Genomic DNA, 72,089 nt, shown 5'->3' with positions numbered 1-72,089 from the left:
CCCACTCATATACATGTCCAACCCATGCTTGAAACAATCGAGGGACCCCACCTCCACAATGTTACGCGGCAATTGGTTCATAAGAACATAAGAACAAAGGTAACTGCAGAAGGCCTATTGGCCCATACGAGGCAGCTCCTATTCTATAACCACCCAGTCCCACTCATATACTTGTCCAACCCGCGCTTGAAACAATCGAGGGACCCCACCTCCACCACGTTACGCGGCAATTGGTTCCACAAATCTATCGCTGGGTTCATGCGAGACATGAACCCAGCGATAGGTGACTTAAATGGGGATTTCGATGTGGATTCAATATATAACTTATTTAAGAATATTCTAAACAAAGCACAGGAACGTAGTATACCATACAAATTGAATAGATCGTATACTAATGACCCAAAGTGGATAACAAAGAATTTGAAGAACCTTATAGGTAAAAAGAGAGCTTGGTACAAAAGGATTAAAAATGGGGAGGTCACTTTAGAACAGGAATTCGTACAACTGGTTAGAAATGTTAAAAAAGAGATAAGGAAAGCAAAAAGAAACTATGAAGTTCGCATAGCAGGGCAAGCAAAGACAAATCCTAAAGGGTTTTTTCAGTTATATCGTACTAAGACTAGGGAAAGGATAGGTCCATTAAAAACTGAGACAGGTCAAATAACAGATAGTGATGAAGAGATGAGTAGTATTTTTAATAAATATTTTGTATCTGTGTTTACTAAAGAGGAACTTAACAATATGCCTTCAGCCGAACAAGTCTATGTGGGTGGGGACGAGGACAGGTTGACGAGTTTAGCAGTTACCAGGGAGGATGTTCTTAAACAAATAGTAAAACTCAAACCAAACAAATCCCCAGGGCCGGATGAAGTGTTTGCTAGGGTGCTTAAAGAATGCAAAGAGGAGCTTTGTGACCCACTGTCAACCATATTTAATAAATCAATAGAGTCAGGCAGAGTGCCAGAGTTTTGGAAAGTTGCTAATGTGATACCAGTTTTTAAGAAAGGAGATAGATCACTTGCGTCTAACTATCGACCAATTAGCCTAACGTCTATTGTGGGAAAGTTACTCGAATCTATAATAGCAAATAAAATTCGTCTTCATCTTGAAAAACATAAATTAATAATTGAGTCGCAACATGGTTTTATAAATGGCCGTTCATGTTTAACAAATTTGTTATCTTTTTATTCAAGCATTGTTGAGGCAGTTGATAGTGGTAAGGATTGCGATGTTGTATACCTTGACTTTAGCAAAGCTTTTGATACAGTGCCACATGAAAGACTGATTAAAAAAATAGAGTCTCATGGTATTGGGGGTGCTATATTAAGCTGGATTAGGGCATGGCTATACCAAAGGAAACAGAGAGTTAGTATAAATGGAATCAAGTCAGAGTGGGAAAATGTTGTAAGTGGAGTGCCTCAAGGCTCTGTCCTGGGACCTCTGTTGTTTATAATATATATAAATGATTTAGATTCAGGTTTGAGTAGCAACATTTGCAAATTTGCCGATGATACGAAAATCGGTAGGGAAATTAATTCGGAGGAGGACTCACTATCACTTCAAGTTGATCTAGATAGGGTTTTGAAATGGTCAAAGGATTGGCAGATGCAGTTTAATGCTGATAAATGTAAAGTTCTGAGGTTAGGTAATGATGATAGAGTTACAAGATACGAGCTAGATGGTGTTGTGATTGCGAAGTCGGATTGCGAAAGGGATCTGGGAGTTATGATTAGTAAGAATTTAAAACAAAAGGATCAATGCATAAATGTTCGTAATAAGGCAAATCGGACACTTGGATTTATTAATCGCAGCGTTAGTAACAAGACACCTGGTGTGGTTCTCAAGCTATATCTTGCTCTAGTTAGGCCCCATTTAGATTATGCAGTTCAGTTTTGGTCGCCATATTATAGAATGGATATAAATTCACTTGAACGTGTCCAGCGTAGGATGACTAAGTTAATTCCCCAAATTAGAAATCTTTCATATGAAGAAAGATTAACAAAGCTTAAGTTGCATTCACTGGAAAGGCGAAGAGTTAGGGGTGACATGATAGAGGTTTACAAGTGGATGAATGGACATAACCGGGGGGATATTAATAGGGTATTAAAAGTATCAACACAGGACAGAACACGAAACAATGGATATAAATTGGATAAGTTTAGATTTAGGAAAGACTTGGGTAAATACTGGTTCAGTAACAGGGTTGTTGATTTGTGGAACCAATTGCCGCGTAACATTGTGGAGGTGGGGTCCCTCGATTGTTTCAAGCACGGGTTGGACAAGTATATGAGTGGGATTGGGTGGTTATAGAATAGGAGCTGCCTCGTATGGGCCAATAGGCCTTCTGCAGTTACCTTTGTTCTTATGTTCTTATGTTCTTATGTACAACCCTGTTACTGAACCAGTATTTACCCAAGTCTTTCCTAAATCTAAACTTATCCAATTTATACCCATTGTTTCGTGTTCTGTCCTGTGTTGATACTTTTAATACCCTATTAATATCCCCCTTGTTATGTCCATTCACCCACTTGTAAACCTCTATCATGTCGCCCCTAACTCTTCGCCTTTCCAGTGAATGCAACTTAAGCTTTGTTAATCTTTCTTCATATGAAAGATTTCTAATTTGGGGAATTAACTTAGTCATCCTACGCTGGACACGTTCAAGTGAATTTATATCCATTCTATAATATGGCGACCAAAACTGAACTGCATAATCTAAATGGGGCCTAACTAGAGCAAGATATAGCTTGAGAACCACACCAGGTGTCTTGTTACTAACGCTGCGATTAATAAATCCAAGTGTCCGATTTGCCTTATTACGAACATTTATGCATTGATCCTTTTGTTTTAAATTCTTACTAATCATAACTCCCAGATCCCTTTCGCAATCCGACTTCGCAATCTCAACACCATCTAGCTCGTATCTTGTAACTCTATCATCATTACCTAACCTCAGAACTTTACATTTATCAGCATTAAACTGCATCTGCCAATCCTTTGACCATTTCAAAACCCTATCTAGATCAACTTGAAGTGATAGTGAGTCCTCCGAATTAATTTCCCTACCGATTTTCGTATCATCGGCAAATTTGCAAATGTTGCTACTCAAACCTGAATCTAAATCATTTATATATATTATAAACAACAGAGGTCCCAGGACAGAGCCTTGAGGCACTCCACTTACAACATTTTCCCACTCTGACTTGATTCCATTTATACTAACTCTCTGTTTCCTTTGGTATAGCCATGCCCTAATCCAGCTTAATATAGCACCCCCAATACCATGAGACTCCATCTTTTTAATCAGTCTTTCATGTGGCACTGTATCAAAAGCTTTGCTAAAGTCAAGGTACACAACATCGCAATCCTTACCACTATCAACTGCCTCAACAATGCCAGAATAAAAAGATAACAAATTTGTCAAACATGAACGGCCATTTATAAAACCATGTTGCGACTCAATTATTAATTTATGTTTTTCAAGATGAAGACGAATTTTATTTGCTATTATGGATTCGAGTAACTTTCCCACAATAGACGTTAGGCTAATTGGTCGATAGTTAGACGCAAGTGATCTATCTCCTTTCTTAAAAACTGGTATCACATTAGCAACTTTCCAAAACTCTGGCACTCTGCCTGACTCTAATGATTTATTAAATATGGTTGACAGTGGGTCACAAAGCTCCTCTTTGCATTCTTTAAGCACCCTGGCAAACACTTCATCCGGCCCTGGGGATTTGTTTGGTTTGAGTTTTACTATTTGTTTAAGAACATCCTCTCTGGTAACTGTTAAACTCGTCAACCTGTCCTCGTCCCCACCCACATAGACTTGTTCGGCTGAAGGCATATTGTTAAGTTCCTCTTTAGTAAATACAGATACAAAATATTTATTAAAAATACTACTCATCTCTTCATCACTATCTGTTATTTGACCTGTCTCAGTTTTTAATGGACCTATCCTTTCCCTAGTCTTAGTACGATATAACTGAAAAAACCCTTTAGGATTTGTCTTTGCTTGCCCTGCTATGCGAACTTCATAGTTTCTTTTTGCTTTCCTTATCTCTTTTTTAACATTTCTAACCAGTTGTACGAATTCCTGTTCTAAAGTGACCTCCCCATTTTTAATCCTTTTGTACCAAGCTCTCTTTTTACCTATAAGGTTCTTCAAATTCTTTGTTATCCACTTTGGGTCATTAGTATTCGATCTATTCAATTTGTATGGTATACTACGTTCCTGTGCTTTGTTTAGAATATTCTTAAATAAGTTATACATTGAATCCACATCGAAATCCCCATTTAAGTCACCTATCGCTGGGTTCATGTCTCGCTCCAAGACCGGCCCCCACCCCATACCCAAGACTTTCCAATCAATTTGACCCAGAAAATTTCTTAGGCTATTAAAATCAGCTTTTCGAAAATCTGGCACTTTAACAGAATTTTCTCCTACTGGTCTATTCCATTCTATGCTAAATCTGATTTCTTTGTGATCACTGCTCCCTAGCTCACTCCCTATTTCGATGTCATTAATTTGCATTTCCCTGTTAGTTAACACTAAATCTAAAATATTATTTTCCCGTGTTGGTTCCTTAATGTGTTGCGTAAGAAAGCAATCGTCAATTAATTATAGAAAATCTTCTGCTTCACTGTTCCCTGTTTTGTTCAACCAGTTTATTCCGCTAAAATTAAAGTCACCCATGACATAAATACTGTTAGATCTAGATGCTCTAGATATTTCATCCCATAGATGCTTTGCTTCCATTCTGTCTAAATTTGGTGGCCTATATATTACTCCTATTATAATATTATTAGCTTTTTCGTTTAATTCAATCCAAATAGTTTCTGTGTGTGGCTCTGTTTTGATTCCCTCTTTGAGACTACATTTCAAATTGTCCCTAACATATATGGCTACTCCACCTCCTCGTCTAATATATCTATCTGAGTGAAATAGTTTAAATCCATATATTTGATATTCAGCTAATAGTTCTCTATTTTCTACATTCATCCACGTTTCGGTAAGTGCAATAATATCTATTTTTTCTGTGCAGACAAGAGCATTTAATTCGTTAATTTTATTTCTTAGACTTCTGCTGTTAGTGTAATATACCCTAAGTGAATTGTTATTTTGCGGACCTTCTCTTTCCCTGGTCGTTTTGCCAATTCCTTTCTCCCACAAACACATACTTTTATTACCTCCTTCCTCCAAATCAATTCCCATACCTCTATCTACTAACAGTTTAAACCCAAACAAACACCTCTAACCACTACTTCCAACGAGTTCGCAACAGCAACAACCCCAGCTCTCGATAGATGCACCCCATCACGAGCATACATTTCATTTTTTCCATAGAAGTGTTCCCAGTTGTCTATGAAAGATATTGCATTTGATTTGCAATATCTTTCCAGCCGGCAATTGACACCAAGTGCCCTCGATATCCATTCATTTCCCACTCCCTTTCTTGGAAGAATGCCACATATGATCGGGATTCCTCCCTTGCTCCTAACTAACTCTATGGCTGTACTATACCTCTGAATCAGTTCCTCACTCCTAACTCGACCAACATCATTTCCTCCCACGCTAATGCAAATAATGGGATTGTTCCCATTACCAGCCATAATATCATTCATGTTGTTTATAATATCACCAATGCCAGCTCCGGGATAGCAAACCCTTAACCTGTTCCCCCTATCTCTAGCACAAAACGTTCTATCCAAATACCTTATCTGGGAATCTCCCACAACTAATGTTTGCTTAGGTACTTCCTTTACCCTCTGAGGGGCCTGCGCTTCCTTTCTCTTCGTTGCTTTCCCTTTTGCGCGATCCACAGTCTCTCCACAGCACTCGTCCTCCAAAACGTCAAATGAATTAGAGGTTGCTATGGCGTTTGAAGGCGGCTTTATCAAAGTCTTCTATTAGCTACTATTGACCCACACTATTGCTACTATTATTGTAGCATTATTAGACTAGCATTATTAGCATTATTATTAGACCCACACTATTGCTACTATTATTGTAGCATTATTATTGTAGCATCTTCTATTAGCTACTATTGACCCACACTATTGCCACACTATTGCTACTATTATAAAGCTACTATTGACCCACACGAGGCAGCTACTATTGACCCACACGATGCAGCTACTATTGACCCACAGGAGGCAGCTACTATTGACCCACAGGAGGCAGCTACTATTGACCCACACGAGGCAGCTACTATTGATCGACACGAGGGAGCTACTATTGACCCACACGAGACAGCTACTATTGACCCACGTGAGGCAGCTACTATTACATAAGAACATAAGAACAAAGGCAACTGCAGAAGGCCTATTGGCCCATACGAGGCAGCTACTATTTATAACCACCCAATCCCACTCATATACATGTCCAACCCATGCTTGAAACAATCGAGGGACCCCACCTCCACAATGTTACGCGGCAATTGGTTCATAAGAACATAAGAACAAAGGTAACTGCAGAAGGCCTATTGGCCCATACGAGGCAGCTCCTATTCTATAACCACCCAGTCCCACTCATATACTTGTCCAACCCGCGCTTGAAACAATCGAGGGACCCCACCTCCACCACGTTACGCGGCAATTGGTTCCACAAATCTATCGCTGGGTTCATGCGAGACATGAACCCAGCGATAGGTGACTTAAATGGGGATTTCGATGTGGATTCAATATATAACTTATTTAAGAATATTCTAAACAAAGCACAGGAACGTAGTATACCATACAAATTGAATAGATCGTATACTAATGACCCAAAGTGGATAACAAAGAATTTGAAGAACCTTATAGGTAAAAAGAGAGCTTGGTACAAAAGGATTAAAAATGGGGAGGTCACTTTAGAACAGGAATTCGTACAACTGGTTAGAAATGTTAAAAAAGAGATAAGGAAAGCAAAAAGAAACTATGAAGTTCGCATAGCAGGGCAAGCAAAGACAAATCCTAAAGGGTTTTTTCAGTTATATCGTACTAAGACTAGGGAAAGGATAGGTCCATTAAAAACTGAGACAGGTCAAATAACAGATAGTGATGAAGAGATGAGTAGTATTTTTAATAAATATTTTGTATCTGTGTTTACTAAAGAGGAACTTAACAATATGCCTTCAGCCGAACAAGTCTATGTGGGTGGGGACGAGGACAGGTTGACGAGTTTAGCAGTTACCAGGGAGGATGTTCTTAAACAAATAGTAAAACTCAAACCAAACAAATCCCCAGGGCCGGATGAAGTGTTTGCTAGGGTGCTTAAAGAATGCAAAGAGGAGCTTTGTGACCCACTGTCAACCATATTTAATAAATCAATAGAGTCAGGCAGAGTGCCAGAGTTTTGGAAAGTTGCTAATGTGATACCAGTTTTTAAGAAAGGAGATAGATCACTTGCGTCTAACTATCGACCAATTAGCCTAACGTCTATTGTGGGAAAGTTACTCGAATCTATAATAGCAAATAAAATTCGTCTTCATCTTGAAAAACATAAATTAATAATTGAGTCGCAACATGGTTTTATAAATGGCCGTTCATGTTTAACAAATTTGTTATCTTTTTATTCAAGCATTGTTGAGGCAGTTGATAGTGGTAAGGATTGCGATGTTGTATACCTTGACTTTAGCAAAGCTTTTGATACAGTGCCACATGAAAGACTGATTAAAAAAATAGAGTCTCATGGTATTGGGGGTGCTATATTAAGCTGGATTAGGGCATGGCTATACCAAAGGAAACAGAGAGTTAGTATAAATGGAATCAAGTCAGAGTGGGAAAATGTTGTAAGTGGAGTGCCTCAAGGCTCTGTCCTGGGACCTCTGTTGTTTATAATATATATAAATGATTTAGATTCAGGTTTGAGTAGCAACATTTGCAAATTTGCCGATGATACGAAAATCGGTAGGGAAATTAATTCGGAGGAGGACTCACTATCACTTCAAGTTGATCTAGATAGGGTTTTGAAATGGTCAAAGGATTGGCAGATGCAGTTTAATGCTGATAAATGTAAAGTTCTGAGGTTAGGTAATGATGATAGAGTTACAAGATACGAGCTAGATGGTGTTGTGATTGCGAAGTCGGATTGCGAAAGGGATCTGGGAGTTATGATTAGTAAGAATTTAAAACAAAAGGATCAATGCATAAATGTTCGTAATAAGGCAAATCGGACACTTGGATTTATTAATCGCAGCGTTAGTAACAAGACACCTGGTGTGGTTCTCAAGCTATATCTTGCTCTAGTTAGGCCCCATTTAGATTATGCAGTTCAGTTTTGGTCGCCATATTATAGAATGGATATAAATTCACTTGAACGTGTCCAGCGTAGGATGACTAAGTTAATTCCCCAAATTAGAAATCTTTCATATGAAGAAAGATTAACAAAGCTTAAGTTGCATTCACTGGAAAGGCGAAGAGTTAGGGGTGACATGATAGAGGTTTACAAGTGGATGAATGGACATAACCGGGGGGATATTAATAGGGTATTAAAAGTATCAACACAGGACAGAACACGAAACAATGGATATAAATTGGATAAGTTTAGATTTAGGAAAGACTTGGGTAAATACTGGTTCAGTAACAGGGTTGTTGATTTGTGGAACCAATTGCCGCGTAACATTGTGGAGGTGGGGTCCCTCGATTGTTTCAAGCACGGGTTGGACAAGTATATGAGTGGGATTGGGTGGTTATAGAATAGGAGCTGCCTCGTATGGGCCAATAGGCCTTCTGCAGTTACCTTTGTTCTTATGTTCTTATGTTCTTATGTACAACCCTGTTACTGAACCAGTATTTACCCAAGTCTTTCCTAAATCTAAACTTATCCAATTTATACCCATTGTTTCGTGTTCTGTCCTGTGTTGATACTTTTAATACCCTATTAATATCCCCCTTGTTATGTCCATTCACCCACTTGTAAACCTCTATCATGTCGCCCCTAACTCTTCGCCTTTCCAGTGAATGCAACTTAAGCTTTGTTAATCTTTCTTCATATGAAAGATTTCTAATTTGGGGAATTAACTTAGTCATCCTACGCTGGACACGTTCAAGTGAATTTATATCCATTCTATAATATGGCGACCAAAACTGAACTGCATAATCTAAATGGGGCCTAACTAGAGCAAGATATAGCTTGAGAACCACACCAGGTGTCTTGTTACTAACGCTGCGATTAATAAATCCAAGTGTCCGATTTGCCTTATTACGAACATTTATGCATTGATCCTTTTGTTTTAAATTCTTACTAATCATAACTCCCAGATCCCTTTCGCAATCCGACTTCGCAATCTCAACACCATCTAGCTCGTATCTTGTAACTCTATCATCATTACCTAACCTCAGAACTTTACATTTATCAGCATTAAACTGCATCTGCCAATCCTTTGACCATTTCAAAACCCTATCTAGATCAACTTGAAGTGATAGTGAGTCCTCCGAATTAATTTCCCTACCGATTTTCGTATCATCGGCAAATTTGCAAATGTTGCTACTCAAACCTGAATCTAAATCATTTATATATATTATAAACAACAGAGGTCCCAGGACAGAGCCTTGAGGCACTCCACTTACAACATTTTCCCACTCTGACTTGATTCCATTTATACTAACTCTCTGTTTCCTTTGGTATAGCCATGCCCTAATCCAGCTTAATATAGCACCCCCAATACCATGAGACTCCATCTTTTTAATCAGTCTTTCATGTGGCACTGTATCAAAAGCTTTGCTAAAGTCAAGGTACACAACATCGCAATCCTTACCACTATCAACTGCCTCAACAATGCCAGAATAAAAAGATAACAAATTTGTCAAACATGAACGGCCATTTATAAAACCATGTTGCGACTCAATTATTAATTTATGTTTTTCAAGATGAAGACGAATTTTATTTGCTATTATGGATTCGAGTAACTTTCCCACAATAGACGTTAGGCTAATTGGTCGATAGTTAGACGCAAGTGATCTATCTCCTTTCTTAAAAACTGGTATCACATTAGCAACTTTCCAAAACTCTGGCACTCTGCCTGACTCTATTGATTTATTAAATATGGTTGACAGTGGCTCGGAAAGCTCCTCTTTGCATTCTTTAAGCACCCTGGCAAACACTTCATCCGGCCCTGGGGATTTGTTTGGTTTGAGTTTTACTATTTGTTTAATTACATCCTCCCTGGTAACTGTTAAACTAGTCAACCTGTCCTCGTCCCCACCCACATAGACTTATTCGGCTGAAGGCATATTGTTAAGTTCCTCTTTAGTAAATACAGATACAAAATATTTATTAAAAATACTACTCATCTCTTCATCACTATCTGTTATTTGACCAGTCTCAGTTTTTAATGGACCTATCCTTTCCCTAGTCTTAGTACGAAATAACTGAAAAAACCCTTTAGGATTTGTCTTTGCTTGCCCTGCTATGCGAACTTCATAGTTTCTTTTTGCTTTCCTTATCTCTTTTTTAACATTTCTAACCAGTTGTACGAATTCCTGTTCTAAAGTGACCTCCCCATTTTTAATCCTTTTGTACCAAGCTCTCTTTTTACCTATAAGGTTCTTCAAATTCTTTGTTATCCACTTTGGGTCATTAGTATTCGATCTATTCAATTTGTATGGTATACTACGTTCCTGTGCTTTGTTTAGAATATTCTTAAATAAGTTATACATTGAATCCACATCGAAATCCCCATTTAAGTCACCTATCGCTGGGTTCATGTCTCGCTCCAAGACCGGCCCCCACCCCATACCCAAGACTTTCCAATCAATTTGACCCAGAAAATTTCTTAGGCTATTAAAATCAGCTTTTCGAAAATCTGGCACTTTAACAGAATTTTCTCCTACTGGTCTATTCCATTCTATGCTAAATCTGATTTCTTTGTGATCACTGCTCCCTAGCTCACTCCCTATTTCGATGTCATTAATTTGCATTTCCCTGTTAGTTAACACTAAATCTAAAATATTATTTTCCCGTGTTGGTTCCTTAATGTGTTGCGTAAGAAAGCAATCGTCAATTAATTATAGAAAATCTTCTGCTTCACTGTTCCCTGTTTTGTTCAACCAGTTTATTCCGCTAAAATTAAAGTCACCCATGACATAAATACTGTTAGATCTAGATGCTCTAGATATTTCATCCCATAGGTGCTTTGCTTCCATTCTGTCTAAATTTGGTGGCCTATATATTACTCCTATTATAATATTATTTGCTTTTTCGTTTAATTCAATCCAAATAGTTTCTGTGTGTGGCTCTGTTTTGATTCCCTCTTTGAGACTACATTTCAAATTGTCCCTAACATATATGGCTACTCCACCTCCTCGTCTAATATATCTATCTGAGTGAAATAGTTTAAATCCATATATTTGATATTCAGCTAATAGTTCTCTATTTTCTACATTCATCCACGTTTCGGTAAGTGCAATAATATCTATTTTTTCTGTGCAGACAAGAGCATTTAATTCGTTAATTTTATTTCTTAGACTTCTGCTGTTAGTGTAATATACCCTAAGTGAATTGTTATTTTGCGGACCTTCTCTTTCCCTGATCGTTTTTCCAATTCCTTTCTCCCACAAACACATACTTTTATTACCTCCTTCCTCCAAATCAATTCCCATACCTCTATCTACTAACAGTTTAAACCCAAACAAACACCTCTAACCACTACTTCCAACGAGTTCGCAACAGCAACAACCCCAGCTCTCGATAGATGCACCCCATCACGAGCATACATTTCATTTTTTCCATAGAAGTGTTCCCAGTTGTCTATGAAAGATATTGCATTTGATTTGCAATATCTTTCCAGCCGGCAATTGACACCAAGTGCCCTCGATATCCATTCATTTCCCACTCCCTTTCTTGGAAGAATGCCACATATGATCGGGATTCCTCCCTTGCTCCTAACTAATTCTATGGCTGTACTATACCTCTGAATCAGTTCCTCACTCCTAACTCGACCAACATCATTTCCTCCCACGCTAATGCAAATAATGGGATTGTTCCCATTACCAGCCATAATATCATTCATGTTGTTTATAATATCACCAATGCCAGCTCCGGGATAGCAAACCCTTAACCTGTTCCCCCTATCTCTAGCACAAAACTCTCTATCCAAATACCTTATCTGGGAATCTCCCACAACTAATGTTTGCTTAGGTACCTTTACTTTCTGAGGGGCCTGCGCTTCCTTTCTCTTCGTTGCTTTCCCTTTTGCGCGATCCACAGTCTCACCACAGCACTCGTCCTCCAAAACGTCAAACGAATTAGAAGTTGCTATGGCGTTTGAAGGCGGCTTTATCAAAGTCTTCTTAAGGCCCCTGTCTTTCACAACTCTCCAAGACGAGGTCCCTTTACTACTGGTCTCCTCCTTCGTTACTTCTCGTTGTTCTTTAAGCTGACGCACCTCCTCCCGCAGAGAGTCCAACTCTGTCCTCAGGGCTCCCACTAGAGTCACCAGGTCCTTAACTACAACTTCCATATTGCTATGATAATATAACAACACTCAGGAGCTCCGGTTAACACAACCTCTCACTGTTCCACAAATCAACAACCCTGTTACTGAACCAGTATTTACCCAAGTCTTTCTTGGGTAAATTTACCCAAGAGTTAGGAGTGAGGAACTGATTCAGAGGTATAAAACAGCCATAGAATTAGTTAGGAGCAAGGGAGGAATCCCGATCATATGTGGCATTCTTCCAAGAAAGGGAGTGGGAAATGAATGGATATCGAGGGCACTTGGTGTCAATTGCCGGCTGGAAAGATATTGCAAATCAAATGCAATATCTTTCAAAGACAACTGGGAACACTTCTATGGAAAAAATGAAATGTATGCTCGTGATGGGGTGCATATATCGAGAGCTGGGGTTGTTGCTGTTGCGAACTCGTTGGAACCAGTGGTTAGAGGTGTTTGTTTGGGTTTAAACTGTTAGTAGATAGAGGTATGGGAATTGATTTGGAGGAAGGAGGTAATAAAAGTATGTGTTTGTGGGAGAAAGGAATTGGCAAAATGATCAGGGAAAGAGAAGGTCCGCAAAATAACAATTCACTTAGGGTATATTACACTAACAGTAGAAGTCTAAGAAATAAAATTAACGAATTAAATGCTCTTGTCTGCACAGAAAAAATAGATATTATTGCACTTACCGAAACGTGGATGAATGTAGAAAATAGAGAACTATTAGCTGAATATCAAATATATGGATTTAAACTATTTCATTCAGATAGATATATTAGACGAGGAGGTGGAGTAGCCATATATGTTAGGGACAATTTGAAATGTAGTCTCAAAGAGGGAATCAAAACAGAGCCACACACAGAAACTATTTGGATATAATTAAACGAAAAAGTAAATAATATTATAATAGGAGTAATATATAGGCCACCAAATTTAGACAGAATGGAAGGAAAGCACCTATGGGATGAAATATCTAGAGCATCTAGATCTAACAGTATTTATGTCATGGGTGACTTTAATTTTAGCGGAATAAACTGGTTGAACAAAACAGGGAATAGTGAAGCAGAAGATTTTCTAGAATTAATTGACGATTGCTTTCTTACGCAACACATTAAGGAACCAACACGGGAAAATAATATTTTAGATTTAGTGTTAACTAACAGGGAAACGCAAATTAATGACATCGAAATAGGGAGTGAGCTAGGGAGCAGTGTTCACAAAGAAATCAGATTTAGCATAGAATGGAAAAGACCAGTAGGAGAAAATTCTGTTAAAGTGCCAGATTTTCGAAAAGCTGATTTTAATAGCCTAAGAAATTTTTTGGGTCAAATTGATTGGAAAGTCTTGGGTATGGGGTGTGGGCCGGTCTTGGAGCGAGACATGAACCCAGCGATAGGTGACTTAAATGGGGATTTCGATGTGGATTCAATATATAACATATATAAAGTATATATATATAAAATATATATATATATATAAAGGTAACGCCAGAAGTCCTATTGGCCCATATGAGGCAGCTCCTATCTATAACCACCCAATCCCACTCATATACTTGTCCAACCCGCGCTTGAAACAATCGAGGGACCCCACCTCCAGCACGTTACGCGGTAATTGGTTCCACAAATCAACAACCCTATTACTCAACCAGTATTTACCCAAGTCTTTCCTAAATCTAAACTTATCCAATTTATACCCATTGTTTCGTGTTGTCTTGTGTTGATACTTTTAATACCCTATTAATATCCCCTTTGTTATGTCCATTCACCCACTTGTAAACCTCTATCATGTCACCCCTAACTCTTCGCCTTTCCAGTGAATGCAACTTAAGCTTTGTTAATCTTTCTTCATATGAAAGATTTCTAATTTGGGGAATTAACTTAGTTATCATACGTTGGATACGTTCAAGTGAATTTATATCCATTCTATAATACAGCGACCAAAACTGAACTGTATAATTTAAATGGGGCCTAACCAGAGCAAGATATAGCTTAAGAACCACACCAGGTGTCTTGTTACTAACGCTTTGATTAATAAATCCCAGTGTCCTATTCGCCTTATTACGAACATTTATGCATTGATCCTTTTGTTTTAAATTCTTACTAATCAGAACTCCCAGATGCCTTTCACAATCCGACTTCGCAATCTCAACACCATCTAGCTCGTATCTTGTAACTCTATTATCATTACCTAGCCTCAAAACTTTACATTTATCAGCATTATACTGCATTTGCCAATCATTTGACCATTTCAAAACCCTATCTAGATCAACTTGAAGTGATAGTGAGTCCTCCGAATTAATTTCCCTACCGATTTTCGTATCATCGGCAAATTTGCAAATGTTGCTACTCAAACCTGAATCTAAACCATTTATATATATTATAACCGGGGGGATATTAACCGGGGGGATATTAATAGGGTATTAAAAGTATCAACACAGGACAGAACACGAAACAATGGATATAAATTGGATAAGTTTAGATTTAGGAAAGACTTGGGTAAATACTGGTTCAGTAACAGGGTTGTTGATTTGTGGAACCAATTGCCGCGTAACATTGTGGAGGTGGGGTCCCTCGATTGTTTCAAGCACGGGTTGGACAAGTATATGAGTGGGATTGGGTGGTTATAGAATAGGAGCTGCCTCGTATGGGCCAATAGGCCTTCTGCAGTTACCTTTGTTCTTATGTTCTTATGTTCTTATAAACAACATAGGCCCCAGGACAGAGCACTGAGGTACTCCACTAACAACATTATCCCACTCTGACTTAACTCCATTTATACTATCTCTGTTTCCTTTGGTATAGCCATGCCCTAATCCAAGTTAATATAGCACCCCCAATACCATGAGCTTCTTTTTTTTAAATTAGTCTTTCATGTGGCACTGTATCAAAAGCTTTGCTAAAGTCAAGGTACACAACATCACAATCCTTACCACTATCAACTGCCTAAACTATGCTGGAATAAAAAGTTAGCAAATTTGTTAAACATGAACGGCCATTTATAAAACCATGTTGCGACTCATTTATTAATTTATGTTTTTTAAGATGGAGACGAATTGTATTTGGAATTATTGATTCAAGTTACTTTCCCACAATAGACGTTAGGATAATTGGCCGATAGTTTGACGCAAGTGATCTATCTCCTTTCTTAAAAATTTGTACCACATTAGCTACCTTCCATGACTCTGGCACTCTGCCTGACTCTATTGATTTATTAAATATGGTAGACAGTGGCTCGGAAAGCTCCTCTTTGCATTCTTTAAGCACCCTGGCAAACACTTCATTTGGCCCTGGGGATTTGTTTGGTTTTAGTTTTTCTAATTGTTTAATTACATCCTCCCTGGTAACTGCTAAACTAGTCAACCTGTCCTCATCATCACCCACATAGACTTGTTCGGCTGAAGGCATATTGTTAAGTTCTTCTTCAGTAAATGCAGATATAAAATATTTGTTAAAAATACTACTCATCTCCTTGTCATTATCCGTTATTTGACCTGTCTCAGATTTTAATGGACCTATCCTTTCCCTAGTCTTAGTTTGATATAACTGAAAAAACCCTTTAGGATTTGACTTTGCTTGCTCTGCTATGCGAACTTTCATAGTTTCTTTTTGCTTTCCTAATCTTTTTTTTAACATTTCTAACCAGTTGTATGAATTCCTGTTCTAACCTGACTTCCCCATTCTTAATCCTTTTGTACCAAGCTCTCTTTTTACCTATAAGAACATAAGAACATAAGAACAAAGGTAACTGCAGAAGGCCTATTGGCCCATACGAGGCAGCTCCTATTCTATAACCACCCAATCCCACTCATATACTTGTCCAACCCGTGCTTGAAACAATCGAGGGACCCCACCTCCACAATGTTACGCGGCAATTGGTTCCACAAATCAACAACCCTGTTACTGAACCAGTATTTACCCAAGTCTTTCCTAAATCTAAACTTATCCAATTTATATCCATTGTTTCGTGTTCTGTCCTGTGTTGATACTTTTAATACCCTATTAATATCCCCCCGGTTATGTCCATTCATCCACTTGTAAACCTCTATCATGTCACCCCTAACTCTTCGCCTTTCCAGTGAATGCAACTTAAGCTTTGTTAATCTTTCTTCATATGAAAGATTTCTAATTTGGGGAATTAACTTAGTCATCCTACGCTGGACACGTTCAAGTGAATTTATATCCATTCTATAATATGGCGACCAAAACTGAACTGCATAATCTAAATGGGGCCTAACTAGAGCAAGATATAGCTTGAGAACCACACCAGGTGTCTTGTTACTAACGCTGCGATTAATAAATCCAAGTGTCCGATTTGCCTTATTACGAACATTTATGCATTGATCCTTTTGTTTTAAATTCTTACTATTAAGAATTGGTATTGGGGGTGCTATATTAAGCTGGATTAGGGCATGGCTATACCAAAGGAAACAGAGAGTTAGTATAAATGGAATCAAGTCAGAGTGGGAAAATGTTGTAAGTGGAGTGCCTCAAGGCTCTGTCCTGGGACCTCTGTTGTTTATAATATATATAAATGATTTAGATTCAGGTTTGAGTAGCAACATTTGCAAATTTGCCGATGATACGAAAATCGGTAGGGAAATTAATTCGGAGGAGGACTCACTATCACTTCAAGTTGATCTAGATAGGGTTTTGAAATGGTCAAAGGATTGGCAGATGCAGTTTAATGCTGATAAATGTAAAGTTCTGAGGTTAGGTAATGATGATAGAGTTACAAGATACGAGCTAGATGGTGTTGTGATTGCGAAGTCGGATTGCGAAAGGGATCTGGGAGTTATGATTAGTAAGAATTTAAAACAAAAGGATCAATGCATAAATGTTCGTAATAAGGCAAATCGGACACTTGGATTTATTAATCGCAGCGTTAGTAACAAGACACCTGGTGTGGTTCTCAAGCTATATCTTGCTCTAGTTAGGCCCCATTTAGATTATACAGTTCAGTTTTGGTCGCCATATTATAGAATGGATATAAATTCACTTGAACGTGTCCAGCGTAGGATGACTAAGTTAATTCCCCAAATTAGAAATCTTTCATATGAAGAAAGATTAACAAAGCTTAAGTTGCATTCACTGGAAAGGCGAAGAGTTAGGGGTGACATGATAGAGGTTTACAAGTGGATGAATGGACATAACCGGGGGGATATTAATAGGGTATTAAAAGTATCAACACAGGACAGAACACGAAACAATGGATATAAATTGGATAAGTTTAGATTTAGGAAAGACTTGGGTAAATACTGGTTCAGTAACAGGGTTGTTGATTTGTGGAACCAATTGCCGCGTAACATTGTGGAGGTGGGGTCCCTCGATTGTTTCAAGCACGGGTTGGACAAGTATATGAGTGGGATTGGGTGGTTGTAGAATGGGAGCTGCCTCGTGTGGGCCAATGGGCCTTCTGCGGTTGCCTTTGTTCTTATGTTCTTATGTTCTTACTAATCATAACTCCCAGATCCCTTTCGCAATCCGACTTCGCAATCACAACACCATCTAGCTCGTATCTTGTAACTCTATCATCATTACCTAACCTCAGAACTTTACATTTATCAGCATTAAACTGCATCTGCCAATCCTTTGACCATTTCAAAACCCTATCTAGATCAACTTGAAGTGATAGTGAGTCCTCCTCCGAATTAATTTCCCTACCGATTTTCGTATCATCGGCAAATTTGCAAATGTTGCTACTCAAACCTGAATCTAAATCATTTATATATATTATAAACAACAGAGGTCCCAGGACAGAGCCTTGAGGCACTCCACTTACAACATTTTCCCACTCTGACTTGATTCCATTTATACTAACTCTCTGTTTCCTTTGGTATAGCCATGCCCTAATCCAGCTTAATATAGCACCCCCAATACCATGAGACTCTATTTTTTTAATCAGTCTTTCATGTGGCACTGTATCAAAAGCTTTGCTAAAGTCAAGGTATACAACATCGCAATCCTTACCACTATCAACTGCCTCAACAATGCTAGAATAAAAAGATAACAAATTTGTTAAACATGAACGGCCATTTATAAAACCATGTTGCGACTCAATTATTAATTTATGTTTTTCAAGATGAAGACGAATTTTATTTGCTATTATAGATTCGAGTAACTTTCCCACAATAGACGTTAGGCTAATTGGTCGATAGTTAGACGCAAGTGATCTATCTCCTTTCTTAAAAACTGGTATCACATTAGCAACTTTCCAAAACTCTGGCACTCTGCCTGACTATTGATTTATTAAATATGGTTGACAGTGGGTCACAAAGCTCCTCTTTGCATTCTTTAAGCACCCTGGCAAACACTTCATCCGGCCCTGGGGATTTGTTTCTGGGGATAAGGTTCTTTAAATTGTTTGTTATCCACTTTGGGTCATTAGTATTCGATCTATTCAATTTGTATGGTATACTACGTTCCTGTGCTTTGTTTAGAATATTCTGAAATAAGTTATATATTAAATCCACATCGAAATCCCCTTTTACGTCACCTGTCGCTGGGTTCATGTCTCGTTCTAAGACCGGCCCACACCCCATACCCAAGACTTTCCAATCTACCTGACCCAAAAAAATTCTTAGGCTATTAAAATCAGCTTTTGGAAAATCTGGCACTTTAACAGAATTTTCTCCTACAGGTCTATTCCATTCTATGCTAAATCTGATTACTTTGTGATCACTGTTCCCTAGCTCACTCTCTAATTCGATGTCATTAATTTGTGTTTCCCTGTTAGTTAACACTAAATCTAAAATATTATTTTCCCGTGTTGGTTCCTTAATGTGTTGCGTAAGAAAGCAATCGTCAATTAATTCTAGAAAATCTTCAGCTTCACTATTCCCTGTTTTGTTCACCCAGTTTATTCCACTAAAATTAAAGTCACCCATGACATAAATACTAGATCTAGATGCTCTAGATATTTCATTTCATATATGCTTTGCTTCCATTCTGTCTAAATTTGGTGGCCTATATATAACTCCTATTATAATATTATTTGCTTTTTCGTTTAATTCTATCCAAATAGTTTCTGTGTGTGGCTCAGTTTTGATTCCCTCTTTGAGACTACATTTCAAATTGTCCTTAACATATATGGCTACTCCCCCTCCTCGTCTAATATATCTATCTGTGTGAAATAGTTTAAATCCATTTATCTGATATTCAGCTAATAGTTCTCTATTTTCTACATTCATCCACGTTTCAGTAAGTGCAATAATATCTATTTTTTTCTGTGCAGACAAGAGCATTTAATTCGTTAATTTTATTTCTTAGACTTCTACTGTTTGTGTAATATTCCCTAAGTGAATTGTTATTTTGAGGCTCTTTTCTTTCCCTGATCATTTTGCCAATTCTTTTCTCCCACGAACACATACTTTTATTACCTCCTTCCTCCAAATCAATTCCCATACCACTATCTACTAACAGTTTAAACCCGAACAAACACCTCTAACCACTGGTTCCAACGAGTTCGCAACAGCAACAACCCCAGCCCTCGATAGATGCACCCCATCACGAGCATACATTTCATTTCTTCCAAAGAAGCGTTCCCAGTTGTCTATGAAATGCGTCGCGTGGGTCAATAGTAGCTGCCTCGTGTGGGTCAATAGTAGCTGCCTAGTATGGGTTAATAGTTGATGCCTCGCGTGGGTCAATAGTAGCTGCCTCGTGTGGGTCAATAGTAGCTGCCTCATGCGGTTCAATAGTAGCTGCCTCGTGTCGATCAATAGTAACTGCCTCGTGTGGGTCAATTCCCCAAATAAAAAATCTTTCATATGAAGAAAGATTGACAAAGCTTAAGTTGCATTCACTGGAAAGGCGAAGAGTTAGGGATGACATGATAGAGGTTTACAAGTGGGTGAATGGACATAACAAAGGGGATATTAATAGGGTATTAAAAGTATCAACACAAGACAGAACACGAAACAATGGGTATAAATTGGATAAGTTTAGATTTAGGAAAGACTTGGGTAAATACTGGTTCAGTAACAGGGTTGTTGATTTGTGGAACCAATTGCCGCATTACATTGTGGAGGTGGGGTCTCTCGATTGTTTCAAGCATGGGTTGGACATGTATATGAGTGGGATTGGGTGGTTATAAATAGGAGCTGCCTCGTATGGGCCAATAGGCCTTCTGCAGTTGCCTTTGTTCTTATGTTATGTTCTTATGTTAATAGTAGCTGCCTTGTGTGGTTCAATAGTAGCTGCCTCGTGTCGATCAATAGTAGCTTCCTCTTGTGGGTCAATAGTTGCTGCCTCGTGTGGGTCAATAGTAGCTGCCTCGTGAGAATCAATAGTAGCTACCTCTGATTTTAATAGCCTTAGAAAGTTTTTGGGTCAAATTGATTGGAAAGTCTTGGGTATGGGGTGGGGCCCGGTCTTGGAGCGAGACATGAACCCAGCGATAGGTGACGTAAATGGGGATTTCGATGTGGATTCAATATATAACTTATTTAAGAATATTCTAAACAAAGCGCAGGAACGTAGTATACCATACAAATTGAATAGATCGAATACCAATGACCCAAAGTGGATAACAAAGAATTTGAAGAACCTTATAGGTAAAAAGAGAGCTTGGTACAAAAAGATTAAAAATGGGGAGGTCACTTTAGAACAGGAATTCGTACAACTGGTTAGAAATGTTAAAAAAAGATAAGGAAAGCAAAAAGAAACTATGAAGTTCGCATAGCAGGGCAAGCAAAGACAAATCAGATGATTTAGATTCAGGTTTGAGTAGCAACATTTGCAAATTTGCCGATGATACGAAAATCGGTAGGGAAATTAATTCGGAGGAGGACTCACTATCACTTCAAGTTGATCTAGATAGGGTTTTGAAATGGTCAAAGGATTGGCAGATGCAGTTTAATGCTGATAAATGTAAAGTTCTGAGGTTAGGTAATGATGATAGAGTTACAAGATACGAGCTAGATGGTGTTGTGATTGCGAAGTCGGATTGCGAAAGGGATCTGGGAGTTCTGATTAGTAAGAATTTAAAACAAAAGGATCAATGCATAAATGTTCGTAATAAGGCAAATCGGACACTTGGATTTATTAATCGCAGCGTTAGTAACAAGACACCTGCTGTGGTTCTCAAGCTATATCTTGCTCTAGTTAGGCCCCATTTAGATTATGCAGTTCAGTTTTGGTCGCCATATTATAGAATGGATATAAATTCACTTGAACGTGTCCAGCGTAGAATGACTAAGTTAATTCCCCAAATTAGAAATCTTTCAGATGAAGAATGATTAACAAAGCTTAAGTTGCATTTACTGGAAAGGCGAAGAGTTAGGGATGACATGAAAGAATGCAAAGAGGAGCTTTGTGACCCACTGTCAACCATATTTAATAAATCAATAGAGTCAGGCAGAGTGCCAGAGTTTTGGAAAGTTGCTAATGTGATACCAGTTTTTAAGAAAGGAGATAGATCACTTGCGTCTAACTATCGACCAATTAGCCTAACGTCTATTGTGGGAAAGTTACTCGAATCTATAATAGCAAATAAAATTCGTCTTTATCTTGAAAAACATAAATTAATAATTGAGTCGCAACATGGTTTTATAAATGGCCGTTCATGTTTAACAAATTTGTTATCTTTTTATTCTAGCATTGTTGAGGCAGTTGATAGTGGTAAGGATTGCGATGTTGTATACCTTGACTTTAGCAAAGCTTTTGATACAGTGCCACATGAAAGACTGATTAAAAAGATAGAGTCTCATGGTATTGGGGGTGCTATATTAAGCTGGATTAGGGCATGGCTATACCAAAGGAAACAGAGAGTTAGTATAAATGGAATCAAGTCAGAGTGGGAAAATGTTGTAAGTGGAGTGCCTCAAGGCTCTGTCCTGGGACCTCTGTTGTTTATAATATATATAAATGATTTAGATTCAGGTTTGAGTAGCAACATTTGCAAATTTGCCGATGATACGAAAATCGGTAGGGAAATTAATTCGGAGGAGGACTCACTATCACTTCAAGTTGATCTAGATAGGGTTTTGAAATGGTCAAAGGATTGGCAGATGCAGTTTAATGCTGATAAATGTAAAGTTCTGAGGTTAGGTAATGATAATAGAGTTACAAGATACGAGCTAGATGGTGTTGTGATTGCGAAGTCGGATTGCGAAAGGGATCTGGGAGTTATGATTAGTAAGAATTTAAAACAAAAGGATCAATGCATAAATGTTCGTAATAAGGCAAATCGGACACTTGGATTTATTAATCGCAGCGTTAGTAACAAGACACCTGGTGTGGTTCTCAAGCTATATCTTGCTCTAGTTAGGCCCCATTTAGATTATGCAGTTCAGTTTTGGTCGCCATATTATAGAATGGATATAAATTCACTTGAACGTGTCCAGCGTAGGATGACTAAGTTAATTCCCCAAATTAGAAATCTTTCATATGAAGAAGGATTAACAAAGCTTAAGTTGCATTCACTGGAAAGGCGAAGAGTTAGGGGTGACATGATAGAGGTTTACAAGTGGATGAATGGACATAACCGGGGGGATATTAATAGGGTATTAAAAGTATCAACACAGGACAGAACACGAAACAATGGGTATAAATTGGATAAGTTTAGATTTAGGAAAGACTTGGGTAAATACTGGTTCAGTAACAGGGTTGTTGATCTGTGGAACCAATTGCCGCGTAACATTGTGGAGGTGGGGTCCCTCGATTGTTTCAAGCACGGGTTGGACAAGTATATGAGTGGGATTGGGTGGTTATAGTATAGGAGCTGCCTCGTATGGGCCAATAGGCCTTCTGCAGTTACCTTTGTTCTTATGTTCTTATGTTCTTATAGAGGTTTACAAGTGGGTGAATGGACATAACAAAGGGGATATTAATAGGGTATTAAAAGTATCAACACAAGACAGAACACGAAACAATGGGTATAAATTGGATAAGTTTAGATTTAGGAAAGACTTGGGTAAATACTGGTTCAGTAACAGGGTTGTTGATTTGTGGAACCAATTACCGCGTAACGTGCTGGAGGTGGGGTCCCTCGATTGTTTCAAGCGCGGGTTGGACAAGTATATGAGTGGGATTGGGTGGTTATAGATAAGAGCTGCCTCGTATGGGCCAATAGGCCTTCTGCAGTTGCCTATGTTCTTATGTTCTTAATAGTGGCTGGCTCGTGTGGGTCAAGAGACGCTGCCTCATGTAGGTCAATAGTGGCTGCCTCGTATGGGTCAATAGTTGATGCCTCGCATGGGTCAGTAGTAGCTGCCTCGTGTGGGTCAATAGTAGCTGCCTCGTGAGGTCAGGAGAAGATGCCTCATGTGGGTCAATAGAAGCTGCCTCGTGTAGGTCAATAGTAGCTGCCTGGTATGGGTTAATAGTTGATAAGAACATAAGAACAAAGGTAACGCCAGAAGGCCTATTGGCCCATACGAGGCAGCTCCTATTCTATAACCACCCAATCCCACTCATATACTTGTCCAACCCGTGCTTGACACAATCGAGGGACCCCACCTCCACAATGTTACGCGGCAATTGGTTCCACAAATCAACAACCCTGTTACTGAACCAGTATTTACCCAAGTCTTTCCTAAATCTAAACTTATCCAATTTATACCCATTGTTTCGTGTTCTGTCCTGTGTTGATACTTTTAATACCCTATTAATATTCCCTTTGTTATGTCCATTCACCCACTTGTAAACCTCTATCATGTCACCCCTAACTCTTCGCCTTTCCAGTGAATGCAACTTAAGCTTTGTTAATCTTTCTTCATATGAAAGATTTCTAATTTGGGGAATTAACTTAGTTATCCTACGTTGGATACGTTCAAGTGAATTTATATCCATTCTATAATACTGCGACCAAAACTGAACTGCATAATTTAAATGGGGCCTAACCAGAGCAAGATATAGCTTAAGAACCACACCAGGTGTCTTGTTACTAACGCTTTGATTAATAAATCCCAGTGTCCTATTCGCCTTATTACGAACATTTATGCATTGATCCTTTTGTTTTAAATTCTTACTAATCAGAACTCCCAGGTGCCTTTCACAATCCGACTTCGCAATCTCAACACCATCTAGCTCGTATCTTGTAACTCTATTATCATTACCTATCCTCAAAACTTTACATTTATCAGCATTAAACTGCATTTGCCAATCATTTAACCATTTCAAAACCCTATCTAGATCAACTTGAAGTGATAGTGAGTCCTCCTCCGAATTAATTTCCCTACCGATTTTCGTATCATCGGCAAATTTGCAAATGTTGCTACTCAAACCTGAATCTAAACCATTTATATATATTATAAACAACATAGGTCCCAGGACAGAGCCCTGAGGTACTCCACTAACAACATTATCCCACTCTGACTTAACTCCATTTATACTAACTCTCTGTTTCCTTTGGAATAGCCATGCCTTAATCCAAGTTAATATAGCACCCCCAATACCATGAGCTTCTTTTTTTTAAATTAGTCTTTCATGTGGCACTGTATCAAAAGCTTTGCTAAAGTCAAGGTACACAACATCACAATCCTTACCACTATCAACTGCCTAAACTATGCTGGAATAAAAAGTTAGCAAATTTCTTAAACATGAACGGCCATTTGTAAAACCATGTTGCGTCTCATTTATTAATTTATGTTTTTTAAGATGGAGACGAATTGTATTTGGAATTATTGATTCAAGTTACTTTCCCACAATAGACGTTAGGCTAATTGGCCGATAGTTTGACGCAAGTGATCTATCTCCTTTCTTAAAAATTTGTACCACATTAGCTACCTTCCATGACTCTGGCACTCTGCCTGACTCTATTGATTTATTAAATATGGTAGACAGTGGCTCGGAAAGCTCCTCTTTGCATTCTTTAAGCACCCTGGCAAACACTTCATTTGGCCCTGGGGATTTGTTTGGTTTTAGTTTTTCTAATTGTTTAATTACATCCTCCCTGGTAACTGCTAAACTAGTCAACCTGTCCTCATCATCACCCACATAGACTTGTTCGGCTGAAGGCATATTGTTAAGTTCCTCTTTAGTAAATACAGATACAAAATATTTATTAAAAATACTACTCATCTCTTCATCACTATCTGTTATTTGACCTGTCTCAGTTTTTAATGGACCTATCCTTTCCCTAGTCTTAGTACGATATAACTGAAAAAACCCTTTAGGATTTGTCTTTGCTTGCCCTGCTATGCGAACTTCATAGTTTCTTTTTGCTTTCCTTATCTCTTTTTTAACATTTCTAACCAGTTGTACGAATTCCTGTTCTAAAGTGACCTCCCCATTTTTAATCCTTTTGCACCAAGCTCTCTTTTTACCTATAAGGTTCTTCAAATTCTTTGTTATCCACTTTGGGTCATTAGTATTCGATCTATTCAATTTGTATGGTATACTACGTTCCTGTGCTTTGTTTAGAATATTCTTAAATAAGTTATATATTGAATCCACATCGAAATCCCCATTTAAGTCACCTATCGCTGGGTTCATGTCTCGCTCCAAGATCGGCCCACACCCCATACCCAAGACTTTCCAATCAATTTGACCCAAAAAATTTCTTAGGCTATTAAAATCAGCTTTTCGAAAATCTGGCACTTTAACAGAATTTTCTCCTACTGGTCTATTCCATTCTATGCTAAATCTGATTTCTTTGTGATCACTACTCCCTAGCTCACTCTCTAATTCGATGTCATTAATTTGCGTTTCCCTGTTAGTTAACACTAAATCTAAAATATTATTTTCCCGTGTTGGTTCCTTAATGTGTTGCGTAAGAAAGCAATCGTCAATTAATTCTAGAAAATCTTCTGCTTCACTATTCCCTGTTTTGTTCAACCAGTTTATTCTGCTAAAATTAAAGTCACCCATGACATAAATACTGTTAGATCTAGATGCTCTAGATATTTCATCCCATAGATGCTTTGCTTCCATTCTGTCTAAATTTGGTGGCCTATATATTACTCCTATTATAATATTATTAGCTTTTTCGTTTAATTCAATCCAAATAGTTTCTGTGTGTGGCTCTGTTTTGATTCCCTCTTTGAGACTACATTTCAAATTGTCCCTAACATATATGGCTACTCCACCTCCTCGTCTAATATATCTATCTGTGTGAAATAGTTTAAATCCATATATTTGATATTCAGCTAATAGTTCTCTATTTTCTACATTCATCCACGTTTCGGTAAGTGCAATAATATCTATTTTTTCTGTGCAGACAAGAGCATTTAATTCGTTAATTTTATTTCTTAGACTTCTACTGTTAGTGTAATATACCCTAAGTGAATTGTTATTTTGCGGACCTTCTCTTTCCCTGATCGTTTTGCCAATTCCTTTCTCCCACAAACACATACTTTTATTACCTCCTTCCTCCAAATCAATTCCCATACCTCTATCTACTAACAGTTTAAACCCAAACAAACACCTCTAACCACTTCTTCTAACGAGTTCGCAACAGCAACAACCCCAGCTCTCGATAGATGCACCCCATCACGAGCATACATTTCATTTCCTCCATAGAAGTGTTCCCAGTTGTCTATGAAAGATATTGCATTTGATTTGCAATATCTTTCCAGCCGGCAATTGACACCAAGTGCCCTCGATATCCATTCATTTCCCACTCCCTTTCTTGGAAGAATGCCACATATGATCGGGATTCCTCCCTTGCTCCTAACTAACTCCATGGCTGTTTTATACCTCTGAATCAGTTCCTCACTCCTGACTCGACCAACATCATTTCCTCCCACGCTAATGCAAATAATGGGATTGTTCCCATTACCAGCCATAATATCATTCATGTTGTTTATAATATCACCAATGCCAGCTCCGGGATAGCAAACCCTTAACCTGTTCCCCCTATCTCTAGCACAAAACGTTCTATCCAAATACCTTATCTGGGAATCTCCCACAACTAATGTTTGCTTAGGTACTTCCTTTACTTTCTGAGGGGCCTGCGCTTCCTTTCTCTTCGTTGCTTTCCCTTTTGCGCGATCCACAGTCTCTCCACAGCACTCGTCCTCCAAAACGTCAAATGAATTAGAAGTTGCTATGGCGTTTGAAGGCGGCTTTATCAAAGTCTTCTTAAGGCCCCTGTCTTTCACAACTCTCCAAGACGAGGTCCCTTTACTGCTGGTCTCCTCCTTCGTTACTTCTCATTGTTTTTTGAGCTGACGCACCTCCTCCCGCAGAAAGTCCAACTCTGTCCTCAGGGCTCCCACTAGAGTCACCAGGTCCTTAACTACAACTTCCATATTGCAATGATAATATAACAACACTCAGGAGCTCCGGTTAACACAACCTCTCACTGTGACTTCACCTGACCGACTGAAATATTTATTTTTAATAAATATTTTGTATCTGTATTTACTAAAGAGGAACTTAACAATATGCCTTCAGCCGAACAAGTCTATGTGGGTGGGGACGAGGACAGGTTGACGAGTTTAACAGTTACCAGGGAGGATGTTCTTAAACAAATAGTAAAACTCAAACCAAACAAATCCCCAGGGCCGGATGAAGTGTTTGCCAGGGTGCTTAAAGAATGCAAAGAGGAGCTTTGTGACCCACTGTCAACCATATTTAATAAATCAATAGAGTCAGGCAGAGTACCAGAGTTTTGGAAAGTTGCTAATGTGATACCAGTTTTTAAGAAAGGAGATAGATCACTTGCGTCTAACTATCGACCAATTAGCCTAACGTCTATTGTGGGAAAGTTACTCGAATCTATAATAGCAAATAAAATTCGTCTTCATCTTGAAAAACATAAATTAATAATTGAGTCGCAACATGGTTTTATAAATGGCCGTTCATGTTTAACAAATTTGTTATCTTTTTATTCTAGCATTGTTGAGGCAGTTGATAGTGGTAAGGATTGCGATGTTGTATACCTTGACTTTAGCAAAGCTTTTGATACAGTGCCACATGAAAGACTGATTAAAAAGATAGAGTCTCATGGTATTGGGGGTGCTATATTAAGCTGGATTAGGGCATGGCTATACCAAAGGAAACAGAGAGTTAGTATAAATGGAATCAAGTCAGAGTGGGAAAATGTTGTAAGTGGAGTGCCTCAAGGCTCTGTCCTGGGACCTCTGTTGTTTATAATATATATAAATGATTTATATTCAGGTTTGAGTAGCAACATTTGCAAATTTGCCGATGATACGAAAATCGGTAGGGAAATTAATTCGGACTCACTATCACTTCAAGTTGATCTAGATAGAGTTTTGAAATGGTCAAAGGATTGGCAGATGCAGTTTAATGCTGATAAATGTAAAGTTCTGAGGTTAGGTAATGATGATAGAGTTACAAGATACGAGCTAGATGGTGTTGAGATTGCGAAGTCGGATTGCGAAAGGGATCTGGGAGTTATGATTAGTAAGAATTTAAAATTATGATTAGTACAGAAAGTAAAGGAAGTACCTAAGCAAACATTAGTTGTGGGAGATTCCCAGATAAGGTATTTGGATAGAACGTTTTGTGCTAGAGATAGGGGGAACAGGTTAAGGGTTTGCTATCCCGGAGCTGGCATTGGTGATATTATAAACAACATGAATGATATTATGGCTGGTAATGGGAACAATCCCATTATTTGCATTAGCGTGGGAGGAAATGATGTTGGTCGAGTCAGGAGTGAGGAACTGATTCAGAGGTATAAAACAGCCATAGAGTTAGTTAGGAGCAAGGGAGGAATCCCGATCATATGTGGCATTCTTCCAAGAAAGGGAGTGGGAAATGAATGGATATCGAGGGCACTTGGTGTCAATTGCCGGCTGGAAAGATATTGCAAATCAAATGCAATATCTTTCATAGACAACTGGGAACACTTCTATGGAAGAAATGAAATGTATGCTCGTGATGGGGTGCATCTATCGAGAGCTGGGGTTGTTGCTGTTGCGAACTCGCTAGAAGAAGTGGTTAGAGGTGTTTGTTTGGGTTTAAACTGTTAGTAGATAGAGGTATGGGAATTGATTTGGAGGAAGGAGGTAATAAAAGTATGTGTTTGTGGGAGAAAGGAATTGGCAAAACGATCAGGGAAAGAGAAGGTCCGCAAAATAACAATTCACTTAGGGTATATTACACTAACAGTAGAAGTCTAAGAAATAAAATTAACGAATTAAATGCTCTTGTCTGCACAGAAAAAATAGATATTATTGCACTTACCGAAACGTGGATGAATGTAGAAAATAGAGAACTATTAGCTGAATATCAAATATATGGATTTAAACTATTTCACACAGACAGATATATTAGACGAGGAGGTGGAGTAGCCATATATGTTAGGGACAATTTGAAATGTAGTCTCAAAGAGGGAATCAAAACAGAGCCACACACAGAAACTATTTGGATTGAATTAAACGAAAAAGCTAATAATATTATAATAGGAGTAATATATAGGCCACCAAATTTAGACAGAATGGAAGCAAAGCATCTATGGGATGAAATATCTAGAGCATCTAGATCTAACAGTATTTATGTCATGGGTGACTTTAATTTTAGCGGAATAAACTGGTTGAACAAAACAGGGAATAGTGAAGCAGAAGATTTTCTAGAATTAATTGACGATTGCTTTCTTACGCAACACATTAAGGAACCAACACGGGAAAATAATATTTTAGATTTAGTGTTAACTAACAGGGAAACGCAAATTAATGACATCGAAATAGGGAGTGAGCTAGGGAGCAGTGATCACAAAGAAATCAGATTTAGCATAGAATGGAATAGACCAGTAGGAGAAAATTCTGTTAAAGTGCCAGATTTTCGAAAAGCTGATTTTAATAGCCTAAGAATTTTTTTGGGTCAAATTGATTGGAAAGGCTTGGGTATGGGGTGTGGGCCGGTCTTGGAGCGAGACATGAACCCAGCGATAGGTGACTTAAATGGGGATTTCGATGTGGATTCAATATATAACTTATTTAAGAATATTCTAAACAAAGCACAGGAACGTAGTATACCATACAAATTGAATAGATCGTATACTAATGACCCAAAGTGGATAACAAAGAATTTGAAGAACCTTATAGGTAAAAAGAGAGCTTGGTACAAAAGGATTAAAAATGGGGAGGTCACTTTAGAACAGGAATTCGTACAACTGGTTAGAAATGTTAAAAAAGAGATAAGGAAAGCAAAAAGAAACTATGAAGTTCGCATAGCAGGGCAAGCAAAGACAAATCCTAAAGGGTTTTTTCAGTTATATCGTACTAAGACTAGGGAAAGGATAGGTCCATTAAAAACTGAGACAGGTCAAATAACAGATAGTGATGAAGAGATGAGTAGTATTTTTAATAAATATTTTGTATCTGTATTTACTAAAGAGGAACTTAACAATATGCCTTCAGCCGAACAAGTCTATGTGGGTGGGGACGAGGACAGGTTGACGAGTTTAGCAGTTACCAGGGAGGATGTTCTTAAACAAATAGTAAAACTCAAACCAAACAAATCCCCAGGGCCGGATGAAGTGTTTGCTAGGGTGCTTAAAGAATGCAAAGAGGAGCTTTGTGACCCACTGTCAACCATATTTAATAAATCAATAGAGTCAGGCAGAGTGCCAGAGTTTTGGAAAGTTGCTAATGTGATACCAGTTTTTTAAGAAAGGAGATAGATCACTTGCGTCTAACTATCGACCAATTAGCCTAACGTCTATTGTGGGAAAGTTACTCGAATCTATAATAGCAAATAAAATTCGTCTTCATCTTGAAAAACATAAATTAATAATTGAGTCGCAACATGGTTTTATAAATGGCCGTTCATGTTTAACAAATTTGTTATCTTTTTATCTAGCATTGTTGAGGCAGTTGATAGTGGTAAGGATTGCGATGTTGTATACCTTGACTTTAGCAAAGCTTTTGATACAGTGCCACATGAAAGACTGATTAAAAAAATAGAGTCTCATGGTATTGGGGGTGCTATATTAAGCTGGATTAGGGCATGGCTATACCAAAGGAAACAGAGAGTTAGTATAAATGGAATCAAGTCAGAAGTGGGAAAATGTTGTAAGTGGAGTGCCTCAAGGCTCTGTCCTGGGACCTCTGTTTGTTTATAATATATATAAATGATTTAGATTCAGGTTTGAGTAGCAACATTTGCAAATTTGCCGATGATACGAAAATCGGTAGGGAATTAATTCGGAGGAGGACTCACTATCACTTCAAGTGATCTAGATAGGGTTTTGAAATGGTCAAAGGATCGGCAGATGCAGTTTAATGCTGATAAATGTAAAGTTCTGAGGTTAGGTAATGATGATAGAGTTACAAGATACGAGCTAGATGGTGTTGTGATTGCGAAGTCGGATTGGCGAAAGGGATCTGGGAGTTATGAATTAGTAAGAATTTAAAACAAAAGGATCAATGCATAAATGTTCGTAATAAGGCAAATCGGACACTTGGATTATTAATCGCAGCGTTAGTAACAAGACACCTGGTGTGGTTCTCAAGCTATATCTTTGCTCTAGTTAGGCCCCCATTTAGATTATACAGTTTCAGTTTTGGTCGCCATATTATAGAATGGATATAAATTCACTTGAACGTTGTCCCAGCGTAGGATGACTAAGTTAATTCCCCAAATTAGAATCTTTCATATGAAGAAAGATTAACAAAGCTTAAGTTGCATTCACTGGAAAGGCGAAGAGTTAGGGGTGACATGATAGAGGTTTACAAGTGGATGAACTGGACATAACCGGGGGGATATTAATAGGGTATTAAAAGTATCAACACAGGACAGAACACGAAACAATGGATATAAATTGGATAAGTTTAGATTTAGGGAAAGACTTGGGTAAATACGGTTCAGTAACAGGGTTGTTGATTTGTGGAAACCAATTGATAGAGTTATGAGATAGAGTTACATGTTAGATAGAGTTATGATAGAGTTACAAGATACGAGCTAGATGGTGTTGTGATTGCGAAGTCGGATTGCGAAAGGGATCTGGGAGTTATGATTAGTAAGAATTTAAAACAAAAGGAATCAATGCATAAATGTTCGTAATAAGGCAAATCGGACACTTGGATTTATTAATCGCAGCGTTAGTAACAAGACACCCTGGTGTGGTTCTCAAGCTATATCTTGCTCTAGTTAGGCCCCATTTAGATTATGCAGTTCAGTTTTGGTCGCCATATTATAGAATGGATATAAATTCACTTTGAACGTGTCCCAGCGTAGGATGACTAAGTAATTCCCCAAATTAGAAATCTTTCATATGAAGAAAGATTAACAAAGCTTAAGTTGCATTCACTGGAAGGCGAAGAGTTAGGGGTGACATGATAGAAGTTTACAAGTGGATGAATGGACATAACCGGGGGGATATTAATAGGGTATTAAAGTATCAACACAGGACAGAACACGAAACAATGGATATAATTGGATAAGTTTAGATTTAGGAAAGACTTGGGTAAATACTGGTTCAGTAACAGGGTTGTTGATTTGTGGAACCAATTGCCGCGTAACATTGTGGAGGTGGGGTCCCTCGATTGTTTCAAGCACGGGTTGGACAAGTATATGAGTGGGATTGGGTGGTTATAGAATAGGAGCTGCCTCGTATGGGCCAATAGGCCTTCTGCAGTTACCTTTGTTCTTATGTTCTTATGTTCTTATTGCCGCGTAACATTGTGGAGGTGGGGTCCCTCGATTGTTTCAAGCACGGGTTGGACAAGTATATGAGTGGGATTGGGTGGTTATAGAATAGGAGCTGCCTCGTATGGGCCAATAGCCTTCTGCAGTGACCTTTGTTCTTATGTTCTTAAAACAAAAGGATCAATGCATAAATGTTCGTAATAAGGCAAATCGGACACTTGGATTTATTAATCGCAGCGTTAGTAACAAGACACCTGGTGTGGTTCTCAAGCTATATCTTGCCTCTAGTTAGGCCCCATTTAGATTATGCAGTTCAGTTTTGGTCGCCATATTATAGAATGGATATAAATTCACTTGAAACGTGTCCAGCGTAGGATGACTAAGTTAATTCCCCAAATTAGAAATCTTCATATGAAGAACGATTCACAAAGCTTAAGTTGCATTCACTGGAAAGGCGAAGAGTTAGGGGCGACATGATAGAGGTTTACAAGTGGGTGAATGGACATAACAAAGGGGATATTAATGGGGTATTGAAAGTATCAACACAAGACAGAACACGAAACAATGGGTATAAATTGGATAAGTTTAGATTTAGGAAAGACTTGGGTAAATACTGGTTCAGTAACAGGGTTGTTGATTTGTGGAACCAATTGCCGCGTAACATTGTGGAGGTGGGGTCCCTCGATTGTTTCAAGCGCGGGTTGGACAAGTATATGAGTGGGATTGGGTGGTTATAAAATAGGAGCTGCCTCGTGTGGGCCAACAGGCCTTCTGCAGTTGCCTTTGTTCTTATGTTCTTATGTTTCAAGCATGGGTTGGACATGTATTTGAGTGGGATTGGGTGGGTATAAATAGGAGCTGCCTCGTATGGCCAACAGGCCTTCTGCAGTTGCCTTTGTTCTTAGTGTTCTTAACTTAAATGTAACTGCAGAAGGCCTATTGGCCCATACGAGGCAGCTCCTATCTATAATGACCCAATCCCACTCATATACATGTCCACCCGCGCTTGAAACAATCGAGGGACCCCATCTCCACCACGTTACGCTGCAATGGTTCCACAAATCAACAACCCTGTTACTGAACCAGTATTTACCCAAGTCTTTCCTAAATCTAAACTTATCCAATTTAATACCATTGTTTCGTGTTCTGTCTTGCGTTGATACTTTTTAATACCCTATTAATATCCCCCTTTGTTTATATCCATTCATCCACTTGTAAACCTCTATCATGTCACCCCTAACTCTTTGCCTTTCCAGTGGCAGAGTTAGTGGCAAAGAGTTAATCTCTTCCAGTGGCAAGAGATTAACAAAACTTAAGTTTTGTTAATCTTTCTTCATATGGAAAGATTTCTATTTTGGAATTAACTTAGTCATCCTACGATGGACACGTTTCGAGTGAATTTTATATCATTCTATAGTACGGCGACCAAAACTGGACTGCATAATCTAAATGGGGCCTAACCAGAGCAAGATATAGCTGAAGAACCACACCAGGTGTCTTGTTTCTAACGCTTCGATTAATAAATCCCAGTGTCCTATTCGCCTTATTACGAATATTCATGCATTGATCCTTTTGTTTAAATTCTTACTAATCATAAAGCAAAGCATCTATGGGATGGAATATCTAGAGCATCTAGATCTAACAGTATTTATGTCATGGGTGACTTTAATTTTTAGTGGAATAAACTGGGTGAACAAAACAGGGAATAGTGAAGCAGAAGATTTTCTAGAATTAATTGAAGATTGCTTTCTTACGCAACACCTTAAGGAACCAACGCGGGAAAATAATATTTTAGATTTTAGTTTTATTTTAGATCTAGTGTTAACTAACAGGGAAACACAAATTAATGACATCGAAATAGGGAGTGAGCTAGGGAACAGTGATCATAAAGTAATCAGATTTAGCATAGAAGGAATAGACCTGTAGGAGAATATTCTGTTAAAGTGCCGGATTTTCGAGGAGCTGATTTTGATGGCCTAGGAGGTTTTTTGGTCAGGTAGATTGGAAAGTCTTGGGTATGGGGTGTGGGCCGGTCTTGGAGCGGGACATGAGCCCGGCGGTGGGTGGCGTGGGAGGGGATTTCGATGTGGATTTAATGTATAACTTGTTTGAGAATATTCTGGGCGAAGCACGGGAACGTAGTATACCATACGGATTGAGTGGATCGAGTGCTGGTGACCCGGAGTGGATAGCAGGTAATTTGGGGAACCTTATAGGTAAAAAGAGAGCTTGGTGCGAGAGGATTAAGAGTGGGGAGGTCAGTTTAGAACGGGAATTCGTGCAACTGTTGGAGATGTTGGGAGGGATATGGGAAAGGCAAAGGGAAACTATAAAGTTCGCATAGCAGAGCAGGCAGAGTCAAATCCTAAAGGGTTTTTTCAGTTATATCGAACTGGGACTGGGGAAGGGATGGGGTCCATTGGATCTGGGACGGGTCAAATTACGGATGGTGACGGGGAGATGAGTGTATTTTTAACAAATGTTTTATGTCTGTATTTACTAGGTAGGAACTTGGCAATGTGCCTTCAGCCGAACAAGTCTCTGTGGGTGGGGATAGGGACAGGTTGGCTAGTTTGGCAGTTGCCGGGGAGGATGTAGTTAAACAATTAGAGGGGCTAGAACCAGACAAGTCCCCAGAGCCGGATGAGGTGTTTGCCAGGGTGCTTGGAGAATGCAAAGAGGAGCTTTCCGAGCCGCTGTCTACCATATTTGAGAGATCAGTAGAGTCAGGCAGAGTGCCAGAGTCGTGGAGGGTGGCTAGTGTGGTAACAGTTTTTAAGAAAGGAGATAGTTAACTTGCGTCGGGCTGTCGGCCAATTGGCCTAGCGTCTTTTGTGGGAAAGTTACTGAATCAGTAATTGCAAATACAGTTCGGTCTCCGTCTTGAGAAACATAAATTAATATATGGGTCGCAACATGGTTTTACAAATGGCCGTTCATGTTTAACAAATTTGCTGAGTTTTATTCCAGCATGGTTGAGGCAGTTAATTGTGGTGGGGATTGTGATGTTTGTGTGCCTTGACTTGGCAAAGCTTTGATGCGGTGCCACATGGGAGGCTGGTTGGAGAAATGGATGCTCATGGTGTTGGGGGTGCTATATTAACTTGGATTGGGGCATGGCTGTTCCGGGGGAAGCAGAGAGTTGGTATAGGTGAGGTTGAGTCAGAGTGGGATGGTGTTGTTGGTGGAGTACCTCAGGGCTCTGTCCTGGGACCTCTTTTGTTTATAATATATATAAATGATTTAGATTCAGGTGTGAGTAGCAAAATTTGCAAATTTGCCGATGATACGAAAATCGGTAGGGAAATTAATTCAGAGGAGGACTCACTATCACTTCAAGTTGATCTAGATATGATATGGGTTTAAACTGTTAGTAGATAGAGGTATGGAATTGATTTGGAGGAAGGAGGTAATAAAAGTATGTGTTTGTGGGAGAAAGGAATTGGCAAAACGATCAGGGAAAGAGAAGGTCCGCAAAATAACAATTCACTTAGGGTATATTACACTAACAGTAGAAGTCTAAGAAATAAAATTAACGAATTAAATGCTCTTGTCTGCACAGAAAAAATAGATATTATTGCACTTACCGAAACGTGGATGAATGTAGAAAATAGAGAAACTATTAGCTGAATATCAAATATATGGATTTAAACTATTTCACACAGATAGATATATTAGACGAGGAGGTGGAGTAGCCATATATGTTAGGGACAATTTGAAATGTAGTCTCAAAGAGGGAATCAAAACAGAGCCACACACAGAAACTATTTGGGTTGAATTAAACGAAAAAGCTAATAATATTATAATAGGAGTAATATATAGGCCACCAAATTTAGACAGAATGGAAGCAAAGCATCTATGGGATGAAATATCTAGAGCATCTAGATCTAACAGTATTTATGTCATGGGTGACTTTAATTTTAGCGGAATAAACTGGTTAAACAAAACAGGGAATAGTGAAGCAGAAGATTTTCTAGAATTAATTGACGATTGCTTTCTTACGCAACACATTAAGGAACCAACACGGGAAAATAATATTTTAGATTTAGTGTTAACTAACAGGGAAACGCAAATTAATGACATCGAAATAGGGAGTGAGCTAGGGAGCAGTGATCACAAAGAAATCAGATTTAGCATAGAATGGAATAGACCAGTAGGAGAAAATTCTGTTAAAGTGCCAGATTTTCGAAAAGCTGATTTTAATAGCCTAAGAAATTTTTTGGGTCAAATTGATTGGAAAGTCTTGGGTATGGGGTGTGGGCCGGTCTTGGAGCGAGACATGAACCCAGCGATAGGTGACTTAAATGGGGATTTCGATGTGGATTCAATATATAACTTATTTAAGAATATTCTAAACAAAACACAGGAACGTAGTATACCATACAAATTGAATAGATCGAATACTAATGACCCAAAGTGGATAACAAAGAATTTGAAGAACCTTATAGGTAAAAAGAGAGCTTGGTACAAAAGGATTAAAAATGGGGAGGTCACTTTAGAACAGGAATTCGTACAACTGGTTAGAAATGTTAAAAAAGAGATAAGGAAAGCAAAAAGAAACTATGAAGTTCGCATAGCAGGGCAAGCAAAGACAAATCCTAAAGGGTTTTTTTCAGTTATATCGTACTAAGACTAGGGAAAGGATAGGTCCATTAAAAACTGAGACAGGTCAAATAACAGATAGTGATGAAGAGATGAGTAGTATTTTTAATAAATATTTTGTATCTGTATTTACTAAAGAGGAACTTAACAATATGCCTTCAGCCGAACAAGTCTATGTGGGTGGGGACGAGGACAGGTTGACGAGTTTAGCAGTTACCAGGGAGGATGTTCTTAAACAAATAGTAAAACTCAAACCAAACAAATCCCCAGGGCCGGATGAAGTGTTTGCCAGGGTGCTTAAAGAATGCAAAGAGGAGCTTTGTGACCCACTGTCAACCATATTTAATAAATCAATAGAGTCAGGCAGAGTGCCAGAGTTTTGGAAAGTTGCTAATGTGATACCAGTTTTTAAGAAAGGAGATAGATCACTTGCGTCTAACTATCGACCAATTAGCCTAACGTCTATTGTGGGAAAGTTACTCGAATCTATAATAGCAAATAAAATTCGTCTTCATCTTGAAAACATAAATTAATAATTGAGTCGCAACATGGTTTTATAAATGGCCGTTCATGTTTAACAAATTTGTTATCTTTTATTCTAGCATTGTTGAGGCAGTTGATAGTGGTAAGGATTGCGATGTTGTATACCTTGACTTTAGCAAAGCTTTTGATACAGTGCCACATGAAAGACTGATTAAAAAGATAGAGTCTCATGGTATTGGGGGTGCTATATTAAGCTGGATTAGGGCATGGCTATACCAAAGGAAAACAGAGAGTTAGTATAAATGGAATCAAGTCAGAGTGGGAAAATGTTGTAAGTGGAGTGCCTCAAGGCTCTGTCCTGGGACCTCTGTTGTTTATAATATATATAAATGATTTAGATTCAGGTTTGAGTAGCAACATTTGCAAATTTGCCGATGATACGAAAATCGGTAGGGAAATTAATTCGGAGGAGGACTCACTATCACTTCAAGTTGATCTAGATAGGGTTTTGAAATGGTCAAAGGATTGGCAGATGCAGTTTAATGCTGATAAATGTAAAGTTCTGAGGTTAGGTAATGATGATAGAGTTTACAAGATACGAGCTAGATGGTGTTGTGATTGCGAAGTCGGATTGCGAAAGGGATCTGGGAGTTATGATTAGTAAGAATTTAAAACAAAAGGATCAATGCATAAATGTTCGTAATAAGGCAAATCGGACACTTGGATTTATTAATCGCAGCGTTAGTAACAAGACACCTGGTGTGGTTTTCAAGCTATATCTTGCTCTAGTTAGGCCCCCATTTAGATTATGCAGTTCAGTTTTGGTCGCCATATTATAGAATGGATATAAATTCACTTGAACGTGTCCAGCGTAGGATGACTAAGTTTAATTCCCCAAATTAGAAATCTTTCATATGAAGAAAGATTAACAAAGCTTAAGTTGCATTCACTGGAAAGGCGAAGAGTTAGGGGTGACATGATAGAAGTTTACAAGTGGATGAATGGACATAACCGGGGGGATATTAATAGGGTATTAAAAGTATCAACACAGGACAGAACACGAAACAATGGGTATAAATTGGATAAGTTTAGATTTAGGAAAGACTTGGGTAAATACTGGTTCAGTAACAGGGTTGTTGATTTGTGGAACCAATTGCCGCGTAACATTGTGGAGGTGGGGTCCCTCGATTGTTTCAAGCACGGGTTGGACAAGTATATGAGTGGGATTGAGTGGTTATAGAATAGGAGCTGCCTCGTATGGGCCAATAGGCCTTCTGCAGTTACCTTTGTTCTTATGTTCTTATGTTCTTATAGGGTTTTGAAATGGTCAAAGGATTGGCAAATGCAGTTTAATGCTGATAAATGTAACGTTCTGAGGCTAGGTAATGATGATAGAGTTACAAGATACGAGCTAGATAGTGTTGAGATGCGAAGTCGGATTGCGAAAGGGATCTGGGAGTTATGATTAGTAAGAATTTAAAACAAAAGGATCAATGCATAAATGTTCGTAATAAGGCAAATAGGACACTGGGATTTATTAATCGCAGCGTTAGTAACAAGACACCTGGTGTGGTTCTCAAGCTATATCTTGCTCTAGTTAGGCCCCATTCAGATTATGCATTTCAGTTTTGGTCGCCATATTATAGAATGGATATAAATTAACTTGAACGTATCCAGCGTAGGATGACTAAGTTAATTCCCCAAATTAGAAATCTTTCATATGAAGAAAGATTAACAAAGCTTAAGTTTTCATTCACTGGAAAGGCAAAGAGTTAGGGGGTGACATGATAGAGGTTTACAAGTGGATGAATGGACATAACAGGGGGGATATTAATAGGGTATTAAAATATCAACACAAGACAGAACACGAAACAATGGGTATAAATTGGATAAGTTTAGATTTAGGAAAGACTTGGGTAAATACTGGTTCAGTAACAGGGTTGTTGATTTGTGGAACCAATTGCCACGTAACGTTGTGGAGGTGGAGTCCCCTCGATTGTTTCAAGCATGGGTTGGACAAGTATATGAGTGGGATTGGGTGGTTATAGATAGGAGCTGCCTCGTACGGGCCAATATGCCTTCTGCAGTTGCCTTTGTTCTTATGTTCTTCTTACGACACGAGGCAGCTACTATTGATCCACACGAGGCATCTACTATTGACCCACAAGAGGCAGCTACTATTGACCCACACGAGGCAGCTTCTATTGACCCACACGAGGCAGCTACTATTGACCCACACGAGTCAGCCACTATTGACCCACACCAGGCAGCTTCTCTTGACCCACACGAGGCAGCTACTATTGACCCACACGAGGCAGCTTCTCCTGACCCACACGAGCCAGCTACTATTGACCCACACGAGGCAGCTACTATTGACCCATGCGAGGTATCAACTATTGACCCAAACGCGGCAGCCACTATTGACCTACATGAGGCAGCTTCTCTTGACCCACACGAGGCAGCTACTATTGACCCATACGAGGCAGCTACTATTGACCCACACGAGGCAGCTTCTCTTGACCCACACGAGGCAGCTACTATTGACCCACACGAGGGAGCTACTATTGACCCACACGAGACAGCTACTACTGGCTTTCGTGAGGCAAGAATTATTGACCCACACGAGGCAGCTACTATTGATTCACTCAAGGCAGCTGCTATTGATCGACACGAGGCAGCTACTATTGATCCACACGAGGCAGCTGCTATTGATCGACACGAGGCAGCTACTATTGACCCACACGAGTCAGCCACTATTGACCCACACCAGGCAGCTTCTCTTGACCCACACGAGGCAGCTACTATTGACCCACACGAGGCAGCTTCTCCTGACCCACACGAGCCAGCTACTATTGACCCACACGAGGCAGCTACTATTGACCCATGCGAGGTATCAACTATTGACCCAAACGCGGCAGCCACTATTGACCTACATGAGGCAGCTTCTCTTGACCCACACGAGGCAGCTACTATTGACCCATACGAGGCAGCTACTATTGACCCACACGAGGCAGCTTCTCTTGACCCACACGAGGCAGCTACTATTGACCCACACGAGGGAGCTACTATTGACCCACACGAGACAGCTACTACTGGCTTTCGTGAGGCAAGAATTATTGACCCACACGAGGCAGCTACTATTGATTCACTCAAGGCAGCTGCTATTGATCGACACGAGGCAGCTACTATTGATCCACACGAGGCAGCTGCTATTGATCGACACGAGGCAGCTACTATTGACCCACACGAGTCAGCCACTATTGACCCACACCAGGCAGCTTCTCTTGACCCACACGAGGCAGCTACTATTGACCCACACGAGGCAGCTTCTCCTGACCCACACGAGCCAGCTACTATTGACCCACACGAGGCAGCTACTATTGACCCATGCGAGGTATCAACTATTGACCCAAACGCGGCAGCCACTATTGACCTACATGAGGCAGCTTCTCTTGACCCACACGAGGCAGCTACTATTGACCCATACGAGGCAGCTACTATTGACCCACACGAGGCAGCTTCTCTTGACCCACACGAGGCAGCTACTATTGACCCACACGAGGGAGCTACTATTGACCCACACGAGACAGCTACTACTGGCTTTCGTGAGGCAAGAATTATTGACCCACACGAGGCAGCTACTATTGATTCACTCAAGGCAGCTGCTATTGATCGACACGAGGCAGCTACTATTGATCCACACGAGGCAGCTGCTATTGATCGACACGAGGCAGCTACTATTGACCCACTCGAAGCAGCTACTATTGACCCACACGAGGCAGCTACTATTGACCCACACGAGGCAGCTACTATTGAACCACATGAGGCAGCTACTATTGACCAACACGAGGCAGCAGATATTGACCCACACGAGGCAGCAACTATTGACCCCCACAAGGCAGCAACTATTGACCCATATGAGGCAGCTATTATTGACCTACATGAAGCAGCTACTATAGACCCACGTGAGACAACTACTATTGACCCACATGAAGCAGCTACTATTGACCCACATGAGGCAGCTACTATTGACCCACACGAGGCAGCTACTATTGACCCACAAGAGGCAGCTACTATTGACCCACAAGAGGCAGCTACTATTGACCCACACAAGGCAGCTACTATTGACCCACAAGAGGTAGTGACTATTGACCCACACGGGGCAGCTACTATTGACTCAAACGAGGCAGCTTTTCTTGACCTACACGAGGCAGCTACTATTGACCCACAAGAAACTAATACAGAGATTCAAGACAACCATTGAATTAGTTAGGAGCAAGGGAGGAATCCCGATCATATGTGGCATTCTTCCAAGAAAGGGAGTGGGAAATAAATGGATGTCGAGGGCACTTGGTGTCAATGCCGGCTGGAAAGATATTGCAAATCAAATGCAATATCTTTCATAGACAACTGGGAACACTTCAATGGAAGAAATGAAATGTATGCTGGTGATGGGGTGCATCTATCGTGGGCTGGGGTTGTTGCTGTTGCGAACTCGTTGGAACCAGTGGTTAGAGGTGTTTGTTTCGGTTTAATCTGTTAGTAGATAGTGGTTTGGGAACTGATTTGGAGGAAGAAGGTAATAAAAGTATGTGTTCGTGGGAGAAAGGAATTGGCAAAATGATCAGGAAATTGAAGGGCCTCAAAATAACAATTCACTTAGGGAATATTACACAAACAGTAGAAGTCTAAGAAATAAAATTAACGAATTAAATGCTCTTGTCTGCACAGAAAAAATAGATAATATTGCACTTACCGAAACGTGGATGAAAGTAGAAAATAGAGAACTATTAGGTGAATATCAGATAAATGGATTTAAACTATTTCACACAGATAGATATATTAGACGAGGAGGGGGAGTAGCCATATATGTTAGGGACAATTTGAAATGTAGTCTCAAAGAGGAAATCAAAACTGAGCAACACACAGAAACTGTTTGGATAGAATTAAACGAAAAAGCAAATAATATTACAATAGGAGTTATATATAGGCCACCAAATTTAGACAGAATGGAAGCAAAGCATATATGGAATGAAATATCTAGAGCATCTAGATCTAACAGTATTTATGTCATGGTTGACTTTAATTTTAGTGGAATAAAGTGGATGAACAAAACAGGAATTCTTTTTGCTTTCCTAATTTCTTTTTTAACATTTCTAACCAGTTGTATGAATTCCTGTTCTAAACTGACTTCCCCATTCTTAATCCTTTTGTACCAAGTTCTCTTTTTACCTATAAGGTTCTTCAAATTCTTTGTTATCCACTTTGGGTCGTTAGTATTCGATCTATTCAATTTGTATGGTATACTATGTTCTTGTGCTTTGTTTAGAATATTCTTAAATAAGTTATATATTAAATGCACATCGAAATCCCCTTTTACGTCACCTGTCGCTGGGTTCATGTCTCGCTCTAAGACCGGCCCACACCCCATAACCAAGACTTTCCAATCTATTTGACCCAAAAAAATTCTTAGGCTATTAAAATCAGCTTTTCGAAAATCTGGCACTTTAACAGAATTTTCTCCTACAGGTCTATTCCATTCAATGCTAAATCTGATTTCTTTGTGATCACTGTTCCCTAGCTCACTCCCTATTTCGATGTCATTAATTTGTGTTTCCCTGTTAGTTAACACTAAATCTAAAATATTTTCCCGTGTTGGTTCCTTAATGTGTTGCGTAAGAAAGCAATCGTCAATTAATTCTAGAAAATCTTCTGCTTCACTATTCCCTGTTTTGTTCACCCAGTTTATTCCACTAAAATTAAAGTCACCTATGACATAAATACTGCTAGATCTAGATGCTCTAGATATTTCATCCCATAGATGCTTTGCTTTATGATTAGTAAGAATTTAAAACAAAAGGATCAATGCATGAATATTCGTAATAAGGCGAATAGGACACTGGGATTTATTAATCGAAGCGTTAGTAACAAGACACCTGGTGTGGTTCTCAAGCTATATCTTGCTCTAGTTAGGCCCCATTTAGATTATGCATTTCAGTTTTGGTCGCCATATTATAGAATGGATATAAATTCACTTGAACGTGTCCAGCGTAGGATGACTAAGTTAATTCCCCAAATTAGAAATCTTTCATATGAAGAAAGATTAACAAAACTTAAGTTGCATTCACTGGAAAGGCAAAGAGTTAGGGGTGACATGATAGAGGTTTACAAGTGGATGAATGGATATAACAAAGGGGGATATTAATAGGGTATTAAAAGTATCAACGCAAGACAGAACACGAAACAATGGGTATAAATTGGATAAGTTTAGATTTAGGAAAGACTTGGGTAAATACTGGTTCAGTAACAGGGTTGTTGATTTGTGGAACCAATTGCAGCGTAACGTGGTAGAGATGGGGTCCCTCGATTGTTTCAAGCGCGGGTTGGACATGTATATGAGTGGGACTGGGTGGTTATAGATAGGAGCTGCCTCGTATGGGCCAATAGGCCAGTAGGGAAGATGAGGACTAGATCCGCGCGCGCCACCTGCCAGGTGGCACTCAGGTGAGTGCCACCTGGCCAGGTGGCGCGCGGGGGTGTAGTCCTCAAGGGTTTTGGGGAATTTCCCGGAAGTTTGGCGCCTGTCGGAGGTAATTGGAGCGCGCGCGCGGATCTAGTCCTCGGGGGATCAGGTATGTGGTCAGGAAAGATGGGAGTTGTGTGAGACTATGTGGTAGAGTAAGAAAAATACAAGGATAAGAGTGGAATAAGAGGAATGAGTAAATGAATATGTATGTGTGTTTAGCGTAGACTTAATCCTGTGTGTGGATAATAATTTGATGATTGTGAGTAAGTAGAGATTGAGTGTAGATTGGAGGAGCGTCATGACCATCTGTTATGTTGTTTGAGGTATGGGAGGGGTAAGGGATGGATGGATGGAGGGAATGGTGAGTTGGAGCTTCCCCTCGTCGTCGTGAGAGTGCTCTGGGTCATTATGCGGTTAGACAAACCCATTAACTCCCCTACAGGAAGCCCTTAAGTGGGGTTGTAAGAAATGCATGGAAAAGACACGTGACTGGCCCCTATCTTTTTTCTGTGTGTTCGGGTCATGAAAGAGTGAAGCCAGCCTCGTTGTGAGACTGCAGTGGGTCATTATGCGGTTAGACAAACCATTTAACTCCCCTACAGGAAGTGCTAAGTGTGCGAGGATGGGAGAGAAGACTCCGGCAGGAGGACTGTGTACCATTACCCTTAAGCGTTTTTCAATGTCCGCGGATGGGTATGCGTACAGGTCGGAGGTTGGAGGCTGACTGAGTGACTTTCCAAGTAGCATGGTTATTTCTCCTCAGACACCCCGGAAGTGGTTGGGGGCATCCATTACCAATGCGTTTCGCTACGGTCCGCGACTCTCTCTATCGCTCTCTCTGTCTCTGTCTCTGTCTCTCTCTATGTCTCTCTGTCTCTCTCTCTCTCTCTCTCTCTCTCTCTCTCTCTCTCTCTCTCTCTCTCTCTCTCTCTCTCTCTCTCTCTCTCTCTCTCTCTCTCTCTCTCTCTCTCTCTCTCTGTCTCTCTCTCTCTGTGTCTTTCTGTCTCTATCTCTCTCTCTCTCTCTCTCTCTCTCTCTCTCTCTCTCTCTCTCTCTCTCTCTCTCTCTCTCTCTCTCTCTCTCTCTCTCTCTCTCTCTCTCTCTCTGTCTCTCTCTCTCTGTGTCTTTCTGTCTCTATCTCTCTCTCTCTCTCTCTCTCTCTCTCTCTCTCTCTCTCTCTCTCTCTCTCTCTCTCTCTCTCTCTCTCTCTCTCTCTCTCTCTCTCTCTCTCTCTCTCTCTCTCTCTCTCTCTCTCTCTCTCTCTGTCTTTCTGTCTCTCTGTCTCTCTCTGTCTCTGTCTCTATCTCTCTCTATCTCTCTCTGTCTCTCTGTCTCTCTCTCCTTCATATTGTTCATTCATAGTTCCTTTTCATTAAACTATTCAGTTTTACATGTATAAACAAAGTCAGGGACTAGTTTTACTAATACATCTTCTCTAGTATCCAATGATTTTCTTCGAGAATTAAAACACAGCTATTTCAAACGTATTAAAATACAATAATTTGGTATCGATCTCCAGCTCCTATCCCCGCCTTAGACCCCTGTCATATAATGAATACTAACAGTCCAATCCCTCTAAAATTTAAAAAATAATCATATTTTCAAACGTAGTTCAATACAGTAATTTAGTTACCGAGCTCCAGCTCTTGTCCTCCACCTTAGTTCCCTCACACATCTTCGTTAATACCTATTCAAATTCTCCGAAATTTCTACCCTCTGTATTTCAGACATAGTTTAGTAAATCCAAACAATTATCAAACTCTAGCTCTTGTCCCCAGCTTAGTTCATTTGTACAACGATCGTTAGTAACAGATCAATTTTCCCCGAAATTTAAAGCGGACATACTTCAAAGTTAGTAAATAAGATCAAGTCAGTTACTGAGCTCCAGCTCTCGTCCCCCAACTTAGTTCTCTCTCGTATATTTGTAAATAACACATCAATTTCACTGTAATTTTTACCCTCTGTATTTCAGACAGCATAAATAAGATCAAAACAGTTAACGAGCTCCAGCTCTCGTCCCCACCTTAGTTCTCTCTCTCGTATCTTTGTAAATATCCTATCAATTCCCCTGAAATTTTTTCACCATCTGTATTTCATAGTAAATATGATGTAAACAATTATAAAACTCTAGCTCTTGTCCTCTGTCCAAGTTCACTCCTGTAAATTTATTACTATCAGTCCAATTCCCCTGAGATTTGAACACCAACTACATTTTCAGTCATAGTAAATAAAACCGGTTCAGTTATCAAGTTTCAACTCTTGTCCCCCACAGCTTAGTTCATTTTTGTACAAGTTCTTTATTTTCCAACTAAATCACCCTGAGATTTAAGATCACCTTATTTCTAACGTAGTAAAATTAATCCGACATTAACCAAGCTCCATTTTCCTCAGTCTTAGATCATCGAACATAATTATATCCGCTCAAGTCCCTCTACAGCCTAACTGTTTATCAGAGTAAACACCACACCATTCTCATCCACAACGTATCCAAACCTTCATCCATAGCGCGAGTTTTCACTCATCATCATCATCAACCGTTAGTATCGTTCGATCCAACAGAAAAAAACAGAGACTCGTGTTACCATAATAGGTGAAAAAAAGTTAATCTTTCTCTTATTACGTTTTATTCAATGACTGGTAGACACTTACATATTTATCTTGGTAATACAAAACATAATAACTGTCAGTCAGACAGACAGACAGACAGACAGACATAGGTGAAAAAGTTAATCTTTCTCTTATTACGTTTTATTCAATGACTGGTAGACACTTACGTATTTATCTTGGTAAAAACAAAACATAATAACTGTCAGACCGACAGACAGACAGACAGACAGACATAGGTGAAAAAAGTTAATCTTTCTCTTATTACGTTTATTCAATGACTGGTAGACACTTACATATTTATCTTGGTAAAACAAAACATAATAACTATCAGACAGACAGAGCCATATCACTCAGCCTAATGCAGCGGAGTTTCAAAAAGTTTTTTTGTTTTTCAACTATTATGAGTTGTTTTCCATGTTTCTTTAACACCATGGCTAAGTGAGCCAGAGCTGTGTAGTAGTGGACCTCCCATTCAAGCTTTTCATCAGGATTCAAGTCATCACTGTCAATCATTCCCAAGCCATAAGGAATTTTAACGCGCTTGATTGAATTATGTCGCTTAGTCATGCTTAAAATTTGATTAATGCATAGTTTAAAGCTCCATCGTCTCTTGATCTTAGTATCGTTGCGGAGTCCCTCCATTATACATTCTATATCCTCCCCACACTGCTCTAATAGAATTTTTTGGTTAACAGCGTTATTTTCTATTGGTGGTCCTGCGCTATATCTGGTCACAATAGCTATAACATGTGGTAGACTTTCTGGTGAGGGGGAAGGAGAAAAGACAGCTCCTCCCACTTTAACGCGATCAGCCACCACCACATAGTTACTTAATGGTTGGATCGCTCGCTGTAGTCGTGTATAAGGATACATTTCCCAGATCTCGCAAGACATTCCTACTGAATGGGTGTGAATTGAAGGAATATCATACACTATACAGTCACCAGGATGGATCTCATTCGTTGCCAGATAATCACCTTCTACTTTACACTCTTTAAGACTGCTTAGCTTATGAAGCATGTACCTTGAACACATCTTGACAGTTATTAAACGCAAGTTTGCGGATGTAAGAATTATATACAGTATAGAGTTACCAGTTACTCTTTTTCATTCCTCTATCACATCTATAAACACACTCAACTGTTTGTTAAAGCGGGAAGATAAACACAGAGTATAATATTATTTTTTATTATTATTATTAATTGCAAGCATGGAAAATGGTAACAATAGTAAATAAATAAAGTCAATAGTTTATATATATATATATATATATATATATATATATATATATATATATATATATATATATATATATATATATATATATATATATATATATATATATATATATATATATATATATATATATATATATATATATATATATATATATTTCTAGTCAACTGTTAAATCGATCAGTTCGATATCTCCCGTGAGATCTATTATAGGCACGGCTTTGCAATGGGATTTTGTAGTTTCACCTCCAACTTCATCCACATCTGCGTTTAAGTTGTTGTTCTTCATCCGATGATAAGCAGAGGCAACTCCTTCACTTAACTTATGTGTAAGCACACCGTGTGTAGGCAATGGTACAGGGATAGCATTGCTTGCAGAGTCAACCATCACAAATTTCAACCCACGACAATGGTAATACCGCTCCAACTTCATCATTATATGTAGATATTTCTGTCTCCACACTTCTTGATTGTAGCTCTTCCAGTACTGACCACAGCCCATCCCAAGTCCAAAAGGGAAAATTATGCGGTTAATTTTATATTCTTCTTCTCTTGTTAAGATGATTGCAAAGGCCTTACGCAGAGATTTTGTAAACCAATAGCGACGCATTTCTTCTGTATCCAACTGTAAGCCTCTGTAGTAGTGCGGGTCGACAGCATATAACGTCTCGATTTCCTTCATCGTCATGTTCAGGGGTTTAGATGATTTCCCTCCGGCGTGATGTGTTATTAATCCGATGAGATGAGGTAGATGCGGGTCATCACCAATTCGATTGTTGAATTGAGGGGGTTCACCATAGACAATCTCTCCAGGCAGGGCTCGGTCTCTTCTCTCTGCACGATTTTTGTAGGGTAGTTTGCTCCGATGAATGCGAGCATAGGGAAAACGAGTCCATAATTCTTCAACCACCCCACTCGTCATCACACTACAGGCGTCCATATCATAGATGATGCAGTCGGAGTAAGAGTACTCCGAAAAAGATGAAAGGCTGCCAGCTACAGTCGTCAACATCTTATCTGATGAGTAGAGTAGAGGAAGTGAGTCGGAGAAGGGAGAGCAGCCGCTCCTTTATACGGTCGTGCGAAGGTTACTGGGTTTCCTGTTTTGTTTCGTTCCTGTTTCAATGGGGCGGACTAAAATCACTTTGACGTTATAAGGGTTTAATCTCCCCTGCATATTTTGAATAATGGGGAGGTGAGTACTTTCCCACTCTGCATCTTCACACCGACCTGTCATACCCACACCCCAGGGAAGAATAACTTTCGTGATCTCCTCGGTATCTTCAATATACAATAAGAGTTCTTCTAATGATTTCGTCAAGTACAACAAGCGGTTTTCTTTCGTGTCAGCACGCAACCCTTTAACCATAGAGTAATCTTTTGATTTACCGGCAATGGCTTGAGCAATATCATTCCTCTCAATAGGCTTCCCTAATCCATACTGCGTTGCCAAGGCTACTAAGCTTGGTCCTTGACTGTCTCTGCTGATGTGAATGGATCCAGGTGTTGGGCGGTCTTCTCTGATGCATCTCTTTAGATTATACAATTGCGTTCTGACGTAAGCGGTGGCATGAGAATATTTATCAGCAATGTCCTGGGACATGCCGTAGGGGGAGCATGATATACAATTTACAGAGTAGACAATGCAGCACTCTCGATTGTTAAACTCCTCATCCGTCATGTATCCGTGATGAATTTCTACCGAGTTCATTTTTTTTTTCCCAAACGCGCTACAGATGAAACACAGGGGAGCGATGAGCGGGCAGTAATGAATTAGTGTGATCTACCCACCCCCTTTTATTCTTGTCGTGTGTGTGGCGCGCGTGCGCGCATGCTCCCGGGATAGTTTCCAATTAATGATTAACCATACTCCATAGTTTCATATTTTATATTATTTATTTATTATTATTTAATAAACGTGGATTATAGTCCATTCTAGCAGTAAGATCTGTGTAATACTATATTCTCAACAATGAGGTTTTATATTAACTTTGCACCAAGCTATGATTTTTTTCTAAGTTGTGGAGAGCTTGGTATATCCCTTCACTATAGAAATTAATCTAAGGCGGAGCATATATATATATATATATATATATATATATATATATATATATATATATATATATATGCACTACTCCCAACCAAACATAGATCTGATAATATTCTACAAAGCAAGAAGACTTCCAATCTCCTTATCAAAACAGTTCCGAAGGAGAACCCTCTACAGCAGTCACGCGATGTATACATGTACACTTACCCCGCAAAGGATGCAACCTTCAATCTAAGTACATAGGTATGACACCAACCAAGCTGTGGAGGTGATTGTCACATAATCTTCAATCCCCCGCCCCCCAGGAATCGCATGAGACAGGCTCATGTCATCACTCTAACAAGAGAAATGCTGAACAAGAATATCTGCATAATAGACAAAACCATGGATGTAAGAAGATTGTGAATTCTTCAGGCGATTCGCATAAGAATAGATCAACTTACAATGATCACCCAAATCATGGAGGTGATTACTCTACACACCGTGAGAGTAAGGTCGAGACTCGAACATAACACCACCGTCACAGAAGACAATATCCAACAATATATATATATATATATATATATATATATATATATATATATATATATATATATATATATATATATATATATATATATATATATATATATATATAAATGATGAAAATGATGAAATGATGAAAAACATCATTTCCAAAAAGGCATGTGCTTTCCCGTCACAGACGTGACATCTATATAGCCGGCCTCGGTGGAATTTAGGAAAGGCCAATTGGAATGTATATATATAATATATATATATATATTATTAAATATGACCGAAAAAGTAAGATTAATAATTCTAACACGAATTTTCTCAATCTTTCGTACATTACGCTTCACTGTTGGAGGTAAATCAAAAATCACTTCTCCAAAATTCATTTTTATTTCTAGTCTGACGCGACACGGGCGCGTTTCGTAAAACTTATTACATTTTCAAAGACTTCACAAATACACAACTGATTAGAACTTACGTATCTCTGATTTTATATCTACATTTGAGTGAGGTGGGAGGGGTAATGTGGCATTAACACAAGACAGAACAAGAGGGGATATTAAAAGTATCAACACAAGACAGAACACAAACAATGGGTATTGAATAGAAGTGTTTGTAGAAAGCTTATTGGTCCATATTTCTTGATGCTTCTATATTGGAGCGGAGTCTTGAGGTGGGTAGAATATAGTTGTGCAATAATTGGTTGTTGATTGCTGGTGTTGACTTCTTGATATGTAGTGCCTCGCAAACGTCACGCCGCCTGCTATCGCTGTATCTATCGATGATTTCTGTGTTGTTTACTAGGATTTCTCTGGCGATGGTTTGGTTATGGGAAGAGATTATATGTTCCTTAATGGAGCCCTGTTGCTTATGCATCGTTAAACGCCTAGAAAGAGATGTTGTTGTCTTGCCTATATACTGGGTTTTTTGGAGCTTACAGTCCCCAAGTGGGCATTTGAAGTCATAGACGACGTTAGTCTCTTTTAAAGCGTTCTGTTTTGTGTCTGGAGAGTTTCTCATGAGTAGGCTGGCCGTTTTTCTGGTTTTATAGTATATCGTCAGTTGTATCCTCTGATTTTTGTCTGTAGGGATAACGTTTCTATTAACAATATCTTTCAGGACCCTTTCCTCCGTTTTATGAGCTGTGGAAAAGAAGTTCCTGTAAAATAGTCTAATAGGGGGTATAGGTGTTGTGTTAGTTGTCTCTTCAGAGGTTGCATGGCTTTTCACTTTCCTTCTTATGATGTCTTCGATGAAACCATTGGAGAAGCCGTTATTGACTAGGACCTGCCTTACCCTACAGAGTTCTTCGTCGACTTGCTTCCATTCTGAGCTGTCGACGAAGTCTACAAGCTCAGAATGTCGACGAAGAACTCTGTCGACGAAGCAAGCAAGTCGACGAAGAACTCTGTAGGGTAAGGCAGGTCCTAGTCAATAACGGCTTCTCCAATGGTTTCATCGAAGACATCATAAGAAGGAAAGTGAAAAGCCATGCAACCTCTGAAGAGACAACTAACACAACACCTATACCCCCTATTAGACTATTTTACAGGAACTTCTTTTCCACAGCTCATAAAACGGAGGAAAGGGTCCTGAAAGATATTGTTAATAGAAACGTTACCCCTACAGACAAAAATCAGAGGATACAACTGACGATATACTATAAAACCAGAAAAACGGCCAGCCTACTCATGAGAAACTCTCCAGACACAAAACAGAACGCTTTAAAAGAGACTAACGTCGTCTATGCCTTCAAATGCCCACTTGGGGACTGTAAGCTCCAAAAAACCTAGTATATAGGCAAGACAACAACATCTCTTTCTAGGCGTTTAACGATGCATAAGCAACAGGGCTCTATTAAGGAACATATAATCTCTTCCCATAACCAAACCATCGCCAGAGAAATCCTAGTAAACAACACAGAAATCATCGATAGATACAGCGATAGCAGGCGGCTTGACGTTTGCGAGGCACTACATATCAAGAAGTCAACACCAGCAATCAACAGCCAATTATTGCACAACTATATTCTACCCACCTCAAGACTCCGCTCCAATATAGAAGCATCAAGAAATATGGACCAATAGGCTTTCTACAAACACTTCTATTCAATACCCATTGTTTCTGTTCTGTCTTGTGTTGATACTTTTAATACCCTATTAATATCCCCTCTTGTTCTGTCTTGTGTTAATGCCACATCACCCCTCCCACCTCACTCAAATGTAGATATAAAATCAGAGATACGTAAGTTCTAATCAGTTGTGTATTTGTGAAGTCTTTGAAAATGTAATAAGTTTTACGAAACGCGCCCGTGTCGCGTCAGACTAGAAATAAAAATGAATTTTGGAGAAGTGATTTTTGATTTACCTCCAACAGTGAAGCGTAATGTACAAAAGATTAAGAAAATTCGTGTTAGAATTATTAATCTTACTTTTTCGGTCATATTTAATAATATATGTCTACAGGAAAGACTGCTACCAAAATATACTAATATATATATATATATATATATATATATATATATATATATATATATATATATATATATATATATATATATATATATATATATATATATATATATATATATATATATATATATATATATATATATATATATATATATATATATATATATATCATATCATATTTATCCCCAACAAAAAACTACTCCCTCGAGCGGTGTTTAGAGCGAGTGCAAACTTTAATCCGCTACTGGATAGAACAGATTAGATTTTTTTTTTTTTTTTCAATCCGTGCGATGCCACCTATTTCATCTTTCCCAATACCTCTGCTTAAACTAATTGGGTTTACCTTTAAGCTTATACATAGATTTCTCAATGAATATGTAGCGAAATGCGTCACCCCATTTTCGAGGATAAATAGCCCGGAAACGGTCAAACCTTTACCACAATTTTGAGTGTTCGACCCAGCATGGATGTCTTTCGTAGCAAAACTTTCCGCAGCATGGAACGTTTGCGTTGTGAGCAGATGAGGTTAGACACCTTTGTGGGATGGTGTGTTGACTGGCTTTTGCCCCAGGATTTAGCCAGTGATGGATTCTACTTCACCAAATCCGTGGATTACTGCATATGCAGTTTCTGTTATGCCTTAATTGGAGGATGGGTGGAGGGGGAGGACACCCCCCGCAGTCGTCATGTAACTGCAGCTCCACACTGTCCTTTCATCACTGGTAAACGTACTGAAAATGTCAGCATTGCGCTAAGCAACATGGTCTACGCCTATGGATTGAATTTCACCTATTCCGTCCTGCAACTGGAAAGAGATGGAAATTCAGCCAACAGTTGTAAGTATCCATCACAATTATGTGTTATCTCATACTCGCTGTGAATAACGTTGCTTGTATAGTCATTGTGAATAGCTTGATAATAAGATTGTGTGTGTGTGTGTGTGTGTGTGTGTGAGTGTTAGAACACATAGTTATCTTTCATGATAGTTATCTTTTCATTTCTTTCAGTGAGTGTTTATAGGAACGGTAAGCGTATATATATATATATATATATATATATATATACGCTTACCGTTCCTATAAACACTCACTATGAAAGATAACTATGTGTTCTAACACTCACACACACACACACACACACACACACAATCTTATTATCAAGCTATTCACAATGACTATACAAGCAACGTTATTCACAGCGAGTATGAGATAACACATAATTGTGATGGATACTTACAACTGTTGGCTGAATTTCCATCTCTTTCCAGTTGCAGGACGGAATAGGTGAAATTCAATCCATAGGCGTAGACCATGTATATATATATATATATATATATATATATATATATATATATATATATATATATATATATATATATATATATATATATATATATATATATATATAACTGAAAACTCACACCCCAGAAGTGACTCGAACCCATACTCCCAGAAGCAACGCATCTGGTATGTACAAGACGCCTTAATCCACTTGACCATCACGACCGGACATAATGAGGTGATAGCCGAGGCTATTTGAACCACCCCACCGCCGGCACTCGGATAGTTATCTTGGGCATAGCATTTTACCAAATCACCTCATTCTTTGGGGCAACACGTGAGGAACACAAATGCGAACAAGCCTGAATGGTCCCCAGGACATATGCAACTGAAAACTCACACCCCAGAAGTGACTCGAACCCATACTCCCAGAAGCAACGCATCTGGTATGTACAAGACGCCTTAATCCACTTGACCATCACGACCGGACATAATGAGGTGATAGCCGAGGCTATTTGAACCACCCCACCGCCGGCACTCGGATAGTTATCTTGGGCATAGCATTTTACCAAATCACCTCATTCTTTGGGGCAACACGTGAGGAACACAAATGCGAACAAGCCTGAATGGTCCCCAGGACATATGCAACTGAAAACTCACACCCCAGAAGTGACTCGAACCCATACTCCCAGAAGCAACGCATCTGGTATGTACAAGACGCCTTAATCCACTTGACCATCACGACCGGACATAATGAGGTGATAGCCGAGGCTATTTGAACCACCCCACCGCCGGCACTCGGATAGTTATCTTGGGCATAGCATTTTACCAAATCACCTCATTCTTTGGGGCAACACGTGAGGAACACAAATGCGAACAAGCCTGAATGGTCCCCAGGACATATGCAACTGAAAACTCACACCCCAGAAGTGACTCGAACCCATACTCCCAGAAGCAACGCATCTGGTATGTACAAGACGCCTTAATCCACTTGACCATCACGACCGGACATAATGAGGTGATAGCCGAGGCTATTTGAACCACCCCACCGCCGGCACTCGGATAGTTATCTTGGGCATAGCATTTTACCAAATCACCTCATTCTTTGGGGCAACACGTGAGGAACACAAATGCGAACAAGCCTGAATGGTCCCCAGGACATATGCAACTGAAAACTCACACCCCAGAAGTGACTCGAACCCATACTCCCAGAAGCAACGCATCTGGTATGTACAAGACGCCTTAATCCACTTGACCATCACGACCGGACATAATGAGGTGATAGCCGAGGCTATTTGAACCACCCCACCGCCGGCACTCGGATAGTTATCTTGGGCATAGCATTTTACCAAATCACCTCATTCTTTGGGGCAACACGTGAGGAACACAAATGCGAACAAGCCTGAATGGTCCCCAGGACATATGCAACTGAAAACTCACACCCCAGAAGTGACTCGAACCCATACTCCCAGAAGCAACGCATCTGGTATGTACAAGACGCCTTAATCCACTTGACCATCACGACCGGACATAATGAGGTGATAGCCGAGGCTATTTGAACCACCCCACCGCCGGCACTCGGATAGTTATCTTGGGCATAGCATTTTACCAAATCACCTCATTCTTTGGGGCAACACGTGAGGAACACAAATGCGAACAAGCCTGAATGGTCCCCAGGACATATGCAACTGAAAACTCACACCCCAGAAGTGACTCGAACCCATACTCCCAGAAGCAACGCATCTGGTATGTACAAGACGCCTTAATCCACTTGACCATCACGACCGGACATAATGAGGTGATAGCCGAGGCTATTTGAACCACCCCACCGCCGGCACTCGGATAGTTATCTTGGGCATAGCATTTTACCAAATCACCTCATTCTTTGGGGCAACACGTGAGGAACACAAATGCGAACAAGCCTGAATGGTTCCCAGGACATATGCAACTGAAAACTCACACCCCAGAAGTGACTCGAACCCATACTCCCAGAAGCAACGCATCTGGTATGTACAAGACGCCTTAATCCACTTGACCATCACGACCGGACATAATGAGGTGATAGCCGAGGCTATTTGAACCACCCCACCGCCGGCACTCGGATAGTTATCTTGGGCATAGCATTTTACCAAATCACCTCATTCTTTGGGGCAACACGTGAGGAACACAAATGCGAACAAGCCTGAATGGTCCCCAGGACATATGCAACTGAAAACTCACACCCCAGAAGTGACTCGAACCCATACTCCCAGAAGCAACGCATCTGGTATGTACAAGACGCCTTAATCCACTTGACCATCACGACCGGACATAATGCTATGCCCAAGATAACTATCCGAGTGCCGGCGGTGGGGTGGTTCATATAGCCTCGGCTATCACCTCATTATGTCCGGTCGTGATGGTCAAGTGGATTAAGGCGTCTTGTACATACCAGATGCGTTGCTTCTGGGAGTATGGGTTCGAGTCACTTCTGGGGTGTGAGTTTTCAGTTGCATATGTCCTGGGGACCATTCAGGCTTGTTCGCATTTGTGTTCCTCACGTGTTGCCCCAAAGAATGAGGTGATTTGGTAAAATGCTATGCCCAAGATAACTATCCGAGTGCCGGCGGTGGGGTGGTTCAAATAGCCTCGGCTATCACCTCATTATGTCCGGTCGTGATGGTCAAGTGGATTAAGGCGTCTTGTACATACCAGATGCGTTGCTTCTGGGAGTATGGGTTCGAGTCACTTCTGGGGTGTGAGTTTTCAGTTGCATATGTCCTGGGGACCATTCAGGCTTGTTCGCATTTGTGTTCCTCACGTGTTGCCCCAAAGAATGAGGTGATTTGGTAAAATGCTATGCCCAAGATAACTATCCGAGTGCCGGCGGTGGGGTGGTTCAAATAGCCTCGGCTATCACCTCATTATGTCCGGTCGTGATGGTCAAGTGGATTAAGGCGTCTTGTACATACCAGATGCGTTGCTTCTGGGAGTATGGGTTCGAGTCACTTCTGGGGTGTGAGTTTTCAGTTGCATATGTCCTGGGGACCATTCAGGCTTGTTCGCATTTGTGTTCCTCACGTGTTGCCCCAAAGAATGAGGTGATTTGGTAAAATGCTATGCCCAAGATAACTATCCGAGTGCCGGCGGTGGGGTGGTTCAAATAGCCTCGGCTATCACCTCATTATGTCCGGTCGTGATGGTCAAGTGGATTAAGGCGTCTTGTACATACCAGATGCGTTGCTTCTGGGAGTATGGGTTCGAGTCACTTCTGGGGTGTGAGTTTTCAGTTGCATATGTCCTGGGGACCATTCAGGCTTGTTCGCATTTGTGTTCCTCACGTGTTGCCCCAAAGAATGAGGTGATTTGGTAAAATGCTATGCCCAAGATAACTATCCGAGTGCCGGCGGTGGGGTGGTTCAAATAGCCTCGGCTATCACCTCATTATGTCCGGTCGTGATGGTCAAGTGGATTAAGGCGTCTTGTACATACCAGATGCGTTGCTTCTGGGAGTATGGGTTCGAGTCACTTCTGGGGTGTGAGTTTTCAGTTGCATATGTCCTGGGGACCATTCAGGCTTGTTCGCATTTGTGTTCCTCACGTGTTGCCCCAAAGAATGAGGTGATTTGGTAAAATGCTATGCCCAAGATAACTATCCGAGTGCCGGCGGTGGGGTGGTTCAAATAGCCTCGGCTATCACCTCATTATGTCCGGTCGTGATGGTCAAGTGGATTAAGGCGTCTTGTACATACCAGATGCGTTGCTTCTGGGAGTATGGGTTCGAGTCACTTCTGGGGTGTGAGTTTTCAGTTGCATATGTCCTGGGGACCATTCAGGCTTGTTCGCATTTGTGTTCCTCACGTGTTGCCCCAAAGAATGAGGTGATTTGGTAAAATGCTATGCCCAAGATAACTATCCGAGTGCCGGCGGTGGGGTGGTTCAAATAGCCTCGGCTATCACCTCATTATGTCCGGTCGTGATGGTCAAGTGGATTAAGGCGTCTTGTACATACCAGATGCGTTGCTTCTGGGAGTATGGGTTCGAGTCACTTCTGGGGTGTGAGTTTTCAGTTGCATATGTCCTGGGGACCATTCAGGCTTGTTCGCATATATATATATATATATATATATATATATATATATATATATATATATATATATATATATATATATTTCATTGAATATGACCGCATATTCTGTATTTATTATTTTCTGGTTTAGGGCTTCTATCCCTCTAACTATTTTCTTAGCATCAGGGCTTAATTGGAATAGGAGTTCTCCAAAACTCATTTTCGTACTTTTAAGGTGAAGAAAAGAAGTGATTTACTATAGAGTGTATTACACTTATTTGTATAATTTGCACGACGTTTCGAACCTCCATGGTTCATTCTCAAGTAAACAATCTTACAATACTTGTTGATTTTATACCCGCATTAGGTCAGGTGATAATACAATGAAGGTGAAAAACATGGGGGGATACATAAGGGATAAACATAGGGGCTGCAGAAGGCTTATTGGCCCATACGAGGCATCTCCTATCTAAACACAGGAAAGTGTACATCTCTCTCTAGGTGTCTTTTTAGGTCAATTAGTTCATCTGAGTCTTTTACTATTACGAATGATACTGGACAGAGTATACAGAGACGAGAGCACCCCCAAATTAGACATACCTGAGCCACACTTGAAAAGTCTTCTCGAAGCATGTACAAAGGAAGCCCCTTTCATCAGTCCACAAGGAGACATGTATTTACAGATAGACGGAGTAGCAATGGGCTCCCCCTTAGGAGTTTTATTTGCTAATTTTTATATGGGAACCATCGAAGATAGGGTCTTCAGTAGCAGACAAAAACCAACTGTATACTGCCGTTATGTAGATGACATATTCGTAATAGTAAAAGACTCAGATGAACTAATTGACCTAAAAAGACACCTAGAGAGAGAGTCAGTACTCCGATTTACACATGAAAATAGTGAAAATAACAGTCTGCCATTCTTGGATGTACTAATAACAAAAACAGGAACCTCTTTAAGCACCAACGTATATACCAAGCCCACCAACATAGGATTATGCCTGAACGGTAGAAGTGAGTGCCCCCAAAGATACAAAGCCAGTGTTCTCAATGCTTATATTCGTCGAGCGCTTACCCACTGCTCTGAATGGAGCAACGTGAGTAGAGAGTTTGAAAGAGTAACTCAGGTATTGGTGAACAACGGATATAGCAACGCGGAAATAAACGCTGCTATAAGAAGACACTTGGACCGTTGGTATAATTCAGAACCTAGAACAGAAACCACAACACCCCCAATAAAATTATATTACAAATCAACCATGCACAGTGAACATATAAAAGAGGAAAGAATAATGAAAGAAATAATCCGTAAAGGAGTAAAAAGCACTACTCCTAACCAAAACATAAACCTGATAATATTCTACAAAACCAAGAAGACTTCCGAACTCCTTATCAAAAACAGCCCGAAGCCGACGGAGAACCCTCTACAGCAGTCAAGCGTTGTATACATGTACACTTGCCCCCACGAAGGATGTAACCTTCAATGTAAGTACATAGGTATGACGTCGACCAAGCTGACGAGGCGTTTGACATGCCATCTTCAATCTGGTGCCCCTAGGAATCACATGAGACAAGCCCATGACATTACTCTAACAAGAGAAATGTTGAACAAGAATACTTGCATAATAGACAAAACCCAAGATTCAAGAAGATTACAAATTCTTGAGGCAATTCACATAAGAATAGAGCGACCTACCATGAACACCCAAATCACGGAACTATTTACTCTACCCACCATGAGAGTAAGGACAAGACAAGAACATATCGATGCCAACACAGAAGACAATGTCCAACATAACAGGCCAATTACACTGGATTAATCTTTGTGTTTAGATAGGAGATGCCTCGTATGGGCCAATAAGCCTTCTGCAGCCCCTATGTTTATCCCTTATGTATCCCCCCATGTTTTTCACCTTCATTGTATTATCACCTGACCTAATGCGGGTATAAAATCAACTAGTATTGTAAGATTGTTCACTTGAGAATGAACCATGGAGGTTCGAAACGTCGTGCAAATTATACAAATAAGTGTAATACACTCTATAGTAAATCACTTCTTTTCTTCACCTTAAAAGTACGAAAATGAGTTTTGGAGAACTCCTATTCCAATTAAGCCCTGATGCTAAGAAAATAGTTAGAGGGATAGAAGCCCTAAACCAGAAAATAATAAATACAGAATATGCGGTCATATTCAATGAAACATGTTTGAAAGAAAACCTGCTGCCAGTATACACCAATATATATATATATATATATATATATATATATATATATATATATATATATATATATATATATATATATATATATATATATATATATATATATATATATATATATATATATATATATATATATATATATATATATGCGAACAAGCCTGAATGGTCCCCAGGACAATATGCAACTGAAAACTCACACCCCAGAAGTGACTCGAACCCATACTCCCAGATGCCACGCAACTGGTATGTACAAGACGCCTTAATCCACTTGACCATCACGACCGGACAAAATGAGGTGATAGCCGAGGCTATTTGAACCACCCCACCGCCGGCACTCAGATAGTAATCTTGGGCATAGCATTTTACCAAATCACCTCATTCTTTGGGGCACACGTGAGGAACACAAATGCGAACAAGCCTGAATGGTCCCCAGGACAATATGCAACTGAAAACTCACACCCCAGAAGTGACTCGAACCCATACTCCCAGATGCCACGCAACTGGTATGTACAAGATGCCTTAATCCACTTGACCATCTAGACCGGACAAAATGAGGTGATAGCCGAGGCTATTTGAACCACCCCACCGCCGGCACTCAGATAGTAATCTTGGGCATAGCATTTTACCAAATCACCTCATTCTTTGGGGCACACGTGAGGAACACAAATGCGAACAAGCCTGAATGGTCCCCAGGACAATATGCAACTGAAAACTCACACCCCAGAAGTGACTCGAACCCATACTCCCAGATGCCACGCAACTGGTATGTACAAGACGCCTTAATCCACTTGACCATCACGACCGGACAAAATGAGGTGATAGCCGAGGCTATTTGAACCACCCCACCGCCGGCACTCAGATAGTAATCTTGGGCATAGCATTTTACCAAATCACCTCATTCTTTGGGGCACACGTGAGGAACACAAATGCGAACAAGCCTGAATGGTCCCCAGGACAATATGCAACTGAAAACTCACACCCCAGAAGTGACTCGAACCCATACTCCCAGATGCCACGCAACTGGTATGTACAAGACGCCTTAATCCACTTGACCATCACGACCGGACAAAATGAGGTGATAGCCGAGGCTATTTGAACCTCGGCTATTTTAGCCTCGGCTATCACCTCATTTTGTCCGGTCGTGATGGTCAAGTGGATTAAGGCGTCTTGTACATACCAGTTGCGTGGCATCTGGGAGTATGGGTTCGAGTCACTTCTGGGGTGTGAGTTTTCAGTTGCATATTGTCCTGGGGACCATTCAGGCTTGTTCGCATTTGTGTTCCTCACGTGTGCCCCAAAGAATGAGGTGATTTGGTAAAATGCTATGCCCAAGATTACTATCTGAGTGCCGGCGGTGGGGTGGTTCAAATAGCCTCGGCTATCACCTCATTTTGTCCGGTCGTGATGGTCAAGTGGATTAAGGCGTCTTGTACATACCAGTTGCGTGGCATCTGGGAGTATGGGTTCGAGTCACTTCTGGGGTGTGAGTTTTCAGTTGCATATTGTCCTGGGGACCATTCAGGCTTGTTCGCATTTGTGTTCCTCACGTGTGCCCCAAAGAATGAGGTGATTTGGTAAAATGCTATGCCCAAGATTACTATCTGAGTGCCGGCGGTGGGGTGGTTCAAATAGCCTCGGCTATCACCTCATTTTGTCCGGTCGTGATGGTCAAGTGGATTAAGGCGTCTTGTACATACCAGTTGCGTGGCATCTGGGAGTATGGGTTCGAGTCACTTCTGGGGTGTGAGTTTTCAGTTATATATATATATATATATATAATATATATATATATATATATATATAATAATATATATATATATATATATATATATATATATATATATATATATATATATATATATATATATATATATATATATATATATATATATATATATATAAAATAATATATATATATATATACATATATATATTATTATTATTATTTTAATAATTGTAGGTACTGTGGAATGGAGTGAGGAAAACTCTGGAATTCTACCATTCTCTATGCCCATTTACCCAGAGATGGCAGGGTATAAGTCTCGTTTGGCATCATTCGTCATCATCTGGCCTGATATGTGCGGTCAGTCTCCGGCAGAATTATCTCGAGCTGGCTTTTTCTCTTGTGGTAAGTATTGGAAGATATTATTATTATTATTATTATTATTATTGGTGTCTTAATGTAATCACACAAGCCCACTCTGTTTGAGACGTGCTAGTATTTACTTTCTCATTTATATATATATTCTTTTTTCTTAGGAGTTGGAGACCATATACGATGCTTTTATTGTGGTGGTGGACTTGTCAACTTCACACCTTCGGACGACCCCTGGACTCTCCACGCCCGGTACTACCCAAGCTGTGTATACTTAAACTTGAAGAAAGATCGAGCCTTCATTAAAAATGCAGTTCCTTTCTCACCTCCTCAACCGACAGTGGCAGTTGATGAAACATTGATAAATGCGCTCCTGCACGGTCTTGATTATTACAATGGACTTGCTGCTACAGTAGGATTTCCTTACATCGCCCTGCGAGGTGCACTAAGAGAATACCTCAAGATTAAAAAGGATGTATTACCTCTCCTTAGCGAATCTAACTGTGTAGAGGTTATGTTGTGGTTTTTAGATGGCGTGGGTGAAAGTGAGGACACAGGTGCAGTAACTGAATCTCCCTTAGAAGTATTATCATCCCAAGGTGTCATTTTCCCCCGCCCAGTTTCCCCTGTAGTGGAGGTAGATGAAGGAGAGGAAGAGAATGCAGTGCAAGGTGCAGCTAGGTTTTATTGTAAGGTATGTTTCACTCAAGAAATAAACACGGTTCTCATTCCGTGTAGGCATATGGTCGTATGTTTGGATTGTGTAACACGATGTGATAAATGTCCTGTATGTCGCGGAGATATAGTACATCTACTTCTTCCCATCATCTCTTAATAAAAACAAATCTAAAGTTGTTTCTTTTATATTATCCTTATGTATTATTATTATTATTATTATTATTATTATTATTATTATTATTATTATTAAGGCTGAGGGAGTTGGAGGTGTGTGGTAAGGAGGCACCCTCGTGAACGGGGGGTATATAGCTCACCCTTGACCTGACAGGGTAACACCATTTGGTCACCACTTGGTCCGGAAGACATCTCCCGTCACGCAGGGTGCAGTTGCGCCTCCACAGATCTCCAGTATCATCTTTTGATACTGGTAATGGCTCGAAAGGGCCACCACTTACGGGCTATTCATGCCCGTGCCACCTCTTGGGTGGCTTAATCTTCATCAATCAATCAATGACAGGGTAAACACTCCATCACCAACCCACCCACCCACCAATCCAAGATGACCGCACGTGCCTCTGGTGCCGCCAACGGTGTGGCCTCTCCCCACTCAGAGGGCGATGAGCGCTTAGGACAAGCTATCGCAATAATACGAGGTACGTTTCCCTTAAGTTGAGACATATTGTGCTAAGATGCTTGTTGTTGTTGTTGTTGTTGTTTGCTAATGTTGATGTAACAAATAATAACAGTAATGTGAAGAGTGAGTGTGTGTGCGTGTGTGTGTGTGTGCGTGTGTGTGTGTGTGTGTGTGTGTGTGTGTGTGTGTGTGTGTGTGTGTGTGTGTGTTTTATGCTAGTAATGTAAACTTTTTTTTTAGATTATCTGGAGAAAGCCCGCGGTTGTGTGAGCAGCAGCGGCAGCAGCGGCAGCAGCGGTCCCGCCAGATCCACCTCTGGAGGCAACATCTTTATATTCTTGGGAACCACCCACATACACACGAACACGGGGGAAGTGTCTGTGTCCTCTCCCCCTACTCCAGTCGACTACGGTGACAACCTCCCCTCACACAGCGGTGATGCCAACCGTAGCGATCAGGTCGTGACAGGTGTCGCCACACGCCCCGCGCGAGTGTGTCTCCCTACACACCCCACTACTGCCCCGGTTGGTGGAGATTGTGGTGATAGAAGTACTAGTAACACCATCCCTCATTGTGTACCAACCAGTCCTACTGACGATCAGAGGGGTGGTGACGCTTTATATTTTATGAACACCGTTGAAGAGGTGTTGTCCCCCAGCCTTTTAACTGGGGGGTGTAGAGTAAGTAGTGAGCCTACTACTAGTAGTACTACTAGGGATAATAGGAGTGAAGAAGAAGTAGTGAGAATGCGTGAGGATATTTCACAGAGTGGTGAGTATCCAGATCTCTTGACTATGAGCAGAGGTCTTGATGATGCGGTGTTTGCCGCTATTTCACTCTCAGAGGACAACCCCGCTACTCAAACCGAAAATGATTTGAATGTAGAAGCTTTACTCGGTGAGCGTATAATGCTTACAGACAGTCAGCAACGTGGATTGCTGACTGACGTTGATGTGAATCTTTTCCTCAACCCCCAACTTAGCTCACTCCCAGGTATGTCTACTAACCTTGACCCCGAACCCAGCTCTCGTCCCTCCTCCTCCACATCCCACAACTCTAAACTAAGTTCACACAAAGCCACATCTCGGGCTAGAGCTCGTGATGAGTGTAACACTATGTCTCAGACTGTGTTAATAAGTAGTGATGATGAAAACTTTACCCCTCTACGAAGGATCCGAGTTAGAGACGATCTTAATAGATCCCGCTATATTGACACCACCAGTGATAGCGAGTGTGATAGTGAGGTTGAGCGTGAAATAATCGCACCTCCCCCACCCAAACGACAGATTAAACGAAAGGATGTTCGTCTAACTATAGAAAAAAAAGCCAGCAAAAATCTAAAATCTAAGCCTAAAGCTAGCAAAAACTTTTTGAAACTCCGCTGATAACTGCATTAGGCTGAGTGATATGGCTCTGTCTGTCTGATAGTTATTATGTTTTGTTTTACCAAGATAAATATGTAAGTGTCTACCAGTCATTGAATAAACGTAATAAGAGAAAGATTAACTTTTTTCACCTATGTCTGTCTGTCTGTCTGTCGGTCTGACAGTTATTATGTTTTGTTTTTACCAAGATAAATACGTAAGTGTCTACCAGTCATTGAATAAAACGTAATAAGAGAAAGATTAACTTTTTCACCTATGTCTGTCTGTCTGTCTGTCTGTCTGTCTGTCTGTCTGTCTGACTGACAGTTATTATGTTTTGTTTTACCAAGATAAATATGTAAGTGTCTACCAGTCATTGAATAAAACGTAATAAGAGAAAGATTAACTTTTTTTCACCTATTATGGTAACACGAGTCTCTGTTTTTTTCTGTTGGATCGAACGATACTAATGGTTGATGATGATGATGAGTGAAAACTCGCGCTATGGATGAAGGTTTGGATACGTTGTGGATGAGAATGGTGTGGTGTTTACTCTGATAAACAGTTAGGCTGTAGAGGTACTTGAGCGGATATAATTATGTTCGATGATCTAAGACTGAGGAAAATGGAGCTTGGTTAATGTCGGATTAATTTTACTACGTTAGAAATAAGGTGATCTTAAATCTCAGGGTGATTTAGTTGGAAAATAAAGAACTTGTACAAAAATGAACTAAGCTATGGGGGACAAGAGTTGAAACTTGATAACTGAACCGGTTTTATTTACTATGACTGAAAATGTAGTTGGTGTTCAAATCTCAGGGGAATTGGACTGATAGTAATAAATTTACAGGAGTGAACTTGGACAGAGGACAAGAGCTAGAGTTTTATAATTGTTTACATCATATTTACTATGAAATACAGAGGGTGAAAAAATTTCAGGGGAATTGATAGGATATTTACAAAGATACGAGAGAGAGAACTAAGGTGGGGACGAGAGCTGGAGCTCGTTAACTGTTTTGATCTTATTTATGCTGTTTGAAATACAGAGGGTAAAAATTACAGTGAAATTGATGTGTTATTTACAAATATACGAGAGAGAACTAAGTTGGGGGACGAGAGCTGGAGCTCAGTAACTGACTTGATCTTATTTACTAACTTTGAAGTATGTCCGCTTCAAATTTCGGGGAAAATTGATCTGTTACTAACGATCGTTGTACAAATGAACTAAGCTGGGGACAAGAGCTAGAGTTTGATAATTGTTTGGATTTACTAAACTATGTCTGAAATACAGAGGGTAGAAATTTCGGAGAATTTGAATAGGTATTAACGAAGATGTGTGAGGGAACTAAGGTGGAGGACAAGAGCTGGAGCTCGGTAACTAAATTACTGTATTGAACTACGTTTGAAAATATGATTATTTCTTAAATTTTAGAGGGAATGGACTGTTAGTATTCATTATATGACAGGGGACTAAGGCGGGGATAGGAGCTGGAGCTCGATACCAAATTATTGTATTTTAATACGTTTGAAATAGCTGTGTTTTAAATCTCGAAGAAAATCATTGGATACTAGAGAAGATGTATTAGTAAAACTAGTCCCTGACTTTGTTTATACATGTAAAACTGAATAGTTTAATGAAAAGGAACTATGAATGAACAATATGAAGGAGAGAGAGACAGAGAGACAGAGAGAGAGTGAGAGAGATAGAGACAGAGAGAGAGAGAGAGAGAGAGAGAGAGAGAGAGAGAGAGAGAGAGAGAGAGAGAGAGAGAGAGAGAGAGAGAGAGAGAGAGAGAGAGAGACAGAGAGAGAGAGACAGAGAGACATAGAGAGAGAGACAGAGAGAGACAGAGAGACATAGAGAGAGAGAGAGAGAGAGATACAGAGAGAGACAGAGACAGAGACAGAGATAGAGACAGAGAGAGAGAGATAGAGACAGAGACAGAGAGAGACAGAGAGACAGAAAGACACAGAGAGAGAGAGAGAGAGAGACAGAGAGACATAGAGAGAGAGACAGAGAGACATAGAGAGAGAGAGAGAGAGAGAGAGAGAGAGAGAGAGAGAGAGAGAGAGAGAGAGAGAGAGAGAGAGAGAGAGAGAGAGAGAGAGAGAGAGAGACAGACAGAGAGAGACAGAGAGAGACAGAGACAGAGACAGAGATAGAGACAGAGACAGAGACAGAGAGACATAGAGAGAGAGAGAGAGAGACAGAGAGACATAGAGAGAGACAGAGACAGAGACAGAGAGAGCGATAGAGAGAGTCGCGGACCGTAGCGAAACGCATTGGTAATGGATACCCCCAACCACTTCCGGGGTGTCTGAGGAGAAATAACCATGCTACTTGGAAAGTCACTCAGTCAGCCTCCAACCTCCGACCTGTACGCATACCCATCCGCGGACATTGAAAAACGCTTAAGGGTAATGGTACACAGTCCTCCTGCCGGAGTCTTCTCTCCCATCCTCGCACACTTAGCACTTCCTATAGAGGAGTTAAATGGTTTGTCTAACCGCATAATGACCCACTGCAGTCTCACAACGAGGCTGGCTTCACTCTTTCATGACCCGAACACACAGAAAAAAGATAGGGGCCAGTCACGTGTCTTTTCCATGCATTTCTTACAACCCCACTTAAGGGCTTCCTGTAGGGGAGTTAATGGGTTTGTCTAACCGCATAATGACCCAGAGCACTCTCACGAGGACGAGGGGAAGCTCCCACTCACCATTCCCTCCATCCATCCATCCCTTACCCCTCCCATACCTCAAACAACATAACAGACAGTCATGACGCTCCTCCAATCTACACTCAATCTCTACTTACTCACAATCATCAAATTATTATCCACACACAGGATTAAGTCTACGCTAAACACACATACATATTCATTTACTCATTCCTCTTATTCCACTCTTATCCTTGTATTTTTCTTACTCTACCACATAGTCTCACACAACTCCCATCTTTCCTGACCACATACCCGATCCCCCGAGGACTAGAACCGCGCGCGCGCTCCAATTACCTCCGACACGCGCCAAACTTCCGGGAAATTCCCCAAAACCCTTGAGGACTACACCCCCGCGCGCCACCTGGACAGGTGCCACTCACCTGAGTGCCACCTGGCAGGTGTCGTGCACGGGTCTAGTCCTCATCTTCCCTACTTAGGCCTTCTGCAGTTGCCTTTGTTCTTATGTTAAGAACATAAGAACAAAGGCAACTGCAGAAGGCCTGTTGGCCCATACGAGGCAGCTCCTATTTATAACTACCCAATCCCACTCATATACATGTCCAACCCATGCTTCAAACAATCGAGGGACCCCACCTCCACAATGTTACGCGGCAATTGGTTCCACAAATCAACAACCCTGTTACTGAACCAGTATTTACCCATGTCTTTCCTAAATCTAAACTTATCCAATTTATACCCATTGTTTCGTGTTCTGTCTTGTGTTGATACTTTTAATACCCTATTAATATCCCCTTTGTAATGTCCATTCACCCACTTGTAAACCTCTATCATGTCACCCCTAACTCTTTGCCTTTCCAGTGAATGCAACTTAAGCTTTGTTAATCTTTCTTCATATGAAAGATTTCTAATTTGGGGAATTAACTTAGTCATCCTACGCTGGACACGTTCAAGTGAATTTATATCCATTCTATAATATGGCGACCAAAACTGAACTGCATAATCTAAATGGGGCCTAACTAGAGCAAGATATAGCTTGAGAACCACACCAGGTGTCTTGTTACTAACGCTGCGATTAATAAATCCAAGTGTCCGATTTGCCTTATTACGAACATTTATTCATTGATCCTTTTGTTTTAAATTCTTGCTAATCATAACTCCCAGATCCCTTTCGCAATTCGACTTCGCAATCTCAACACCATCTAGCTCGTATCTTGTAACCCTATCATCATTACCTAACCTCAGAACTTTACATTTATCACCATTAAACTGCGCTTGCCAATCCTTCGACCATTTCAAAACCCTATCTAGATCAACTTGAACTGATAGTGAATCCTCCTCCAAATTAATTTCCCTACCGATTTTCGTACCATCGGCAAATTTGCAAATGTTGCTACTCAAACCTGAATCTAAATCATTTATATATATTATAAACAACAGAGGTCCCAGGACAGAGCCCTGAGGCACCCCACTTACAACATTTTCCCACTCTGACTTGACTCCATTTATACTAACTCTCTGTTTCCTTTGGTATAGCCATGCCCTAATCCAGCTTAATATAGCACCTCCAATACCATGAGACTCTAACTTTTTAATCAGTCTTTCATGTGGCACTGTATCAAAAGCTTTGCTAAAGTTAAGGTACACAACATCGCAATCCTTACCACTATCAACTGCCTCAACAATGCTAGAATAAAAAGATAACAAATTTGTTAAACATGAACGGCCATTTATAAAACTATGTTGCGACTCAATTATTAATTTATGTTTTTCAAGATGAAGACGAATTTTATTTGCTATTATAGATTCGAGTAACTTTCCCACAATAGACGTTAGGCTAATTGGTTGATAGATAGACGCAAGTGTTCTACCTCCTTTCTTAAAAACTGGTATCACATTAGCAACTTTCCAAAACTCTGGCACTCTGCCTGACTCTATTGATTTATTAAATATGGTAGACAGTGGGTCACAAAGCTCCTCTATGCATTCTTTAAGCAACCTGGCGAACACTTCATCCGGCCCTGGGCATTTGTTTGGTTTGAGTTTTACTATTTGTTTAAGAACATCCTCCCTGGTAACTGCTAAACTCGTCAACCTGTCCTCGTCCCCACCCACATAGACTTGTTCGGCTGAAGGCATATTGTTAAGTTCCTCTTTAGTAAATACAGATACAAAATATTTATTAAAAATACTACTCATCTCTTCATCACTATCTGTTATTTGAAATGTCTCAGTTTTTTATGGACCTATCCTTTCCCTAGTCTTAGTACGATATAACTGAAAAAACCCTTTAGGATTTGTCTTTGCTTGCCCTGCTATGCGAACTTCATAGTTTCTTTTTGCTTTCCTTATCTATTTTTTAACATTTCTAACCAGTTGTACGAATTCCTGTTCTAAAGTGACCTCCCCATTTTTAATCCTTTTGTACCAAGCTCTCTTTTTACTTATATGGTTCTTCAAATTCTTTGTTATCCACTTTGGGTCATTGGTATTCGATCTATTCAATTTGTATGGTATACTACGTTCCTGTGATTTGTTTAGAATATTCTTAAATAAGTTATATATGAATCCACATCGAAATCCACATTTACGTCACCTATCGCTGGGTTCATGTCTCGCTCCAAGACCGGCCCCCACCCCATATCCAAGACTTTCCAATCAATTTGACCCAAAAAATTTCTAAGGCTATTAAAATCAGAGGTAGCTACTATTGACCCTCACGAGGCAGCTACTATTGACCCACACGAGGCAGCTACTATTGACCCACAAGAGGAAGCTACTATTGACCTATATGGTTCACTTCGGGATCTCCTTTCCCTGAACATGCCCGCCTTCTTCTTCAAGAACTTATTCATGCCACCTCCTTGCAAGTTGACGAGGCTTTTCTTGCTGTTCGTCAACAGCAACGCTTTCTGTCCTCTTCTCTTCCCAGTGATCTTTGCAATATCATTTTTCCAATTGCATTTGACACTGCTCACGTCTCCTCTTCCTACCACTCCTCCACACTACACAACAAACTTCAACGCCTGATCTCCAACAGTCCTTGGGCCAAATACTCTCTCTCTGACTGTGTTACCAACCTTTCGTCCTACTCTCTTTCTAAGCACCAGCAAGAACTTCTTGGTCTGTCTTTTGCTACTTCCCCTGGCCCACGCTGTGGGATTGATCTCATTAGTTCCTTTGACAGGTTTGTCAATTCTAACTCTAGTACTCTTTCGGACCTGTCTGCCTTTAGAGGGGCCCATATCCCCGTTCTTGACAGCTTGTTTTCTAAAAATAACCACCTTCCTCGTCGCTTCCAGCTTGCCCTTGCCTCCCTGAAATCAAACAACTCTATTCTTATCCTTCCTTCAGACAAAAGCAATTCGGTGGTTGTCCTTGACCGTGAGGACTACCTCCGAAAAGCAGATGTCTTGCTCTCTGACTCTCACACTTATGCTCCTCTGACTTCTAACCCTTTGGATCGCCTCAAAACTTCCTTTAACCGCAAACTAAGACAGCTCTCTAGTCTTTGCCCTCCTGACTTTGATCTCATTAAACGTTTCCGTGTCATCTGCCCTTCTCTTCCTTATTTCTATGGTCTTCCTAAGACTCATAAACCTGGTGTTCCTCTTCGTCCTATCATTTCTTCACGGGGCTCTGTCAGCTATCCTCTTGCCTCCTGGCTCGCTAAAACCCTG

At 40.0% G+C, this 72,089-nt stretch overlaps 1 protein-coding gene across 1 annotated transcript; it reads left to right on the top strand.

Moving 5' to 3' along the window:
- The first annotated feature begins 40,079 nt into the window (after window positions 1-40,079).
- LOC138360022 (A-kinase anchor protein 5-like) lies at window positions 40,080-45,255 on the top strand. Its single transcript, XM_069319930.1, has 2 exons — window positions 40,080-41,610; window positions 45,134-45,255. Exons 1-2 carry the CDS (start codon window positions 40,080-40,082, stop codon window positions 45,253-45,255), a joined length of 1,653 nt encoding a protein of 550 aa, XP_069176031.1.
- The last annotated feature ends 26,834 nt before the right edge of the window (window positions 45,256-72,089 follow it).

Source organism: Procambarus clarkii, chromosome 8 (assembly GCF_040958095.1).
Source record: "Procambarus clarkii isolate CNS0578487 chromosome 8, FALCON_Pclarkii_2.0, whole genome shotgun sequence".
Classification (NCBI taxonomy): Eukaryota; Metazoa; Arthropoda; class Malacostraca; order Decapoda; family Cambaridae; genus Procambarus; species Procambarus clarkii.
The sequence above is the reverse complement of the archived record's forward strand: the minus strand, read 5'-3'. Positions and strand labels throughout refer to the sequence as shown.

Coding starts and splice junctions, on each gene's coding strand:
- LOC138360022 (XM_069319930.1), top strand. CDS start 40,080: ATGCCTTCTGCAGTTGCCTTTGTTCTTATGTTCTTCTTACGACACGAG. Junction 41,611..45,133: donor GACAGCTACTACTGGCTTTC/GTGAGGCAAGAA, acceptor ACTCCCCTACAG/GAAGTGCTAAGTGTGCGAGG.